The 71680-nt window shown below is 50.0% G+C and overlaps 1 protein-coding gene across 2 annotated transcripts; it reads right to left on the bottom strand.

Annotated features, from left to right (window-relative positions):
* Window positions 1–17571: 17571 nt before the first annotated feature.
* Window positions 17572–58883, bottom strand: LOC147116923 (E3 ubiquitin-protein ligase TRIM7-like). 2 transcript variants are annotated; one of them, XM_085987382.1, is made up of 6 exons: window positions 58316–58883; window positions 44855–45061; window positions 40830–41060; window positions 36817–36839; window positions 29749–29882; window positions 17572–18213 (listed from the first exon to the last, which is right to left on the bottom strand). In XM_085987382.1, exons 1-6 carry the CDS (start codon window positions 58808–58810, stop codon window positions 17693–17695), a joined length of 1611 nt encoding a protein of 536 aa, XP_085843508.1. In that variant the 5' UTR covers window positions 58811–58883; the 3' UTR covers window positions 17572–17692. The 2 variants fall into 2 exon arrangements, with proteins under 2 accessions (XP_085843508.1, XP_085843509.1); XM_085987383.1 differs by having other exon boundaries at window positions 44966–45061.
* Window positions 58884–71680: the final 12797 nt, after the last annotated feature.

Raw genomic sequence — 71680 nt, 5'->3', positions numbered from 1 at the left:
GGCCCCTCTACACCCAAGGGAGTGGCCCTCATCTCCATGGCAACGGGTGCATATTGATTTTGCTGGTCCATTCATGGACTCAATGTTTTTAATAGCCATGGATGCGCACTCGAAATGGCCTGAGGTCATCAAAATGTCCTCCACCACCACGGAGAAAACTATTGCAGTCCTACGGACCATTTTTGCCAGGAATGGCTTGCCAGAACAGATTTGCTCCGACAACGGACCACAGTTTGTGTCCGAAGAGTTGCGGAGGTTCTTGAAAAAGAATGGGGTAAGGCATTACACATCCGCCCCGTATCATCCAGCCACAAATGGATTGGCTGAGAGGTTCGTACAAACCTTTAAGAAGGCAATAAAGGCTATGTACAATGACAACATTCCGCTGCAGCACAAGGTGGACAATTTCCTGTTCGCCTACCGGAATGCGACACATGCAGTCACCAACCAGGCCCCAGCCATGATGTTCTTTAACCGAAGGTTAAGATCTCGCCTGGATTTGCTCAGACCAAACGTACGAAGAGATGTTGAGAGTAAGCAATTCCAGCACATCCATGAGAAGCCAACAAGGAGCTTCAATGTAGGGCAACCAGTCTTGGCCCGCGACTACCGAACAGAAAAATGGCAGCCAGGAACAATATGCACACGGCAGGGCCCACTAATGTACACAGTGGACGTTGGGGAGAGCATCGTGAGACGCCATGCTGACCAGATCCTAGAGTCACAGGAACAAGTCAACCCCATGCCTCGCCCATACATACCTGGTGATGAACCCGACGTACAGGTCGCATCTACCCCAGAAACAGTAGCATCGGAAGCTGATGAACCAACCGACGACAGGGGGCCAGAATCGCCTGCGCACCAAGAGCAAGGCACTCGGGAAAGGCACTATCCAGAAAGGATCAGGAAGCCTCCCCAAAGACTGAATATATAAATAGACTATTTTCAGCTAATGTTGCATGTTAAAAGTGTTAATTGTAATTAGTTTGATATTTAATTGTTAAATGAGTGTTATGGTACTGTTAATCTAAAAGGGGAGGAATTGTAATGTGTATACCTTTAAGGGGGGAACTATCTTTTACAGCTCATGTATACTGCAGTACCGGCAGTGACCACACCTGTATATAGCACTGAGTAGTAATCTGTACAGATCAGTTCCCGTGTGAGCCACGTTGAGTAAAAATCTGTTGTACCGTTCTCCGCAGTCTGTGTCTTATTATACACAGACACAACACGGCCAATTACCACCCCATCAGTCTACTCTCAATCATCAGCAAAGTGATGGAATGTATCATCGACAGTGCTATCAAGTGGCACTTACTCACCAATAACCTGCTCACTGATGCCCAGTTTGGGTTCCGGCAGGACCACTCGACTCCAGACCAGACTAGGGCATCAAGGAGCCCTAGTAAAACTGAAGTCAATGGGAATCAGGGTGAAAACTCTCCACTGGCTGGAGTCATACCTAGCACAAAGGAAGATGGTTGTGGTGGTTGGAGGTCAATCATCACAGCCCCAGGACATTGCTGCAGGAGTTCCTCAGGGCAGTGTCCTAGGCCCAACCATCTTCAGCTGCTTCATCAAAGTCCTTCCCTCCATCATAAGATCAGAAGTGGGGATGTTTGTTGATGATTCCACAGTACGATAGCTTTGCGGAACACCTCCGTTCAGTCCGTAAGGGTGACCCCGAGCTTCCGGTCGCCTGTCATTTTAATTCACCGCTCCATTCCCACTCGGACCTCACCGTCCTTGGCCTCTTGTATTGTTCCATGGAAGCTCAACGTAAACTCGAGGAACAGCACCTCATCTTCCGATTAGGCAGTCTGCAGCCTTCCGGACTCAATATCGAGTTCAACAATTTCAGATCATAAGCTCGGCCCCCATTTCATTTTCTCTTGTAATTGTTCCACTCCTTTTCCCCCCCCCGCTTTCCTTTTGTTTCTCTCTCACACCTGGCAGCTATCTTTTGCCCTGCCAGTACACTTTACACCTAATCCCAGCCTATTACTATCTCGTCTAGCTTCTAATCTCTTTTACTTCTTTTGTTTCTTTTATTCTTTTGACCGATCGCAGCCCTGCCTCCGATCTAGTTTCTTTTCTTTCCAGTTTTGAAGAAGGGTCCAACCCGAAACGTCAACTCAAATTTCTCTCCACGGATGTTGCCTGACCTGCTGAGTTTTTCCAGCATTTTCTGTTGTTATTATTGATGATTCCACAGTGTTCAGTTCCATTCACAACTCCTCAGATAATGAAGCAGTCCATGCCCGCATGCAGCAAGACCTGGACGACATTCAGGCTTGGGCTGGTAAGTGGCAGGTAACATGCGCGCCACAGAAGTGTCAGGCTATGACTATCTCCAACAAGCGAGCATCTAAACACCTCCTCTTGACATTCAACAGCATTACCATCACTGAATCCCCCACCATCGACATCCTGGGAGTTACCATTGACCAGAAATTTAACTGGACCAGCCACATAAGTACTGGGACAACAAGAGCATGTCAGAGGTTAGGTATTCTGTGAAGAGTGTCTCACCTCCTGACTCCCCAAAGCCTTCCCACAAGGCACATGTCAGGAGTGTGATGGAATACTCTCCACTTGCCTGGATGAGTGTTGCTCCAACAACACTCAAGAAGCTAAATACCATCCAGGACAAAGCAGCCCACTTGATTGACGCCCCATCCGCCACCTTAAACATTCACTCCCTCCACCACCGGCGTACCATGGATGCAGTGTGTACCATCTACAAAATGTACTGGAGCAACTCGCCAAGGCTTCTTCGACAGCACCTCCCAAACCTGCAACCTTTACCACCTAGAAGGACAAGAACAGCAGGCGCATGGGAACACCATCACCTCCAAGTTCCCCTCCAAGTCACACACCATCCTAGCTTAGAAGTATATCGCCGTTCCTTTGCTAGGTCAAAATCCTGGAACTCCCTCCCTAACAGCACTGTGGGAGTACCTTCACCACACGGACTGCAACGGTTCAAGAAGGCAGCTCACCACCACAAGGGCAATTAGGGATGGGCAATAAATGCTGGTCTTGCCAGTGACGGCCAGATCCCATGAATGATTAAAAAAAAAGGAGGGGTGGGGCCGATTAGGACCAAAAAGGAGACCTACGCATGGAGGCAGAGGGCATGGCTGATGTATTAAATGAGTACTTTGCATCTGTCTTCACCAAAGAAGGAGATGCTGCCAAAGTCATAGTGAAAGAGGAGGCAGTTGAGATGCTGGATGGGATAAATATTGATAAAGAGGAGGTACTAGAAAGGTTGGCTTTATTTAAAGTAGATAAGTCACCAGGACCGGATGGGATGCATCCTAGAATGCTGAGGGATTTTAAGGTGGAAATTGCAGAGGTACTAGCCATAATCTTCCAATCCCCCTTAGATATGGGGGTGGTGTCAGAGGACTGGAGAATTGCAAATGTTACACCATTGTTCAAAAAAAGGTGCAAGGATAAACCCAGCAACTGCAGGCCAGTCAGTTTAACCTCGGTAGTGGGGAAGCTTTTAGAAACAATAAGGGCACAGCAGTTATCATGGGTGACTTTAATCTACATATAGATTGGGCTAACCAAATTAGTAACAATACTGTGGAGGAGGAATTCCTGGAATGTATACAGGATGGTTTCCTGGACCAATATGTCGAGGAACCAACTAGAGATCAGGCCATCTTAGACTGGGTATTATGTAATGAGAAAGGATTAATTAGTAATCTTGTTGTGCGAGGCCCCTTGGGGCGGAGCGATCATAATATGATAGAATTCTTCATTAAGATGGAGAGTGAAGCAGTTGACTCAGAGACTAGGGTCCTGAATTTAAATAAAGGAAACTACGATGGTATGAGGCACGAGTTGGGTAGGATTGATTGGGGAATGTTACTCAAAGGGTTGACGGTGGATAGGCAATGGCAAACATACAAAGATCGCATGGATGAACTACAGAATTTGTTCATCCCAGTTTGGCATAAAAATAAAACAAAAAAGGTGACTCAACTGTGGCTAACAAGGGAAATTAGGGATAGCATAAGATCCAAGGAGAGGACATATAAATTGGCCAGAAAAAGCAGTAAACCTGAGGATTGGGAGCAGTTTAGGATTCAGTAAAGGAGGACAAAGGGATTAATTAAGAGGGGGGAAATAGAGTATGAGAGTAAGCTTGCAGGGAACATAAAAACTGACTGTAAACGCTTTTATAGATACAGGTAGACTACCCTTTATCCGGACTTCCGAAAACCGAAACCCTCTAAAAACCGAAGGTTTTTTCGTTCAGCGTAAGTCGTGCGTACGAACGAAAAAACCTTCGGTTTTTAGAGGGTTCCGGTTTCGGAAGTTCGGATAAAGGGTAAGTCGTGCGCACGACCCCCCCCGCGGACCCCGCCGGCCCCGACAACCGCCGACCCCGCCAGCCCCGACAACCGCCGACCCCCCCGCGGACCCCGCCGGCCCCGACAACCGCCGACCCCGCCAGCCCCGACAACCGCCGACCCCGACAACCGCCGACCCCGCCAGCCCCGACAACCGCCGACCCCCCCGCGGACCCCGCCGGCCCCGACAACCGCCGACCCCGCCAGCCCCGACAACCGCCGACCCCCCCGCGGACCCCGCCGGCCCCGACAACCGCCGACCCCGCCAGCCCTGACAACCGCCGACCCCCCCGTGGACCCCGCCAGCCCCGACAACCGCCGACCCCGCCAGCCCCGACAACCGCCGACCCCGCCAGCCCCGACAACCGCCGACCCCCCCGCGGACCCCGCCGGCCCCGACCCCCGCCGACCCCGACTGACTTACGCTGAGCGTCAGCGTAAGTCGTGCGCACGACCCCCCCCGCGGACCCCCGCCGACCCCCCCCCCCGCGGACCCCTGCCGACCCACCTTCCGAAATCCGAAATTCTCCTTTATCCGAAACTCGCTGGTCCCGAGGTTTTCAGATAAAGGATAGTCTACCTGTATGTGAAGAGAAAAACATTGGTGAAGTCAAGCGTAGGTCCCTTGCAGTCAGAATCAGGGGAATTTATAATAGGGAACAAAGAAATGGAAGACCAATTAAATACATACTTTGGTTTTGTCTTCACAAAGGAGGACACAAATACCCTCCCAGAGATGTCGGGGAACATAGGGTCTGATGAAACGGAGGAACTGAATGAAATCAGTATTTGTAGGGAAATGCTGTTAGGGAAATTGACGGGATTGAAGGCCGATAAATCCCCAGGGCCTGATAATCTACAGCCTAGGGTACTTAAGGAAGTGGCCCTAGAAATAGTAGATGCATTGCTGGTCATCTTCCAAAATTCTATAGACTCTGGAACAGTTCCCATGGATTGGAGGGTAGCAAATGTTACCCCACTATTCAAAAAAGGTGGTAGAGAGAAAACGGGGAATTATAGACCGGTAAGCCTGACATCTGTAGTGGGGAAAATGCTAGAGTCCATTATAAAAGATGTAATAGCAGAGCACTTGGAAAACATTGACGGGATCGGACAAAGTCAGCATGGATTTACAAACGGTAAATCATGCTTGACTAATCTGGAATTTTTTGAGGATGTCACTGGTAGAATAGATAAGGGAGAACCAGTGGATGTGGTGTATTTGGACTTTCAGAAGGCTTTCGATAAGGTCCCGCATAAGAGATTAGCGTGTAAAGTTAAGGCACATGGGATTGGGGGCAAGGTACTGACTTGGATAGAGAACTGGTTGGCAGACAGGAAGCAAAGAGTTGAAATAAACGGGTCTTTTTCCGAGTGGCAGGCAGTGACTAGTGGGGTACCGCAGGGATCGGTCCTAGGACCCCAGCTATTCACAATATATATAAATGATCTAGACGAGGGAACTAGATGTAATATCTCCAAGTTTGCCGGCGACACAAAGCTGGGTGGGCGTGTGTGCTGTGAGGAGGATGCCGAGAAACTCCAGTATGATTTGGACAGGTATTAGTGATTGGGCAGATGCATGGCAGATGCAGTATAATGTGGATAAATGCAAGGTTATCCACTTTGGTGGCAAAAACAGGAAGACAGATTATTATCTGAACGGCAATAGATTGGGAGAAGGGGAAGTGCAACGAGACCTGGGTGTCCTTGTGCACCAGTCGCTGAAGGTAAGCATGCAGGTGCAGCAGGTGGTTAAGAGGGCAAATGGCATGTTGGCCTTCGTAGCGAGAGGGTTTGAGTACAGGCACAAGGATGCTCAGCTGCAGTTGTACAGGGCCTTGGTGAGACCACACCTTGAGTATTGTGTGCAGTTTTAGTCGCCTTATCTGAGGAAGGATGTTCTTGCCATGGAGGGAGTGCAGCGAAGATTCATATCACAGAAATCACAGAAACCCCACAATGCAGATAGAGGCCATTTCGGCCCATCGAGCCTGCACCGACACATATCCCACCCGATCCCCGTCACCAACACATATCCCACCCTATCCCCGTAACCCCACGTATTTAATCCCCCTAACACTAAGGGTCAATTTATCATAGCCAATCAACCTAACCCGCACATCTTTGGACTGTGGGAGGAAACCGGAGCACCCGGAGGAAACCCACGCAAACACGGGGAGAATGTGCAAACTCCACACAGACAGTCGCCAGAGGCCGGATTCGAACCCGGGTCCCTGGCGCTGTGAGGCAACAGTGCTAACCACTATGCCACTGTGCTGATACCTGGGATGGCAGGAATGACATATGAGGAGAGATTGGGTCGATTGGGCTTATATTCGCTGGAGTTTAGAAGAATGGGAGGGGATCTCATTGAAACTTATAAAATTCTAACAGGACTAAACAGACTAGATGCAGGAAGGATGTTCCTGATGGCGGGGGAGTCCAGAACCAGGGGTCACAGTGTAAAGATAGGGGGTAAGCCATTTAGGACAGAGATGAGGAGGAATTTCTTCACCCAGAGAGTGGTGAACCTGTGGAATTCTCTACCACAGAAGGCAGTTGAGGCCAATTCATTAAACGTATTCAAGAAGGAGTTAGATATATTTCTTAAGGCTAAAGGGATCAAGGGATATGGGGAGAAGGCAGGGACAGGGTACTCAGCAGGTCAGGCAGCATCTGTGAAGAGAGAAACAGAGTTAATGTTTCAGGTCGATGACCCTTTGTCAGAACTGGAAAAAAACAGGAAAAGGGATAGATTTTAAAGCAAGTAGGGGCTGGGAAAAGGGGGAGGGGATGAAAGAACAAAAGGGAAGGTCAGTGATAGGATAGAAAGCAGGAGAGATTAAGAGACATTGAGAGACATTAAGAGAGATTCAAGGAACAAAGGACGGCTCTGGATGAAGTGTGAATGGCCCTGATAGAATGATGGACAGCTGCCATGTGGGAGGGAAGAAAAAAGCCCAGACGAAAGTGTGGATTAAAAAAAGGAGAAATATATATATATATTTATATATATATATATTTGTGATAGGGGCCGAGGTTATGATCTGAAATTGTTGAACTCGATATTGAGTCCGGAAGGCTGTAAAGTGCCTAATCGGAAGATGAGGTGCTGTTCCTCGAGTTTACGTTGAGCTTCCGTGGAACAATGCAAGAGGCCGAGGACGGTGAGGTCTGAGTGGGAATGGGGCGGTGAATTAAAGTGACAGGCCACCGGGAGCTCAGGGTCCCCCTTACGGGCTGAACGGAGGTGTTCCGCAAAGCGGTCACCCAATCTGCGTTTGGTCTCCCCAATGTAGAGGAGACCGCATCGTGAGCAGCGAATACAGTATACTAGATTGCAGAAAGTACAAGTAAATTGCTGTTTCACCTGGAAGGGGTGTTTGGGGCCCTGGACAGTGGGAAGGGGGGAGGTATAAGGACATGTGTTGCATCTCCTGCGCTTGCACAGGAAGGTGCCGGGCGAAGGGGAAGGGGTGCTGGGGGTGGACTAGGGTGTCGTGGAAGGAGCGGTCCCTACGGAATGCTGAAAGGGGAGGTGAGGAGAAGATGCGTTTGGTGGTGGCTGAAAGTGGCGGAAATGGCGGAGGATGATCCGTTGAATGTGGAGGCTGGTGGGGTGAAAGATGAGGACAAGGGGAACTCTATTGTGGTTCCGGGAGAGAGGGGCAGGGGTGAGGGCAGAAGTGCGGGAGATAGAACGGTCACAGTCGAGGGCCGTGTCAACCACAGTAGAGGGGAATCTTCGGTTGAGGAAAAAGGAAGACATGTCGGAAGCACTAGTATGGAAGGTGGCATCATCAGAGCAGATGCGGTGGAGACGGAGAAAGTGGGAGAATGGAATAGAGTCCTTACAGGAGGCGGGGTGGGAGGAAGTGTAGTCCAGGTAGCTGTGGGAGTCAGTGGGCTTGTAGTGAATGTTTGTCAATAATCTATCCCCAGAGATGGAGATGGAGAAGTCGAGGAAGGGAAGCGAAGAGCCGGAGATGGACCATGTGAAGTTGAGGGAAGGGTGGAAATTGGAAGCAAAGTGAATGAAATTTTCTAGTTCAGGGCGAGAGCAGGAAACGGCACCGATACAGTCATCAATGTACTGGAAAAAGAGGTGAGGGAGGGGACCCGAGTAGGACTGGAACAAAGAGTGTTCCACATATCCCACGAAAAGGCAGGCATAGCTAGGACCCATGCGGGTACCCATTGCAACACCTTTGATTTGGAGGAAATGAGTGGAGTTAAAGGAGAAGTTGTTCAATGTGAGAACAAGTTCAGCCAGGCGGAAGAGGGTGGTGGTGGATGGGGACTGGTTGGGCCTCTGTTCAAGGAAGAAGCGGAGCGCCCTCAGGCCATCCTGGTGGGGGATGGAGGTGTAGAGGGATTGTATGTCCATGGTGAAAAGGAGGCGGTTGGGGCCGGGAAACTGGAAACTGTTAAAGTGGCGGAGGGCGTCGGAAGAGTCGCGGATGTAGGTGGGAAGAGACTGGACAAGGGGAGAAAAAATAGAGTTGAGATAGGAAGAGATAAGTTCCGTGAGGCAAGAACAGGCTGAAACCATGGGTCTACCAGGCAGTCCTGTTTGTGGATCTTGGGAAGGAGGTAGAAGCGGGCTGTGCGGGGTTGGGGAACTATGAGGTTGGTGGCCGCGGGGGGAAGATCTCCAGAGGAGATAAGGTCAGTGACAGTCTTGGAAACGGTGGCTTGATATTCGGTAGTGGGGTCATGGTCCAGGTGGAGGTAGGAGGAGGTGTCGGAGAGTTGGTGTGCAGCTTCCGCTAGGTAGAGGTCGGTTCGCCAAACAACAACAACACCACCCTTGTCAGCAGGTTTAATAACAATGTCAGGGTTAGATCTGAGAGAATGGAGTGCTGCAAGTTCAGAGGGAGGTAGGTTGGAGTGAGTGAGGGGAGCAGAGAAATGGAGACGGCCGATGTCATGTTTAACTACCTTAATTGAGTTTTTTGATGAGTTACAGAGAGGGTTGATGAGGGCAATGCGGTTGACGTGGTGTACATGGATTTCCAAAAGGCGTTTGATAAGGTGCCACATAATAGGCTTGCCAGCAAAGTTGAAGCCCATGGAATAAAAGGGACAGTGGCAGCATGGATATGAAATTGGCTAAGTGACAGGAAACAGAGAGTAGTGGTGAACGGTTGTTTTTCGGGCTGGAGGAAGGTATACAGTGGGGTTCCCCAGGGGTCGGTACTAGGACCACTGCTTTTCTTTAACGCAGAAAAGTGCAAAGTGATACATTATGGTAGAAAGAATGAGGAGAGGCAATATAAACTAAAAGGTACAATCCTAAAGGGGGTGCAAGAACAGCGAGACCTGGGGTAAATGTGCACAAATCGTTGAAGGTGACAGGGCAGGTTGAGAAAGCGGTTAAAAAAGCATACGGGATCTTGGGCTTCATAAATAGAGGCAGAGAGTACAAAAGCAAGGAAGTTATGATGAACCTTTATAAAACACTGATTCGGCCTCAACTGGAGTATTGTGTCCAATTCTGGGCACCGCACTTTAGGAAGGATGTGAAAGCCTTAGAGAGGGTGCAGAAAAGATTTACAAGAATGGTTCCAGGGATGAGGGACTTCAGTTACGTGGATAGACTGGAGGAGCTGGGGTTGTTCTCCTTGGAGCAGAGAAGGTTGAGAGGAGATTTGATAGAGGTGTTCAAAATCATGATGGGTCTGGAGAGAGTAGATAGAGAGAAACTGTTCCCATTGGCGGAAGGGTTGAGAACCAGAGGACACAGATTTAAGGTGATTGGCAGTAGAACCAAAGGCGACATGAGGAAAAACTTTTTTACGCAGCGAGTGGTTATGATCTGGAATTCACTGCCTGAGGGTGGTGGAGGCAGATTCAATCACGGCTTTCAAAAGAGAATTGGATAAGTACCGGAAGGAAAAAGATTTGCAGGGCTACAGGGAAAGGGCGAGGAAGTGGGACTAGCTGAGAGTTGGCACGGGCTCGACGGGCCGAATGGCCTCCTTCTGTGTTGTAACCATTCTATGATTCTATGATTCTCTAATGGGACAAGTAAAGAAATAAAAAGTTTACTCTATAACAACAACCCTTCATGATTTTGAACACATTTATCAAATCTTGCCTTCACCTTCTCTGCTCTAAAAGACTTGCATTTCTATAGCGCCTTTCACGACCACCAGATGTCCCAAAGCGCTTTATAGCCAATGAAGTTCTTTTGAAGTGTAAGGAGAACAACGGCAGTTTCTCCAGTCTCTCCAGGTAACTGAAGTCTTTTATCGCTGGTGCCATTCTAGTGAATTTCCTCTGCACCCTCTCTAAGGCCTTTACATCCTTCCTAAAGTGAGGTGTTCAGAATTGGACACAATACCCCAGCTGAGCCCGAACCAATCATTTATAAAGGTTTAGCAGAACTTCCTTGCTTTTGCACTCTATGCCTCTATTTATAAAGCCAAGGCTCCCATAAAACCCAGCAGCTAATTTGCGCACAACAAGATCCCATAAACAGCAATGTGATAATCGAGGGGACTGGGGGCCTGCAGCTCAGGGGGAACAGCACAGCCTCCAGAGGGAGAAGGAAATGCAGGAGGAGGGTTATGAAATCTCGGGGATGAGAGCCTGGGTTAAAGGGGCATCGCTACTTCTGGAGGGAGAAGGAAGTGCAGGAAGAGGATGATAAAATCCAGGGGACAGGGAGCCTAGGATCAGAGGACAGCGCCATCTCCAGAGAGAGAAGGAAGTGCAGGAAGAGGATGATGAAATCCAGGGGACAGGGAGCTTAGGATCAGAGGACAGCGCCATCTCCAGAGGGAGAAGGAAGTGCAGGAGGAGGAGGATGAAATCTGTCAGCCTGGGGCTCAGGGGTTGCGCCATCTCTGGAGGGAGCAGTGATTGCAGGAGGAAATCTACCGGTGGGGGATGGGGTTCAGGAAGGGGTCCTTGACAGCGCCACCACCAGGCTGGAGGAGGGAAGGGCAGAGAGCTCAGGCTCATTAACACCGCCACCACCAGGCTGGAGGAGGGAAGGGCAGGGAGCCCAGGCTCAGAAATAGCGCCACCACCAGGCTGGATGCCCCGGAGCATGGTACATCGGCGAGACCATGCAGACACTGCGACAACGGATGAACGGACACCGCGCAACAATCGCCAGGCAGGAGTGTTCCCTCCCAGTCAGGGAACACTTCAGCAGTCAAGGACATTCAGCCTCCGACCTTCGGGTAAGCATTCTCCAAGGCGGCCTTCGAGACACACGACAACGCAAAATCGTAGAGCAGAAACTGATAGCCAAGTTCCGCACTCATGAGGACGGCCTCAACCGGGATCTAGGGTTCATGTCACGCTACATGTAACCCCACCTGACGTAGGGTCATCCAGACTCGAGTCGTCGTTGGCTTGTTCTCTCTACACAGATGCTGTGATTTCCAGCAAAGAAAATGTTTTTTGTCTGTTTTTTGTTTTTCATACAGACCCCAGCATCTGCAACATTTTACCCCTTGTGACCCCACCTCATTGTTCTTTGATGTAATGTTTTCCTGACTGACCTGTTTGGACACCATTCACACCTTTGATTGCTGTGATTATCTCTCTGCCAAGGTGTGATAAATGGCAGTTAGAAAGATTACCTGTAATCATCTGGCATTATTCTCTGACTATATAATCTGTGTCTTTATGCATCTCTCCACTTCACCTGATGAAGGAGCAGCGCTCCGAAAGCTTGTGATTTCAAATAAAACTGTTGGACGATAACCTGGTGTTGTGTGACTTCTTACAGGCTGGAGGAGGGAAGGGCGGAGAACCCAGGCTCAGAAATAGTGCCGCCACCAGGCTGGAGGAGGGAAGGGCCGAGAGACCAGGCTCAGAAACAGCGCCTCCACCAGGCTAGGGGAGGGAATGGCAGAGAGCCCAGGCTCAGAAACAGCGCCTCCACCAGGCTAGGGGAGGGAAGGGCAGAGAGCCCAGGCTCAGAAACAGTGCCACCACCAGGCTGGAGGAGGGAATGGCAGAGAGCCCATTTAACCATCTCCTTTCCTCCACCCAATCTCAGACCTCTCTGTGGATGGCATTGGCAAAGCCAGAATTTATTGCCCATCCCTAACTGCCCTGACAAGGTGGTGAGCCATTGCAGTCCTTCTGCTGAAGGTGCTCCCACAATGCTGTTAGGTATGGAATTCCGGAATATTGACCCAGCAACAAAGGAGGCATGGTGATATTGGACCAAGTCAGGATGGCGTGTACTTCGAGGGGAACTTGGAGTCGATGGTGCCCCCACAAAATTGCAGCTCTGGTCTTTCTCGGTGGGTGGTGCTCACAGGGGATGGAGGTGCTATTGAAGTAACCTTGGTGAGTTGTGGCAGTGCATTCTCTAAGTGTGCCGGTGATGGAGGGGATGCATATTGATTCCCGTAACAGGGTCACCAATCAGGCGAACTGCTCCGTCCTGGATAATGTCGAGCTCCTTGAGTGTTGTTGTGGCTGCTCCCATCCAGATGAGTCCTGAGCATTCCACCACACTCCTGACACAAGCCTCGTAGCTAAACAGGCTGATAGAGCCTTGGTTTAACATGTCATCTGAAAAATGGCACCTTCAACAATGCAGCACTCCATCAGTACTGCGCTAAAGTGTCAGCCTACATTATGGGCTCAAGTCATGAATTAAACCCACGCCACAACCTTCTGACTCAGAGACAAGAATGCTAAGGTATGGTAGCATAGTGGTTACGTTACTAGACTAATGATCCAAAGGCCTGGACTAATGATCCAGAATCATGAGTTCAAATCTCACCACGGGATTAATCTGGAATAAAAAGCTAGTATCAGAAATAATGACTATGAAACTACCGGATTGTTGTAAAAACCCATGTGGTTTACTAATGACCTTCAGGGAAGGAAATCTGCTGGTCTGGCCCATATGTGACTCCAGACCCATTGCCCTCTGAAATTGCCTAACCACTCAGTTGTATTCAAGAAGGCGGCTCACTACCACCTTCTCGTGGGCAATTAAAAAAAAACACTGAGCTGGGACTGACACTGGCCTCCAACCATCTCTCAAGAAGATTAGAACTGAAATTGGAAGCATCTTCACCTGGCAGTGTGACTGAATTACAGCCTTTTCCTTGGGCTGGTGAGCTACTTTGGAAAGCACGTTATGAATTTGTCCTTATAGCAGTAATTGGACTGGTGGGTACCAGGCAGTTTTGCAGCAGATTAAACTAGGTTCTGGTGTTGGCCAGTTTTGTGTCCACTGGGGTTTTGTCCCATCGGCAATGGGTATATGTCTGATACAAGGACACCCTCAAAGCCTCCTTGAAAAAGTGTAACATCCCCACCGACACCTGGGAATCCCTGGCCCAAGACCGCTCAAAGTGGAGGAGAAGCATCCGGGAAGGCGCCAAACACCTCGAGTCTCTTCGCCGGGAGCAAGCGGAAGCCAAGCGCAGGCAGTGCAAGGAGCGCACGTCAACCCAAGCACCCCACCCACCCACCCCTTCAACCACCGTCTGCCCCACATGTGACAGAGACTGTAGGTCCCACATTGGACTCATCAGTCACCTGCGAACTCATTTTTAATGTGGAAGCAAGTCATCCTCGGTTCCGAGGGACTGCCTAAGAAGAAGAAGATATGTCTGATATATGTCACATCACAAATTTTCACGACGGCTGAAGAAAGAGCAGTCGGGTATGAATCTTGAACATTGCCCTCTACAGAAAGAAGTGTTTCAAAATGTTGAAAAGGAAGCGTGAGCTCTTTCGTTTGGTGCACAGAAATCCCAAGATCTCAATGGTAAGAAATGACAGACTACAAGGCATTAATGTGGATACTGAGCGGACTGAGGGGCGACCCTACATAGGTATCTAAGGTAGTGTACGGTATAGAAAAGGTAGAATCATAGTTCAAACGAGCGAAGGCTACATTTATGCACAATGTCATGAAGCTCTTCTTTGCACCAACACATGGAACGGACTCCTGGACGGACTAGTGGAGGCGAAAGCCATGCAACCATTTAAGAAGCAGTTGTATGAGGTAATGAGGATCTGCAGGGTCTTTCTTGGATGGATGGATCAGCTAAGATGGGCTCAAGGCCCTTCCTGACCTGTAGCTATCTCATCATCCTGTGTAAAAAAGAGCGATTTCAGTTCTGGTAGCATCTGGATCGCAAAGGTGAGCTATACAGTTCGTAGAATCATAGAATGGTTACAGCACGATAGGAGGCCATTCAGCCCATCGAGCCCGTGCCAGCTCTCTGCAAGAGCACTTCAGTTAATCCCACTCCCCCTGCCCTTTCCCTGTAGCCCTGCAAATTCTTTTCCTTTAAGTACTTATCCAATTCCCTCTTGAAAGCCGTGATTGAGTCTGCCTCCACCACCCTCTCGGGCAGTGCATTCCAGATCCAAACCAATCGCTGAGTAAAATTTTTTTTCCTCATGTCGCCTTTGGTTCTTCTGCCAATCACCTTAAATCTGTGTCCTCTGGTTCTCGACCCTTCCGCCAATGGGAACAGTTTCTCTCTATCTACTCTGTCCAGACCCCTCATGATTTTGAACACCTCTATCAGATCTCCTCTTAACCTTCTCTGCTCTAAGGAGAACAACCCCAGCTTCTCCAGTCTATCCACGTAACTGCTCCTATCTTCTATGTTTCTATGTAACTGAAGTCCCTCATCCTTAATTAATCCACACTTGTCCAAGTGACTGTTAATTTTGTCCTGGATTATCATTTCTAAAAGCTTCCCCATTATCGACTGGCCTGTAGTTGCTGGATTTATCATTACACCCTTTTTTTGAACAAGGGTGTAACATTTGCAATTCTCCAGTCCTCTGGCACCACCCCCGTATCTAAGGAGGATTGGAAGATTATGGCCAGTACCTCGGCCAGTTGTGGGCTTATCATTACAACACGAAAGCCCTAACTTTGTGAGACTCTGCAGATAATGCAGATTCAGTCGAAAATTCAAAGTTCTGAGCTTATTGGTGTGGTAAACCACTTTTATCGTTCACTATCGTTACACTATAGTTATCACTGTTATATCGTTACTCTATGGTTATCACTGTTCACACTGTTGTATCACTATATGAGGTCGCCTCTTGTCACACTGTTATACCTGGGCTGACCACTGCTGACTCCGCCCATGACTCCACCTACCTGCCCAGGTATAAAGGTGGTCGACTGGCTGGTATTCCTCCTTGTTGGATCCGATCACCCACGAGGGTGGGCTCTGTTATTTAGCCAATAAAAACCTATAGTTACTTTCTTAACTCGTCGCTTTTCATTGGATGAATTGATAGGTATATCAATTGGGTATTAACAAATCATTATTCTGTGTGGGAGTTCTGGGCCCAATTATTGCTTCTCTTCTCTTCTTCCCCCACCCCCCTTCCTGTGCAAGGCTGCCTGATTTTATCATGATTGACCTTTAAAATACTTCCACAGTCTTTAATTTAGGAGGTTAGAAGGGAAATCAGCCAGAATCATTTTATTTGAAATACCAGGGTAATAGAATGGGTGGAAGTGGACAGACTGAGACACAAAGCTATGTTTCTGGGGAGAGAAGGTTTGAGGGATATGCTGAACCAGGGGTCACAGTCTAAAGATAAGGGGTAAGCCATTTAGGACAGAGATGAGGAGGAATTTCTTCACCCAGAGAGTGGTGAACCTGTGGAATTCTCTACCACAGAAGGCAGTAGAGGCCAATTCATTAAATATATTCAAGAAGGAGTTAGATATATTTCTTAAGGCTAAGGGGATCAAGGGATATGGGGAGAAGGCAGGGACAGGGTACTGAGTTTGGATGATCAGCCATGATCGCATTGAATGGCGGAGCAGGCTCGAGGGGCCGAATGGCCTACTCCTGCTCCTATCTTCTATGTTTCTATGTTTCTAGGCGGGGATTAAGGTCTGTAAGAAGGGGCTGGTTTCTGTTGGGCCCTATGACACTTTGCCTGTTTCTAAAAAATCTTATGTACTTATATAACACATATACTGCCCTAACTGCCCTTGTTTGATGCAGAACACTTAAATCTCCACATGTACATGTTTATGGACCCAGCTCAGTGCAGACTTAGGTCTGTCCAAATGTTTCTCAGACCTAATACCAGACTGATACCTGGGATGGCAGGAATGACGTATGAAGAGAGATTGGGTCGATTGGGCTTATATTCACTGGAGTTTAGAAGAATGAGAGGGGATCTCATTGAAACTTATAAAATTCTAACAGGACTAGACAGACTAGATGCAGGAAGGATGTTCCCGATGGTCGGGGAGTCCAGAACCAGGGGTCACAGTCTAAGGATAAGGGGTAAGCCATTTAGGACAGAGATGAGGAGGAATTTCTTCACCCAGAGAGTGGTGAACCTGTGGAATTCTCTACCACACAAGGCAGTTGAGGCCAATTCATTAAATATATTCAAGAAGGAGTTGGATATATTTCTTAAGGCTAAAGGGATCAAGGGATATGGGGAGAAGGCAGGGACCGGGTACTGAATTTGGATGATCAGCCATGATCTCATTAAATGGCAGAGCAGGCTCGAGGGGCCGAATGGCCTACTCCTGCTCCTATCTTCTATGTTTCTATGTTAGACCATTTTTATGATGGGAGTGAATTTACACAGTGGGGTGGTGGGGGTGAGGGGGGCGGTGGAGGGTCCTATCGGGGTTTCCGTCAAAGTTACGGCGGGAGATCAGGAAACTCCACAACCCCCCCCCCCGCGGAAACTTGAGGCACAGACACTCATTTCGTGGTCGACTTTGACCTGCTAGCAATTTTGCTCTTGTGTTTACCGCTTGTTACACTTCACAACCAAAAGGAGAATGAAGCTTACAGCTGGAGGATTCACAGTTTATTTTTACTGAAGAAAATCTTGACGCCGGAAGGCGGGTACAGAGCACTTCAGAACATTTTACAGAGATTACTTGGCGAAGCGGTCAGTGAAAATATCTGGAGTGGAGGAATCGGCCAATAACACAATCAGTTAAAGGGACAGTGTCAGAGGTCAGTCAAAAAGAAATCCCCACGTCACCCAGAGAGGCCAATGGAATGGTGAAGAAATCATTTCAGATCAAACCCTTGCGTTTTCTTGCGTGTATTAAAGATTCCTCTGTTCCATCAAGGTTAGAGATAACTATTAGCGACACATCAGTGGAATATAAAGAGCAGGATCTTACAGCTCCCCTTCCCCCCCCCTCACATATTACTAGGAATAATAACCTTTGACTCCCCCCCCCCCCGTGCGACTTGTTCGACCCATGAACCCCAGATTGGGATGTAACTGAGTTAAGTCTCCAGCATGGACCTGTTGGGCCGAATGGCCTGTTTCTGAGCCTTGAATACTATGTAACAATCCATTTAGCACAGTCTTAAGGAGGAAATGTAGAAACAAGAAAATGCTGGAAACACAGGCTCAGTGAACGTGGTTTTAAATGTGTATAAGTGTTGCAGAATTTCACCGACCTGGTAAAATGACACACACCCTGACTCATAGTCTAACTCAACTTGGTACATGTTGTATATTGGGTTCCTAATGATGTCGACATGTAGCTCGTTGTGACTGGCTGTGAGGGCGCCGTGATTAAAGTGGAGGCACCATGCCTTCGTGCTGTTTGTCAGATCAGAGCTGTCTCCCTCCCGCGCTATGCTCCCGTACGCAATCCCTATTCCCCAGGCGATCCCGTCGGCCTCCACCACCCAAGAGTGGAAGCCCGAGGTGAAGCTCTGGCAGCAGAGGATCTGACGATAGGTCCTGAACCTCTCGGGATTGGACGGGTAGGGCTGCAAATCGTATCCGAATGTCAGTGACCTGGCATCTTCGGAGAGAGTCAAGAACCAGTACGCAGTCTTGGGATCCAGGGTGAGCCTTGCCCATTCGCCTAGAGAAGGAGAGGGAAACAGATTTCGGTTACATCACTATCCTCGACTCACAGCTTCAGGATAAGGTTCCCAGTCTTTACCAGTGCGAGCCCTGCATCGTAACAACAAACAGCAACTTGCATTTATATAGTGCCTCTAACATAGTAAAACGTCCCAAGACGGTTCACAGGAGCGATTATCAAACAAAATTTGACGCCGAGCCACATCGGGAGATATTAGGACAGATGATCAAAAGCTTGGTCAAAGAGGTAGGTTTTAAGGAGCGTCTTAAAGGAGAGAGGTGTAGAGAGGCAGAGAGGTTTAGGGAGGGAATTCCAGAGCTTAGGGCCTAGGCAGCTGAAGGCACGGCCGCCAATGGTGGAGCGATTAAAATCAGGGATACTCAAGAGGTCAGAATTAGAGGAGCGCAGATATTTCGCCAGATTGTGGGGCCGGAGGAGATTACAGAGATTGGGAGGGGCGAGGCCATGGAGGGATTTGAAGACAAGGATAAAAATTTTAAAATCGAGGCGTTACCGACCGGGAGCCAGTGTAGGTCAGCGAGCACAGGGGTGATTGGTGAATGGGGCTTGGTGCGAGTTAGGACATGGGCAGCAGAGCTTTGGATGAGTTGAAGTTTACGGAAGGTGGAAGATGGGAAGCTGGCCAGGAGAGTATTGGGATAGTCGAGTCTGGAGGTAACAAAGGCATGGATGGGGGTTCCAGCAACAGATGGGCTGAGGTGGGGGTGGAGACGGACGATGTTATGGAGGTGGAAGTAGGCGGTCTTGGTGATGATGTGGATACGTGGTCGGAAGCTCACCTCGGGGTCAAATACAACACTAAGGTTGTGAACGGTCTGGCTCAGCCTCAGACAGTTGCCGGGGAGAGGGATGGCGTCAACTTAAAAACAGAAAATGCTGGAAACACTCAGCAGGTCAGCCAGCATCTGTGGAGAGAGAAACAGAGTTAACGTTTCAGGTTGATGATCAAGGTCATCGACCTGAAACGTTACCTCTGATTTTCTCTCTCTCTCCACAGATGCTGCCTGGCCTGCTGAGTATTTCCAGCATTTTCTGTTTTTATTTCAGTTTTCCAGCATCCGCAGTATTTTGCTTTTGTAAGAGGGAAGGAGTCGGTGGCTAGGGGACGGAGCTTGTGGCGGGGACTGAAGACAATGGGCTCGATTTTGTCAATGGGGAGCTTTTGGAGGCGGGACTCCCACTTTTCGGGTTGTAGTCCCGCCTCCATCGACTTGTGGCCAACCCACGCGATTTTCCCTTGATTGACCTTGTTAAGCCCGCCCAGCGGGCTCAGCAGGCCAATTAAGGGACACCTGGTTACTGGTGATGTCAGCGATTGACATTTCACCTGTCAAGAGCTTTTGACAGATGAAAAATCAGCGTTTGACAGCTCTGTGAAGCTGTCAAACTCTGACAATCTGTCTTCTAACGTGAGTCCTTCTACTCAGACTCAGTTAGAGATCTCTCCAGACCAGAAAGCAGAGGCTGCAGCTTTTGACAGTTCAGCGGCCATTCTGCTTTCTGTGCCGGTGAGCTGAGGGACTCCCGAGAACTGAAGGAAGGAAGCCTGCAGGAGAAAGTAAAGGTAAGTAAAACTTATTAAAACACTTTACACACACCTCACACACTTACCTCTGCACACATGCACCCATCACTCACCTGCACGACGGACATCTTGACCCCTCCAACCCCTGTAGACCGATGGTCCGCCTCGCTAACTTGGCGTGGTTCGGAGCCATCGGGAAGCCCACACTTCAGGGCTAAAAATAGGGATTAGGCAAAAAACTGCCTGTTAACTACCTGTTAACAGGCAGCTAATTGGCACTAATCCCCTTCCCGCCTCGGGGAGGCGGCTCCCATCACAGGTCGGGTACCCGCCTCCTGGGACATTGGTACGGAGGCGGGTTGGGGGCGGGATGGGTTCCTGCCCCCCGATTCTGCAATGTTCCCACCACTCCCGCCTCCAAACCCGCCTCTTCGGGGCTTGGAAAATCGAGCCCAATAGGTTTGGTTTCCCCAATATGTAGTTGGAAGAAATTTCTGCACATCCAGTACTGGATGTCGGACAAGCAGTCTGACAATTTAGAGTCAGTTGAGTGGCCGAGGGAGGTGGTGGTGAGGTAGAGCTGGGTGTTGACAGCGTCCATGTTCTTATGAGAGGACTAAGGTAGAAAAGGTGAATTTATCAGGTCTCCCACCTTCTTGCAGATGATTTCAAAATCCCCCCACTTCCCCTCCCCCAGGTCCAACAGGTTTATGAGACTGCATTCACTGGCTTAGGTTCCTTTCCATTCTTGGCAAACCTGTGATGGACATACCCTTCTTCTGCAGCCTTACTCGTGGAAACAGAGCCTTAGGTGCCTGGTCATCGAAATTGAACTTCCTGTGCCTCTTACTTTCTATTTCCACAATTAAATCATAGAATCATACAGCACAGAAGGAGGCCATTCGGCCCATCGTGCCTGTGCCGGCTCTCTGAAAGAGCTGTCCAATCAGTCCCATTCTCCCTTTCTCTTTCCTTATAGCCGTGCAAAAATTTTCCTTTTCAAGTATTTATCGAATTCCCTTTTTGGAAGTTACTATTCAATCTGCTTCCACCGCCCTTTCAGGCAGCGCATTCCAGTTCACAACAACTCGCTGCGTTAAAAAAAAAAATTCTCCTCATCTCCCCCTCTGGTTCTTTTGCCACTTTTCTTCAATCTGTGTCCTCTGGTTACCCATCCACCTGCCCAGTGGAAGCGGTTTCTCAAGAAACAACTGGACTGAGACTCTTGCTTTAATGAAAGCTGTTTAGCCGTTCATTGCATGCCACTATAAGAACATAAAAAATAGGAGCCGGAATAGGTCACTTGGCCCCTCGAGCCTGCTCCGCCATTCAATAAGATCATGGCTGATCTTGGGCTCAAAGCCACTTCCCTGCCCGCTCCCCATAACCCTTCACTCCCTTATCTCGCAAAAATCTGTCTATCTCCACCTTAAATGTATCATGAGGACGGCCTCAACCGGGATCTTGGGTTCATGTCACGCTACATGTAACCCCACCTGACGTAGAGTCATCCAGACTCGAGTCGTCATTGGCTTGTTCTCTCTACACAGATGCGGCCGGACCTGCTGTGATTTCCAGCAAAAAAATAGTTTTTTGTTTGTTTTTTGTTTTTCATACAGACCCCAGCATCTGCAACATTTGACCCCCTGTGACCCCACCTCATTGTTCTTTGATGTAATGTTTTCCTGACTGACCTGTTTGGACACCATTTACACCTTTGATTGCTGTGATTATCTCTCTGCCGAGGTGTGATAAAGGGCAGTTAGAAAGATTACCTGTAATCATCTGGCAGTATTCTCTGACTATATATGCTGTGCCTATATGCATTTCTTCACTTCACCTGACAAAGGAGCAGCACTCCGAAAGCTTGTGATTTCAAATAAAGCTGTTGGACTATAACCTGGTGTTGTGTGACTTCTTATATTAAATGTATTTAATGACCCAGCCTCCACAGCTCTCTGGGGCAGAGAATTCCACAGATTTACGACCCTCTGAGAGAAGAAATTTCTCCTCATCTCTGTTCTAAAAGGGCGACCATTTATTCTGAAACTATGCCCCCAAGTTCTAGAGTTCCCCACGAGGAGAAACATCCTCTCTGCATCTTGTCGAGCCCCCTCAGTATCTTATATGTTTCAATATGGCACCATGTGACTCCCCACTTAAACAAAATGGAATCAAACAGCATTCCTGAGGACGCTGAAAAAAAACACAAGCAATTCTCAGTTATCCTTTAATTCCTGCAAAAAAAACCATTAATTTCTAGGCTGTATTCTTTGCTCTATTCGAGGGACAGTTGTAGCTATTTGCTCCAGTAGCTGGTTACATCCGAGGGACAGCTTGTGCTGGCTAATTGCCACTCGAGTTTGCTACATTGATGTGCTGGATCTCTGCTGATTTCCCTGTACGCTGGAGTGATTGTTCCTTCTTGTTTTGCTTCACCCCTATTTGTTTTCTAACATCAAAGTAATCTTTTTATCGACATCTTATCCCACATGTCATCACCCTTGAAAATGTCACAGATTGTAGAAACAAGAGGGAACAGTGCGGTGTTTAGAAAGAAATTCTCCTCACCTCCCCCTCTGGTTCGTTTGGCCAATTGGCTTAAATCTGTGTCCTCTGGTTACCGACACCCCTGCCACTGGAAACAGTTTCTCCTTATTTCGCTATCAAAAGGGGTGACCTAATCGAGGTCTTTAAAATTATGAAAGGTTTTGATAGAGTGGACACAGAGAGAGTGTTTCCACTTGTGGGGAAGAGCAAAACTAGAGGCCATCAATATAAGATAGTCACCAAGAAATCAAATAGGGAATTTAGAAGAAACTTCTTTACCCAAAGAATGTGGAACTCGCTACCACAGGGAGTGGTTGAGGCGAATAGTATAGATGCATTTAACGGGAGGCTGGACAAGCATATGAGGGAGAAGGGAACAGAAGGTTATGCTGATAGAGTTAGATGAGGAAAGACGGGAAGAGGCTTGAGTGGAGCATAAACACCAGCATGGACTGGTTGTGCCGAATAGCCTGTTTCTGTGCCATACATCCTATGTAAAAAGCCCTCATGATTTTCGACACCTCTATTAAATCTCCCCGTAACCTTCCTTGCTCTAAGGAGAACAATCCCAGCTTCTCGAGTCTCTCCATATAACTGAAGTCCCTCATCCCTTTTAGGTTATTAGGCTACCCTAGATAAGATTATTTCTGCAGCTGGTTCATCGTTACATTTGCAACCTACTGAGGCCGCTTTTAAAAGTAATCTCAGTGCCGTTAAAATCTCTGCCTCTCGGGCAAAATGCAAGCACGTAATTGGAAGTCGCTGAACACTCAGCCTCATCACAGCACTGAACGTCTTCACTGTGTTCACGACCCAGGGATCTTTAATTTGGGTGAAACAGTGCAGTCACTTTCCTTGTTTGTGTACTCTTTTATTCTACTGTTCAGAACTGAGAGGTTAGAACTATCAGGAAAGTGATGCAGGTCTTGAAAATTATGAAGGGGTTCAATGGGGTAGATGTAGAGAAGATGTTTCTACTTGTGGGAGAGTCCAAAAACTCGGGGTCATGAATATAAGATAGTCGCTAATAAATCCAATGAGGAATTCAGGAGAAACATAGAAGATAGGAGCAGGAGTAGGCCATTCGGCCCCTCGAGCCTGCTCCGCCATTTAATGAGATCATGGCTGATCATCCAAATTCAGTACCCTGTCCCTGCTTTCTCCCCATATCCCTTGATCCCTTTAGCTTTAAGAAATATATCCAACTCCTTCTTGAATATATTTAATGAATTGGCCTCTACTGCCTTCTGTGGTAGAGAATTCCACAGGTTCGCCACTCTCTGGGTGAAGAAATTCCTCCTCATCTCTGTTCTAAATGGCTTACCCCTTATCCTTAGACTGTGACCCCTGGTTCTGGACTCCCCCGCCATTGGGAACATCCTTCCTGCATCTAGTCTGCCTAGTCCTGTTAGAATTTGATAAGTTTCAATGAGATCCCCTCTCATTCTTCTAAACTCTAGCGACTATAAGCCTAATCGACCCAATCTTTCCTCATACGTCATTCCTGCCATCCCAGGTATCAGGTATCATCCCAGGAGAAATTTCTTTTAAGCCAGAGAGTGGTGAGAATGTGGAACTCACTACCACATGGAGTAGTTGAGGTGAATAGCACAGATGCATTGAAGTACATGAGAGAGACAGGAATAGAAGGGTAAGTTGATAGGGTTAGATGAGGTGGGGTACGAGGAGGCTCGTGTGGAGCAGGAACACTGGCATAGACCACTTGGGCCAAGTGGCCTGTTTCTATGCTGTAAATTCAATGTAATTCTGTGTATAATGTGCCAGCTGTAATTTGATTTCTTTCACCAATTACAGAATATAATCCGTGAATGCGGTATGGCAAGGGGGAAATATAAAAAAAATCTGTAGTTTGCTGCTGCAGCCCTTTAAATAGCTGCAGCAGAATTTCCTATCCCACCTGCCTATGTGTCAGCCCTTACATGCAGCCCGCTGTAATGGCAGGTGTAAGATATCCTAGTTGTGTATACATATATACATAGGATTTGGATTTGGTTTAATCTCATATGATTAAAGTTTTTGGTTTCTTTTTGCTTAATGAAATGGTTAAAACGGTGAAAAGTTGTTCATTCCCAGGTTTGATTTGTCAGGGTACAATTTAGCTGACATTGTAGTTTAGGCGTTTGCTGAAACGACAGGACATACAAGATTTGTGACTCTTGACTTGTTTTCATGGCCACACTTAGCCAAGGCAGCTTTGAGATAAGAAATGGAACAATGGAAGTACAGGATGGAAAACAAGTTGCCATCTGTTGTTTTGAAGGAAATACATCCTTTCTGGGGGGGTCTTGTTCACAATAACACTTGTCATGCCATAATGAATCAGCAATGGCAGCATTCTGTGAGAAACAGACTATAAAGATCTTAAGCTTTTCTGAACAAGTTGTAGAGAGAGTCAGGATTGGAAAGGGACAGCAACGTTATGTTTCTAGCCGGGGAAAGAACAGACGGTAGTATCATTTAATATAAAATAACAACAGAAAACGCTGGAAAAACTCAGCAGGCCAGACAGCATCCATGGAGAGAGAAACAGAGTCAACGTTTCAGGTCGATGACCCTTCGTCAGAACTGGAAACAAACAGGAAAAGGAACAGATTTTAAAGCAAGTTTAGGGGCTGGGAAATGGGGGAGGGGATGAAAAAACAAAAGGGAAGGTCTGTGATAGGATGGAAGGCAGGAGAAGAAAAGAGGCATTAAGAGATAGTCAAGGCAAGAGGAGATGGTAATGGGACAGGTTAAGAAACAAAGGATGGCTCTAGATGGAGTGTGAATTGTGCTGGCAGAATGAAGGACAGCTGCCATGTGGGAGGGGGAAAAAAAGGCGAGCAACAATAGTTGATGTAAAAAGACTACTGAGCACTTGGTTTGAGTATAAAACAAGGCTTTAATCAACTGTTTCAAAACCATGAGCTTCTAGTTACATCACTAGTTCCTGGTTACAGAAACATCCTGAGCAAGCTGGGCCCACGCCCGAGTATTTATACTCCTTGGACGACGCCACCAGCTGGCCGCCCAGTGTTACTTCATGAGTCATTTCTTCATGAATGATAAGATTCATGACAGTAGTATCATTTATTTCTCCGTATGTCTACCGATTAAGGATAGTGTGTGTATCTGGACTTGGTCGAATACAAATAAATGGAGAAGCTGCAAACCATATTCTGGGGTCAGAATCGAACTGCCTACACAGGGTCTCCTCTTGCATATTTCCTGAGGGCTTAAACTGACAACCCCGCAAGGAGGGCTGTGGACAAACGGTTGGATAGATGTCCCTCTGTGAACTGCTCCAGGCCCTTGAGGAACACACACAATGGAAATTCTACACCGAGGCCTCTGTGTCTGTCTGATTGTCTGTCTGTGTTTCTGTCTCTGTGCTGGCTGCCTCTCAAAATCTCAGCGTCTCTGTCTGTATCTGTGTGTGTTTCCATATCAACATGCACGCATCTGTGCCCATATGCACATCTCTTGGGGGCTTGTAAGAAAGGTACTGCAATAATCATGGGCGATTTTAATCTTCATATAGATTGGACAAATCAAATTGGCAAAAGCAGCCTTGAGGATGAGTTCATAGAGTGTATTCGGGATGGTTTATTTGCTATATAAATACAAGTTGTTGTTGTTGTTGGTTTCTTAGAACAATACATTGTGGAACCAACCAGGGAGAAGGCTATTTTAGATCTGGTAATGTGTAATGAGACAGGATTAATTAATGATCTCCTAGTAAAGGATCCTCTAGGGAAGAGTGATCATAGCATGGTAGAATTTCAAATTTAGTTTGAGGGTGAGAAACTTGGGTCTGAAACTAGTGTCCTAAACTTAAATAAAGGCAATTGCAAAGGTATGAAGACAGAGTTGGCTAAAGTGGACTGGGAAAATACATTAAAGGTTAAGATGGTAGCTAAGCAATGGCAGACATTTAAGGAGATTTTTCATAACTCTCAACAAAGATATATTCCAGTGAGAAAGAAAGACTCTATGAGAAGGATGAACCATCTGTGGCTAACTAAGGAAGTTAAGGATGGTATCAAATTGAAAGAAAAGGCATACAATGTTGTGAAGATTAGTGGTAGGCCAGACGATTGAGATATTTTTAGAAACCAGCAAAGGATGACTAAAAAAGAAAAGAGGGAGAAGATAGAATATGAAAGTATACTAACAAAAAATATAAAAACAGACAGTAAGAGCTTCTACAGGTATATAAAAAGGAAGAGAGTAGCTAAAGTAAACGTTGGTCCCTTAGAGGATGAGACTAGGGAATTAATAATGAGAAACAGGGAAATGGCAGAGACTTTGAACAAATATTTTGTATCAGTCTTCATGGTAGAAGACACTAAAAGCATCCCAATAATAATAGATAATCAAGGGGCTATAGGGAGGGAGGAACTTAAAACAATCACCATTACTAGAGAAAAAGTACTAGGCAAACTAATGGGATGAAAGGCTGACAACTCCCCTGGATTTGATGGCCTGCATCCTAGGGTCTTAAAAGAAGTGGCTGCAGAGATAGTGTAAGGTTGGTTGTAATCTACCAAAATTCCCTGGATTCTGGAGAGGTCCCAGCAGATTGGAAAACCGCAAATGTAACGCCCCTATTCAAGAAAGGAGGGAGACAGAGAGCAGGAAACTATAGGCCAGTTAGCCTAACATCTGTCATTGGGAAAATGCTGGAATCCATTATTAAGGAAGTAATAGCAGGACATTTAGAAAATCATAATACAATCAAGCAGAGTCAGCATGGTTTTATGAAAGGGAAATCATGTTTGACAAATTTACTAGAGTTCTTTGAGGATGTAACGAGCAGGGTGAATAAAGGGGAACCAGTAGATGTGGTGTATTTGGATTTCCAGAAGGCATTCAATAAGGTGCCACATAAATGGTTACTGCACAAGATTAGAGCTCATGGAGTTGGGGGTAATATATTAGCATGGATAGATGATTGGCTAACTAACAGAAAACAGAGAGTCGGAATAAATGGGTAATTTTCAGGTTGGCAAACTGTAACTAATGGGGTGCCACAGGGATCGGTGCTGGGGCCCCAACTATTTACAATCTATATTAATGACTTGGATGAAGGGACCACGTGTACTGTAGCCAAATTTGCTGATGATACAAAGATAGGTGGGAATGCAGGTTGTGAGGAGGACACAAAGGGCTGGATTTTGCTACAGGGGCGGGTTGGAGGTGGGAAACCCACATTCGGGCTTGTTGTCCCGCCTCCATGGAGATGTGGCCAACCCACTGGATTTTCCTCTGATTGACCTTGTTGAGCCCGCCCTGTGGGCTCAGCAGGCCAATTAAGGGCCACCCGGCAACAGGTGACGTCAGAGATTGACATTTCATCTGTCAAAAGCTTTTGGCAGATGAAATATCAGTGTTTAACAGCTGTTTGAAGCTGTCAAGCACTGAAAAACTGCTAATTCAGCCTCAGTCCTTTCTCAGGATAACTTTAAAATCATTTTGCTGCAGAAACCAAGAAGCTGATTTTTTTTTTTTAAATCGGCGCTTCTGTGGTTCTTGCAGCCGACTCCCGACACCGGAATGCAGGACTCCTGTAAAGGTAAGTAAAAGTAAGTTAAACTTATTTAAACACTTTAAACACTTGCAAAACACTTACCTTTGCACTCCTGCACCCCTCACTCACCTGAACACTGGGCATCTCGACCCCTCCAAAACCTCAGACCCACGTCCCGCCTCGAAAACTTTTCGTGGTTTGGAGCTGTCGGGAAGCCCACAAACCAGCAATAAAAATCGCGAATAGGCAAAAAACTACCTGTTAACTACCTGTTAACAGGCAGTTTAATTGCCTTTAATCCCTTCCCGCCTCTGGGAGTCGGGTTCCAGCACTTGTCGGCAACCCGACTCCTATGAAATTGACATGGAGCGGGTTGGAGGCGGGATGGGGTCAGGACCCCCGGATCTCCGATTTTTATCGCCCGCACACCTCCAACCCGACTCCAGGGGCTTAGGAAAATCCAGCCCAAAGAGTCTGCAAAGGGATATAGATAGGTTAAGTGAGTGGGCAAAAATTGGCAGATGGAGTATAATGTGGGAAAATGTGAGGTTATCCACTTTGGTAGGAAAATTAAAAAAGCGAATTATTATTTAAATAGACTACAGAATGCTGCGGTACAGAGGGATCTGGGGGTCCTCATACATGAAACACAAAAAGTTAGCATGCAGGTACAGCAAGTAATTAGGAAGGCAAATGGAATATTGGCCTTTATTGCAAGGGGGATGGAGTATAAAAGTAGGGAAGTCTTGCTACAACTGTACAGGGCGTTGGTGAGACCACACCTGGAATACTGCGTACAGTTTTGGTCTCCTTATTTAAGGAGGGATATACTTGCATTGGAGGCAGTTCAGAGAAGGTTCACGAGGTTGATTCCAGAGATGAGGGGGTTGTCTTATGAAGAAAGGTTGAGCAGGTTGGGCCTATACTCATTGGAGTTTAGAAGAATGAGAGGTGATCTTATTGAAACATATAAGATTCTGAGGGGGCTTGACAGGGTAGATGCTGAGAGGATGTTTCACCTCGTAAGGGAATCTAGAACTAGGGGGCATAGTTTCAGAATAAGGGGTCGCCCATTTAAAACAGAGATGAGGAGGAATTTCTTCTCTCAGAGGGTCGTAAATCTGTGGAATTCTCTACCCCAGAGAGCTGTGGAGGTTGGGTCATTGAATATATTCAAGGCGGAGATAGACAGATATTTGAGCTACAGGGGAGTCAAAGGGAGCGGGCGGGAAAGTGGAGTTGAGCCCAAGATCAGATCAGCCATGATCTTATTGAATGACGGAGCAGGCTCGAAGGGCCAAATGGCCGACTCCTGCTCCTATTTCTTATGTTCTTATGTTCTCTGTCCTAAGTATCTACGTCTGATTTGATAGAGGTGTTTAAAATTATGAAGGGTTTAGATAGAGTAAATAAAGATAACTGTTTCCAATGGCTGAAGGGTCGATAACCAGAAGGTACAGATTTAAGGTGATGGGCAAAAGAACCAGAGGCGACAAGAGGAAAAACATTTTTACACAGCGAGTGGTTAGGATTTGGAATGCGCTGCCCAATAGGGTGGTGGATACAGATTCAATAGTAGCCTTCAAAAGGGAATTGGATAAATACTTGAAGGAGAAAAAATTGCAGGGATATGGGGAAAGAGCGGGGGAGTGGGACTGACTGGATTGCTCTTCGAAAGAGCCGGCGCAGACTCGATGGACCAAATGGCCTCCTTCTGTACTGCACTATTCTATGATTCTATGATCTGTTTGCATCTATGTCCATCTGTGTCTGTCTGCCTATCTCTAATTATGCTTCTGTGTCTGCCAAAGTCTGTCTTCTTTCTTGCGGTGATTATGGATGTTGCCAGGATATGGAAAAGGATTGCTGTGGGCTCTTTGTATTCATAAAGGTTGCACTCACTTACCTATCATGCTCAATATAACCGAGTGGTATACCATAGATTTATCGATCAATTCCTTGACGTGTTTGGATATAAAACGTATGTTCAACGTATTCTTCTGAACTTTTGGATGTTGTTGGCTTTGAAGCTCAGCGGTCCTGCAGCGAAAGAGCGAACAATCCTTTTAACAACAACAACTTGCATTTGTACAGCGCCTTTAACAGAGCAAAGCGTCCCAAGAAATGTTCCCTTTAATTTTTTTTTGGGGGGTGCACAGTCCCTTTAAGGGGCTGTGCGGCCCAATCAAAATACTGCGCATGCGCGTTTTTTTTCCTATTTAACAGCCGGTGAGCCGGCTGCGCGGGAGCTGCAGAGCGCTGCGCAGCCACAGGGACCGCGCAGCTTATAGGGAACATTGGACCCGTGGTGCTTCACAGGAGCATTATCAAACTAAATTTGACACCGAGCCACAGAAGAAGTTATCATAGAATCCTAGAATGATACAGCACAGAAGGAGGCCATTCGGCCCATCCTGCCTGTGCCGGCTCTGTGAAAGAGCTGCCCAATTAGTCCCGCTCCCCCCTGGTCTTTCCCCACAGCCCTGCAAAATGTTTCCTTTTCAAGTATTTATCCAATTCCCTTTTGAAAGTTATTGTTGAATCTGCTTCCACCGCCCTTTTAGGCAGTGAATTACAGTTCGAGTATAGAAGATCTAATTGAGGTGTTTAAGAGGATTAAAGGATTTGATCGGGTGGATAGAGAGAAACTATTTCCTCTGGTGAGGGAGAGTCCAGAACAAGGGGGCATAACCTTAAAATTAGAGCCAGGCCGTTCAGGGGTGATGTCAGGAAGCACTTCTCCACACAAAGGGTAGTGGAAATCTGGAACTCTCTCCCCCAAAAAGCTGCTGAGGCTGGGGGTCAATTGAAAATTGCAAAACTGAGATTGATAGATTTTTGTTAGGCAAGAGTATTAAGGGACACGGAACCAAGGTGGGTAGATGGCGTTATGGTACAGATCAGCCATGATCTAATTGAATGGCGGAACAGGCTCGAGGGGCTGAATGGCCTCCTCCTGTTCCTAAGTTCCAGAGACCCCGTTTATACAATCCATCCCGTCACAAATCCGAATTGGATCTCCCCGCCTCACAGGAGTGTTATCAAACAAATTTTGACACAGAGCTACATAGGGAGATATTCGGGCAGCTGACCAAAAGCTTGGTCAAAGAGGTAGGTTTTAAGGAGCGTCTTAAAGGAGGAAAGAGAGGTAGCGAGTAGGAGAGGTTTAGGCAGGGAATTCCAGAGCTTAGGGCCTAAGTAGCTGAAAGCACAGCCACTGATGGTTGAGCGATTAAAATAGGGGATGCGCAAAAGGCCAGAATTGGAGGAGCGCGGAGATCTCGGAGGGTTATGGAGCTGGAGGAGGTTAGAGAGATAGGGAGAGGCGAGGCCCTGGAGGGATTTGGAAACAAGGATGAGAATTGTAAAATCGCGGCGTTGCCGGAACAGGAGCCAATGTAGGTCAGCGAGCACAGGGGTGATGGGTGAAGGGGATTGGTGCAAGTTAGGGCACGGGCAGCCGAGCTTTGGATGTTTATGTAGGGTGGAAGATGGGAGGCCGGCCAGAAGAATGTTGGAATAGTCAAGTCCAGGGGTAACGTGGATGATGGTTTCAGCATATGCTTTCTGAACACCTTCTCAACTTGTCCTGCCACCTTCAAAAATACACCTCCAGGTCTCTCTGTTCCTGCACCCCCTTTGAAATTGTACCATTTAGTTCATATTGTCTCTCCTCATTCTTCCTAGCAAAATGTATCACTTCACACTTCTCTGCGTTAAATTTCATGCTCCATGTATCTGCCCAGTTCACCAGTCTGTCTATGTCCTCTTGAAGTCTGTCACTATCCTCCTCCTTGTTTACTACATTTCCGAGTTTCGTGTCATCTACAAACAGGTCCAGGTCATTAATATATATCAAAAAGAGTAGTGGTCCCTGTTATGTTCATTAATAAATAGACATTCTTATTATGAACACAGCTAGCTTTTGCTAGACCTTTTATTGAGCACATGTGGACTAGGTACTGTATCTGTAGAGGCTTCCATCTTGACTGCTGCCTTGTGGGTAGCCTAGTGCCTCATGGGTAATGTAGTCTTAATATATATACAGCTGGGTAGTGTAGTCTTATACATACAGCTATATACAGCTCTACGGCTCCACCTAGTGTCCACTATAGAATGACATGTTATTGATCACTACATCCCCCTTTCTTTGAGGTTTAACAAAATCAATATCAATCAACTTTCAAGAAAACAATAAAGATAATATCAGTAACACTTTTGTTAGTGCTCTATAAACATAAACATTTTCAAAACGGTCAACACATTTTCAAAGCTTTACATTGTACTCAAAGATTAAGTCTATCAGGCTTTTTTACTTCACGTGTGGATCTTCTCAACATGGGTAAGTCTGATGTGTCTTCATGAGATTGTTCTGGTGGTGAATGACAAGATGCAGTTGCGGCATTGTCATCAATCTGCTCTTGTATAGTTCGAGGTCTCCTTGCGATCTTTGCTTGGAGAGGGTTTCAGTGTTTCCTTCACTCTTCATGCCATAACCCTCAATGTAGTCAATGCACTCTCGAAAAACTGCTGGCAGCTGGATCCCATCATACAGCATAGTCCTTTCAGCAGCCTCGGCTAATGGAACACCAAAGATTGGCCTGAGGGAAGAAGGAGTATCCACCGGAACTGCTTCCTGCTCTGGCGCAGGCTTCTTCTTTTTCTTTTTCTCTTTCCACTGCTTAACAACATCTGCTGCGGTTATATCTTTGGACTTTTTCTCCTTGTGTTTTTCCTCTTTGTGCTTTTCTTCCTTTGGCTTCTCTTTGACCTTAAAGTCTTTTTCTTTCTTCTTGGAGAAAATGGCTTTTTGAAGACATGGATACCCTTTGGCCTTTTCATCCTTGATGGGCTCTCTGCTTCATCACCTGAGTCATCTGGTCTGCTTATGGCACAGTTTATACGGTAGACTCTCTTGACCAGTTCTAAGTCTTCACAAGCTTTGTCACCTAGTATCGAATCAAGTCTTTCAGCCACAACAGAAAATATGAGATGATGCACTTTGTCTTTGACTGTCACTTTAAGTCTGCATACACCTAAGCTATCTATTTTCTGTCCATTATAGCTCTTCAGTAGTACTGACTTTTTCTGTATTTTGGGCTTTTCTTTCATATTTTTTATGTCACTCATACTGATTAAGTTTGCTTTTGCCCCAGTGTCCAGTTTCAATGTAACTAATGCTCCATTTATCTGCAGTGGGATCATCCATTTGTCCACTTTTACTGTATTGACTTTATGTTCAGCATTGTCCATTTCTGAGGGCTGCACATTTTCTGTATCTTTTTTGATATCGTCACATGACACCATTCCTACAAAAAATGTCTCACTTAAATCAGTGTCCTCAATCACATTAACTTGTTGCCCTTTCGTTGTTTTTACTTTTAAAAAGCATTGTTTGGCAAAGTGATTCTTTCCATTACACTTTGTGCACATTTTTCCAAACGCTGGGCATTGTCTTAACTGGTGTTTGTAACCACAGCATTTACAATTAAAAATTTCATCCTCCGATTGCTTTTCATTTCTGTTCTGCCCACGTTTCTTCCCCTTGTAGGACACAGCACCGACAGCAGCATTATCACTCATTACAATCGCATCATTATTGGTTTCACTGAAAGTCTTCGTGTGCTTTCGAGCTAGCTCGCTGGCTTGGCATATTTTCACCGCATTTTCCAATTTTAGTTCGGTTTCTCTCAACAGACGTTCCCTGACTTTTTTATCATGAATACCAAACACAATCTGGTCACGAATCATGGATGATTTCAGCTCAGAGAAATTACATGTCTGTGCTTTCAGTTTCAGATCAGTTATAAAGCTATCAAAAGTCTCATTTTGTTGCTGTGTCCGAGAACGGAAGATGTATCTTTCATACGTCTCATTCTTTTTGGGAGAGCAATGTGCATCAAATTTTTTTAGCACATCTTCTAATTTTTCTCTGTTCTCCACTGGATTAAATACAAATGTATTAAATACCTCTATCACCTGTGGGCCTGCAACCGTAAGCAGCAACGCTATCTTCCTTGTGTTTGGCTTCATACCGAATCCGATGGCTGCAATGTAGAGTTTGAATTGTTGTTTAAAATTCCGCCAACTGTAGTCGACATTTCCCTCGAGATTCAAACGCTCTGGTGGCTTCAAATTCTCCATGTCGCTTTTCACAATTTTCAGCAGACCTTCACCACCCTGGTACCATGTTATGTTCATTAATAAATAGACATTCTTATTATGAACACTGCTAGCTTTTGCTAGACTTTTTATTGAGCACATGTGGACTAGGTACTGTATCTGTAGAGGCTTCCGTCTTGACTGCTGCCTTGTGGGTAGCCTAGTGCCTCATGGGTAATGTAGTCTTAATATATATACAGCTGGGTAGTGTAGTCTTATACATACAGCTATATACAGCTGTACGCAGCTCTACGGCTCCACCTAGTGTCCACTATAGAATGACATGTTATTGATCACTACAGTCCCAATACCGACCCCTGGGGAACACCACTGTAAACATCCCTCCAGTCTGATAAACAACTGTTCACCACTACTCTCTGCTTTCTATCCCTTAGCCAATTTTGTATCCATGTTGCCACTGTCCCTTTAGTCCCACGCGCTTTAATTTTTCTAACTAATCTGTTATGTGGTACTTTATCAAACGCCTTTTGAAAGCCTATAACACATCAACTGCACTACTTTCATCAACCCTCACTTACTTCACCAACGAACTTGATCAAGTAAGCCGAACATGATTTGCCTTTAATAAATCCTTTCATTTATTAGCCGATACTTTTCCAAATGCCAATTAATTTTGGGCGGGATTCCCACCTACTGATTTAGGGCCCTTCCCCCACCACCCCGGAGTCAGGTGCCAGGTGGCATGTCCTGCCCTGCCATGTTTCCAACAGGCCAAGGGAGAGCCAGGCCTCAGTCTGTATGGGGTGGGTAGTAACTCCCAGCAGGAACCCCCGGGACTCAGGTAGTTTCCGACCCGCCCTAGGCTGCCCCGGTTCTAACCGTCAGGCCCCTCATTGCCGTGTGGCCTGGCGGAAATTGGGCAGCCCGCCACTGCCTGGCTGCTGGCCCGTGTGGGGAAGGGGCTTCACGGGAGGGTTTCGGAGGACAGAATGGGGAGGATGGGGGAGTTCGGGGCAGGGGAGGCCTAAGGCTTCCCTGTGGGGCCCGGAGGAACATGACATCATCGTCAGGCTTCCATTGACGTCATCAGACCCCCACCCCCCACTCCCCCTTCCCCTCCCCCCACCATCTGCCCATGTCAGTCAGGACCCTGCCCGCTCAGACACGCCGGGGGGAGGACGGGACATTTTAACTCTTCACCTGCCGGGTTTCCACCCGTCACACACTGACGTCACCGTCAGCCAGGAGATGCTCATAATACAATAGTTCAGATTATAACTGGGGGTCACTCCCTGAACTGTACACGCTGGTGTAACTGGTCTAACAGTTAGGTAACCAACAGTGTCATAAACCCAGGTAAATGTAAGTGTAGGAATGAGCCGCTGTGAGATCACTGCCATTAATAACACACACACACACACACTCAGAGGAAGCTGAACTTGCGTTCAATACCACACAGCATTTATAAAGCGCCTTTAATGTAGGAAAACATCCCAAGGTGCTTCACGGGAGAGTAATCAGACACAAATTGACACCAGAAGGAGGAGACATCAGGATGGGTGACTAAATGTTTGGTCAAAGCGGTCGGTTTTAAGGAGCCTCTCAAATGAGGACTATTTCTCATCTACATGCTGCCCCTCGGTGACATCATTCAAAGGCACAGCGTCAGGTTCCACATGTACGCTGACAACACCCAGGACCACCTCACCACCACTTCTCTCAACCCCTCAACTGCCACTGTGTTGTTAGACTGCTTGTCCAACATCCAATCTCAGATAAGCCTAAATTTATCCTATAAACCTTAGGAAGGCCAAAGCCATTGTCTTCAGTACTTCCAGCTCCGTAATATCACCCGTCTCCACCCCTCCCTCAGCCCATCTGCTGCTGAAACCCTCATCTGTGCTTTGGTTACCTCCAGACTCGGTTATTCCAACACTCGCCTGGCCGGCCTCCCGCCTTGCACCCTCTATAAATTTCAACTCATCCCAAAAACTCTTCTGCCTGTATCCCAACTCGCACCAAGGCTCATTCATCCATCAGCCCTGTGTGGAGAACTTTGTGGAGGGAATTGCAGAGCTTACGGCCCAGATGGCTGAAGGCACGACCGCCAATGGTGTTGGGAAGGGAGTGGGGATGCACAAGAGGCCAGAATTGGAGGAGCGCAGCGATCTCGGAGGGTTGTAGGGCTGGCAAAGGTTAGGGAGGGACGAGGTCATTGACATGAATCAACTGAGCGGTCTGCTGGTGGCGCTGTCCAGGGAGAGTATAAATACTCGGACACTGGCCCAGCTTGCGCAGGACATTCTTAACAGGAACTAGTGAAGGACACAACTAGACCTCCATGTTGTAAAACAGTTGATTAAAGCTTTGTTTAATGCTTAGACCAAGTGCCTAGTAGTTTTCTTACGTCAGTCATGAAGGGATTTGAACACCAGAATGAGAATTTTAATCATCGCGGGGTTGGTGGACCGGAAGCCGATGTAGATCAGCGAGCACAAAGGTGATGGGTGATTGGGTCTTGGAGTTGGTCACGGGTTCAATAACAAATACACCGGACATTGGTCCTTGCTTCCCCAGATGTGTAGCCTCTCACAGCTGATGGTAAAAGGGCCTTTTAACGTCACTGAATATGGTTAAGTCTTTTAAAATAGGGCGGGCTCCCTTACGGCTGTCCTGCGATCCTCCCGGCCCGACTGCCTCTCCGCCCAGGCCGTGCCTTATACCCGGGCCACGCTAAAGCAGACAGTCTGCCCCGCTGTGGTTTTGCTAACGTTAATAACCCTTCTGTCAGACGTGGGCGATGGTTCCCGAGCAGCGGCAGTTAGTTACTGTACGACCGAAAGAAACTTACTTCGAAAGGAGCTGGCTAGATTTCTGTAGGGGGGAGAAAGGAGAGGAGAGGAAGTTAGAGCATTTTGAATTCCCAGGTCAACACACAGTGAAATAAAACAAAGTTAGACTGATATTAGAGTGTGCAGTGCATCAGAGCGAGTCGCAGGGACCCAATCGTCAGACGTGGGGTGATACCAGCGCACCTGGGTCAGGGGTGAGGCCCCACCAACAACGCCGGGTGGTCAATGGCCAGCCTCAGAGAAAGGCCTCGTTCACCAGCAGCTAATCCGTGTTGGCCGAGGATTAGCAGACCACCCCGTGGCATTGCTCACAGAGGATGCAGCGATACGGGAATCCAGTGGAGCCACCTACTGGCCCCAGCCTGCAACCACAGCATCACCAGCACCTGTTCACAAGGGAAATTTCCACCGGAGCCGATTACACCGGCATTTTCGCTGTTAACTGTTGATATAAAAGACCAAAAAAAATCATGACAATAGAGCATTAAAGTTTGTGAGCAGGAAACATGTGCGCACACTAGATTTTTAATATACCAGTGGGTGACACGTGAGGAGTTAACACCATGTCCAATCTTCAGGTGAAGCGAGGGTTAAAGGGCGGGGAACAATTGCACGCAGATATAATTCAGTCCCCATTTTAAAGTCATACATTTTGCCCCTTATTTTTTAGAAAAGCTTGGATTTTATCTATAGTTAAATACGGAAAAGTAACGGCAATTTTGGAAGTAGAGTATTGAAGTTGGTTAGAATATAGGAATTTCTTAAGGCTAAAGGGATCAAGGGATATGGGGAGAAAGCAGGGACAGGGTACTGAATTTGGATGATCAGCCATGATCTCATTAAATGGCGGAACAGGCTCGAGGGGCCGAATGGCCTACTCCTGCTCCTATCTTCTATGTTTCAATGTTCTCTGCTGCGTACTCCTGAGGAGCTGGGAAATGCAAAAACTGAGATGCTACAGCGTCGCCGCTGGTAGGTGGCTGTAATTACAGCGTGATATGTTTACATAGCCAGTTTCCATTATAAATCTGGACATAGGAACTTATGATGGGGAGAAAAAGGTGACACAAAAGTGTGACAGAAAGAGGAAGTAAGGTTTTGTATACAGGAAGTGCGCACAGATATAAGATTTTTAATATGTTACTAGTCGACCTCCCATGAAGTTCAACCTGGGGAGACAAGACCAGGTGTGGTTTACATAAGAACATAAGAAATAGGAGCAGGAGTAGGCCATACAGCCCATCGAGCCATTCAGTAATGTCATGACTGATCTTCTACCTCAACTCCATTTTCCTGCCCCATCCCCATATCCCTTGATTCCCTTTAGTGCTCATAAATCTATCGATCTCTGTCTTGAATATACTCATTGACTGAGCCTCCACAGCCCTCTGGGGTAGAGAACTCCAAAGAGTCACCACCCTCTGAGTGAAGAAATTTCTCCTCACCTCAGTCCTAAGTGACCGACCCCTTATTCTGAGACTGTGACCCTTGGTCTAGACTCCCCAGCCAGGGGAAACATCCTCCCTGCATCTACCCTGTCAAGCCCTGTAAGAATTTTGTATGTTTAAATGAGATCACCTCTCATTCTTCTAAACTCTAGGAAACATAGGCCTAGTCTACTCAATCTTTTCTCAAGTGACAATCCCCTTATCCCATGTATCAGTTGTTGCACTCCCTCTAAGTTAAGTAAATCCTCCCTTAGGTAAGGAGACCAAAACTGTACACAATACTCCAGGTGTGGTCTCAGCAAAGCCCTGTATAATGGCAGTTATACTCAAATCCCTTTGTAATAAAGGCCAACATACCATTTCATTTCCTAATTGCTTGCTGTACCTGAGTGTTAACTTTCAGTGATTCGTGTACAAGGACACCGAGGTTCATCTGAATACCAACACTTCCCAACCTCTCACCATTTAAAAAATGTTATTTTTTTATTTTCTATCAAAGTGGATAACTTCACATTTCTCCACATTATATTCCATTTGCCATGTTCTTGCCCACTCACATAGCCTGTCTATTTCCCCTTGAAGCCTCCTTGCATCCTCCTCACAATTTACATTCCCACCCAGCTTTGTATCATCAGCAAACTTGGATATATTACATTTGGTCCACTCATCCAAATCATTGATATAGATTGTGAATAGCTGAGGCCCAAGCACTGATCCTTGCAGTACCCCACTAGTTACAGCCTGCCAACCCGAAAATGACCCGTTTATTCCTACTCTCAGTTTTCTGTCCATTAACCAATTCTCAATCCATGCGAGTATATTACCCCCAATCCCATGAGCCCTAATTTTGTTTAATAACCTCTTGTGTGGCACCTCATCGAATGCCTTCTGAAAATCCAAATACACCACATCCACTGGTTCCCACCTAAATAGTTTTCAGATGACTGTGTTACAGGTACAGGGTGTGCAGATGTTATTCAATCCTCATTTTAAAGTCATTCCTGTCCTTAATGTTTATATTTGGAAAACACTTGGAAAACAGTGACAGGATCGGACAAAGTCAACATGGATTTACAAAAGGTAAATCGTGCTTGACTAATCTACTGGAATTTTTTGGGGATGTAACTGGTAGAATAGATAAGGGAGAACCAGTGGATGTGGTGTATTTGCACTTTCAGAAGGCTTTCGATAAGGTCCCACATAAGAGACTAGCGTGCAAAGTTAAAGTACATGGGATTGGGGGTAAGGTACTGACTTGGATAGAGAACTGGTTGGCAGATAGAAAGCAAAGAGTTGGAATAAAGGGGTCTTTTTCCGAGAGGAAGGCAGTGACTAGTGGGGTACCGCAGGGATCGGTGCTAGGACCCCAGTTATTCACAATATATATTAATGATCTAGACAAGGGCACTAGATGTAATATCTCCAAGTTTGCAGATGACACAAAGCTGGGTGGGCGTGTGTGCTGTGAGGAGGATGCCGAGAAACTCCAGTACGATTTGGACAGGTTGGGCGATTGGGCAGACGCATGGCAGATGCAGTATGATGTGGATAAATGCGAGGTTATCCACTTTGGTGGCAAAAACAGGAAGGCAGATTATTATCTGAACAGCAATAGATTGGGAAAAGGGGAAGTGCAACGAGACCTGGGTGTCCTTGTGCACCAGTCGCTGAAGGTAAGCATGCAGGTGCAGCAGGCGGTTAAGAAGGCAAATGGTATGTTGGCCTTCATAGCGAGAGGATTCGAGTACAGGAGCAAGGATGTCTTGCTGCAGTTGTACAGGGCCTTGGTGAGACCACACCTTGAGTATTGTGTGCAGTTTTGGTCGCCTTATCTGAGGAAGGATGTTCTTGCCATGGAGGGAGTGCAGCGAAAATTCACCAGACTAATACCTGGGATGGCAGGAATGACGTATGAAGAGAGATTGGGTCGATTAGGCCTATATTCGCTAGAGTTTAGAAGAATGAGAGGGGATCTCATTGAAACGTATAAAATTCTAACAGGACTAGACAGACTAGATGCAGGAAGGATGTTCCCGATGGTCGGGGAGTCCAGAACCAGGGGTCACAGTCTAAGGATAAGGGGTAAGCCATTTAGGACTGAGATGAGGAGGAATTTCTTCACCGAGAGAGTGGTGAACCTGTGGAATTCTCTACCACAGAAGACAGTTGAGGCCAATTCATTAAATATATTCAAGAAGGAGTTAGATATATTTCTTAAGGCTAAGGGGATCAAGGGATATGGGGAGAAAGCAGGGACAGGGTACTGAATTTGGATGATCAGCCATGATCTCATTGAATGGCGGAGCAGGCTCGAGGGGCCGAATGGCCTACTCCTGCTCCTATCGTCTATGTTTCTATGTTATTACCATTATAAGCTCCACAGTTAGAATGGAAACAGCCTTGGTCAACTTGTCCTGCTATAATTACACCATCCAACCAGTGGTGGCAGTACAGTCCCATCACTGGGAGGAGGACAAGTTTACAGAGACAGTTTCCATTCTGAATGTGGACCTGCAAATTTATAATGTCAAAAAAGCATTTTAATGTATTATTAATAGAGGTACCTGGATAAACAACAGAGGGTCCCTTTGTACCAGATTCTGTACTTCATCATCTATCAGCCTAATCTGATTCATCCTCTTGTCTAACGTTTCGGAACAGGTGGAGCTCTGTGTCAACAATCGGAGCCCCTCCTCTTCAATCATTTTCAGCACATTTTCTTCATCTCCTTCCAGGCTCTTCCTCCACTCCGAGAACTTCTTCGATAGGTTACCTTTCAACCGATTGATCTGCATCTGAAATTCCAAACCATGGTCAGATTGTTTAAGGCGATTCAAGGATTTAATAGGGTGGATAGAGAGAAACTATTTCCTCTGGTGGTGAGGGGAGTCCAGAACAAGGGGGGGGCGTAACCTTAAAATCAGAGCCAGGCCGTTCAGGGGTGATGTCAGGAAGCACTTCCTCACACAAAGGGTGGTGGAAATCTGGAACTCTCTCCCCCAAAAAGCTGGGGGTCAATTGAAAATGTCAAAACTGGGATCGATAGACTTTTGTTAAAGAAACAAATAAGGAAAGACTTGCATTTATATAGACAAGGGTATTAAGGGATATGGAACCAAGGCGGGTAGATGGAGTTAAGATACAGATCAGTTGCCCGTACAACCGAGTGTTACGGGTTAATCACATAGTATGGGATTGAAGTCGTGTGTAGGCCAGACCTGGTAGGTTCCCTATTGCTGAAAGACATTGATGGACTAGTTGGATCTGATGGCAGTCCAGAGTTTATCAGATTTATGGAGCTCTATTTCATCACATGGTGAGATTGAACTCCTCACCCCTTGGTTTGCTAGTCCAGCATCATAAGCGCTTTGTAATGTAACGCAATCCCGAATAGGGCTCCAAATCGACGGTGGTGTGCCGTATGCTGTACAGTTATGTTCCCAGAAGACAGCAGACACCGCCACTCACCCCCCACCCCCAGCATCCACCCCACCAACCAGGGTCAGGAGGGACCAGGAAATGACAGAGACGGTGGAGGGGGTTCTGAGGGAGTTGCCAGCTCCACCAGAGCAGCACCACGGATTAAAAATCCGGCAACAAGTCCCCACTCCAGAGACTTGAGCACAGAATCCAGGCTGACGCTCCCGGTGCAGTGCTGAGGGGGTTCTACACTGTCGGAGGTGCCGCCTTTTGGATGAGACGATAAATTGAGGCCCCGTCTGCTCTCTCAGGTGGATGTAAAAGATCCCGTGATACCATTGAGCCAAGGTACACAAATTAATTGTGATCAGTGAAGCATAGACACAAAAGACATCAAGGTGTATGGGGAGAGAGCGGGAATATAGTATTGAGATAGAGGTTCAGCCATGATCATATTGAATGGTGGAGCAGGCTCGAAGGGCCGAATGGCCTACTCCTGCTCCTATGTTCTATGTTTCTATAATCAGTGTGAGAGGAGGAAGGGGCGTAGAGAGGGAGTTGGGTGGGCAAGAAGTACAGGGTGGTGATAAGAAGTGACCAGCCGCCTTAAGGTGGTGAACAGCTGAGCCAGAGAGGTTCAACTCCCGGCCTGTGTTGTTAGCTAATCTTGGCCAAATTTGAGGGAGAGAGGAGTCTACAATTGACCTCAGAGTTAGGGAAGAATTCCTGTTATCAGGGAATTAGGTTATCAGTAAATTAAGGAATCCTACCGCTAAGTGCCAGCCAGTAGCCTGTACTGTGAGTGCTACTGAAAGAGGAAAGAGATCTAGAGCTTGTTGGTCACCAGGTTATGGGCTGGATATCATTGTCTTCATAAGGTACAGGAGTGAGCAACAGCAACAATTCCTGTTATCGGGAACGTGGGAGGGGGTTGGCCTTGTCTCCTTCGGGAAAATGGAAGACCTTGAGGTGATTCAAGTGATGTTTTCAAGATTAGGAGGGAAACTGAGAAAATGTATCAGTAAATTGCTGAGTGTGGTGATAGAGTCGCTGCAACGTCACCCTTTCGAACCAAGCCTTTGGCTGGGTGGGTTGCAGAGAATGCAGAAAGCATTAATCAGGATTCATCCCATGATCCGACAATCATAGAAACATAGAATCATAGAATGGTCACAGCACAGAGGGAGGCCATTCGGCCCGTCGAGCCCATGCCGGCTCTCTGCAAGAGCACTTCAGCTCGTCCCACTCCCCCGCCCTTTCCCCGTAGCCCTGCAATTTTTTTTCCTTCAGATACTTATCCAATTCCCCTTTCAAAGTCACGATTGAATCTGCCTCCACCACCCTTTCAGGCAGTGCATTCCAGATCTTAACCACTCGCTGCGTAAAACAGTTTTTCCTCGTGTCGCCTTTGGTCCTTTGGCCAATCACCTTAAATCTGTGTCCTCTGGTTCTTGACCCTTCCGCCAATGGGAACAGTTTCTCTCTATCTACTCTGTCTAGACCCCTTGCTTTTGAACTCTATGCCTCTGTTTATGAAGCCCAGGATCCCATATGCTTTTTTAACCGCTTTCTCAACCTGCCCTGCCACCTTCAATGATTTGTGCACATATACCCCCAGGTCTCTCTGTTCATGCACCCACTTTAGAATTGTACCCTTTAGTTTATATTGCCTCTCCTCGTTCTTCCTACCAAAATGTATCACTTTGCACTTTTCTGCGTTAAATTTCACCTGCCACGCCCATTTCACCAGCCTGTTTATGTCTTCCTGAAGTCTATCACTCTCCTCCTCACTGTTCACTATACCTCCAAGTTTTGTGTCAACTGCAAATTTTGAAATTGTGCCCTGTACACCCAAGTTCAAATCATTAATATATATCAAGAAAAGCAGTGGTCCTTGTAGCGACCCCTGGGGAACACCACTGTATACCTTCCTCCAGTCCGAAAAACACCCGTTCACCACGACTCTCTGTTTCCTGTCACTTAGCCAATTTCGTATCCAGGCAGCCACTGTCCCTTTTATTCCATGGGCTTCAACTTTGCTGGCAAGCCTATTATGTGGCACTTTATCAAACGCCTCATGTCCACCACATCAACCGCATTGTGATCATCTGTTACCTCATCAAAAAACTCGGTCAAGTTGGTTAAACACAATCTGCATTTAACAAATCTGTGCTGGCTTTCCTAAATTAATCCACATTTGTCCAAGTGAATGTTAATTTTGTCCCTGATTATCGTTTCTAAAAGCTTCCCCACTACCAAGGTTAAACTGCCTGGCCTGTAGTTGCTGGGTTTATCTTTACACCCTTTTTTAAACAAGGGTGTAACATTTGCAATTCTCCAGTGCTCTGGCACCAACCTGTTTCTAAGGAGGATTGGAAGATTATGGCCAGTACCTCCGCGATTTCCACCTTAACTTCCCTCAGCATCCTAGGATGCATCCCATCCGGTCCTGGTGACTTATCTGCTTTAAGTACAGCCAGCCTTTCTAGTACCTCCTCTTTATCAATTTTTATCCCATCCAGTATCTCAACTACCTCCTCTTTCACTATGACTTTGGCAGCAGCATCTTCTTTGGTGAAGACAGATGCAAAGCACCCATTTAGTACCTCAGCCATGCCCTCTGCCTCCCATGCCTCGGTCTCCGCTTTGGTTCCTAATTGGCCCCACCCTTCCCCTTACTGCCCGTTTACTATTTATATGCCTATAGAAGACTTTTGGATTACCTTTTATGTTAGGGAATGGTGCTCGTAGAACCCAGACAGGACTATGACGTTGGTCCAGGTCCTGAAACCCTGGCCCACTTGGGATATGGTCATCGCTGGCAAGGCCAGCATTTACTGCCCAATCCTAGTTGCCTTTGAGAAGACGGCGGGCGGTGGTGGGCCTTCTTCTTGCACCGTTGTAACAGTTTGATATGATCGAGTGGCTTGTTAGGCCTACTACAGAGGGCAGTTAAGAGTCAACCATGTTGGTGTGGGACTGGAGTCATATGGAAGCCAGGACGGCAAGTTCCCTTCCCTGAAGGGTCACTGGTGAACCAGTTGGGTTTCTAACGACACTCCGACAGCTTCGCGGTCACTTTTACTGATGCCAGCTTTTTATTTGCTGATTTGTAAAATTAAAACTGAATTCAAATTCTCAAACTGCCCCGGGTGGGATTTGAACTCACGTTCTCTGGATTGTAACCACTGTTCACTACTGCACCCATTCCAGAGGCAGAGCCTAATGTAATCAGAGACTCCACCCCAAGAGAAGCCCAGTCCCAGTGCGTGTCCTCTACCTTTACTTCAGCTTCTGAATTCTGCAGTTCTTGGTACTTGAAGTGACAATTCTGTTGAATTTGCAGAAGAATCTTCATGCCACTTAGTAATTTTACCTGTAAAGAGAGTAGATATACTTCAGCATGAATTTAAATGTAGGAAATGATTCATTTACCAGTGGCGGCTCCACTAGGACATAGACCATGTACAGCAGGCACCTCAAAGCACTTGAGAGGTACCGCCAACGCTGTCTCCGCAAGATCCTGCAAATCCATTGGCTGGATAGGCGCACCAACGTCAGTGTTCTCGCTCAGGTCAACATCCCCAGCATCGAAGCTTTGACCATGCGCGAGCAGCTCCGATGGACGGGTCACATCGTCCGCATGCCCGATACGAGACTCCCAAAACAAGCACTCTACTCAGAGCTCCGACGCGGCAGGAGAGCCCCAGGTGGGCAGAGGAAATGCTTCAAGGACACCCTCAAAGCCTCCTTGAAAAAGTGCAACATCCCCACCGACACCTGGGAATCCCTGGCCCAAGACTGCACAAAGTGGAGGAGAAGCTTCCGGGAAGGCGCTGAACACCTTGAGCCTCTTCGCCGGGAGCAAGCAGAAGCCAAGCGCAAGCAGCGGAAGGAGCGCACGTCAACCCAAGCACCCCACCCACCCGCCCCTTCAACCACCGTCTGCCCCACCTGTGACAGAGACTGTAGGTCCCGCATTGGACTCATCAGTCACCTGAGAACTCATTTTTAGTGTGGAAGCAAGTCATCCTCGGTTCCGAGGGACTGCCTAAGAAGAAGAAGAGGTCCGAGTAGAAAGAGGTTCGGGGTACCCACTAGGGGTCACCAACCCTCCAGGATTGGCCTGGAGTCTCCAGGAATTGTAGACTAATCTCCGGGACACCACTAGCCAGCGACGCCCCGGGAGAAAAATCACAGGGGGCTTAAAAGAAATTGCGTATTTTTTTTCTGTTTACTTTGAACGCTTTCTGTTTAATTAGTTATAAAAATATTGGAGACGGGGTGGGGGGTGGGGAAAGGGTGTTTGACTGACAGTCAAGAGACATCCAATCGGGTAATGAAGAGTCTTTTCGCTTTCCGATTGGCCGTGGGAAGGCGGGGCGCCGTGAGGGTGGACGTGTCGGGCGACCAATGGCGGGAGGGTGGGGGCGGGGCAGTTGGAGGCAGGAGGTCATGTGATGAAACCTCCTGGACTACATCCAACCAGAGTGGGCGACCCTCGGTCCCAAACTGTCAGCTTTTGGCCACTAAGCAGAGAATCCCAAGGGTCACAGGCCAAAAGAAGGTCATTCGACCCATCGTGCCAGCTCTTCAACTGGCTCATTCTATTCTCATCCCTATTCCCTGCCTTATCCCCGTATCCTTTGATATTCTTCCTCTTTAAAAAAGACTTATCCAATCCCTTTATAAATTCTCACCAATTCACCTCTTCTTGCCTATTTGTTCTCATGTTCTCCCTATCTCTGTATGTCTGTGTTCATCCAATTCTGACCTCTTGCGCATCCCTGATTTTAATCGCTCCACCATTGGCGGCCGTGCCTTCAGCTGTCTAGACCCCAAGCTCTGGAATTCCCTCCCTAAACCTCTCCGCCTCGCTACCTCTCTCTCCTCCTTTAAGACGCTCCGTAAAGCCTACTTCCTCGGCCCTAATATCTCCTTATGTGGCTCGGTGTCAAACTTTGCTCCTGTGAAGCACCTTGGGACGTTTTACTATGTTAAAAGTGCTATATAAATGCAAGTTATTATTGTTGTAAAGCCACTTGCTACAGGAGAGTCCTAAAGACCTGGTACAGGCGGTCCGAGGTCTTGTACAACAACAACAACGACGTGTATTTATATAGCGCCTTTAACGGAGCAAAACGTCCCAAGGTGCTGCACAGGAGTATTTAAAGACAAAAAATTTGACACCGATCCACATAAGGAGAAATTAGGGCAGGTGACCAAAAGCTTGGCCAAAGGGGTAGGTTTTATGGAGCGTCTTAAAGGAGGAAAGAGAGGTAGCGAGGCAGAGAGGTTTAGGCAGGGAATTCCAGAGCTTAGGACCCAGGCAACAGAAGGCACGGCCACCGATGGTTGAGCGATTATAATGAGGGATGCTCAAGAGGGCAGAATTAGAGGAGCGCAGGTATCTCGGGGGGTTGGGGGGCTGGAGGAGATTACAGAGATAGGGAGGGGCGAGGCCATGGAGGGATTTGAAAACAAGGATAAGAATTTTGAATTCCAGGCGCTGCTTAACCGGGAGCCAATGTAGGTCAGCGAGCACAGGGGTGATGGGTGAACGGGACTTGGTGCGAGTTAGGACACGGGCAGCTGAGTTTTGGATCACCTCAAGTTTACGTAGGGTGGAACGTGGGAGGCCAGCCAAGAGTACGTTGGAATAGTCAAGTCTAGAGGTAACAAAGGCATGGATGAGGGTTTCAGCAGCGGATGAGCTGAGGCAAGGGCGGAGACGGGCGATGTTACGGAGGTGGAAATAGGCGGTCTTTGTCATGCTGCGGATGTGTGATCAGAAGCTCATCTCAGGGTCAAATATGACACCAAGGTTGCGAACAGTGTGGTTCAGCCTCAGGCAGGTGGTAGGGAGAGGGATGGAGTCAGTGGCTAGGGAACGGAGTTTGTGGCGGGGGCCGAAAACAATGGCTTCAGTCTTCCCAATATTTAATTGGAGAACATTTTTGCTCATCCAGAACTGTATGTCAGAGAAGCAGTGTGTCAATGTAGAGTTTCTCTGGTGAGTATCCGAGTCCTACAGACTAGGAAGGCCTCAGGATTGGATCCCTGGGCTGTAAGGAGTTAGCTGTTCTCAGCTGGAGTGGGAGAGCTGGGTGGGCTCCAGGTTAAGGAGGGGTAGATTGATCAGCCAGGGTTCCTGCTCCTGATCACTATCCAGAGATCCCTGCTGGGAGTGTGCATGCGTGTGGACGTAGAGTGAGGAGAGGGTCGGGCCCAGACGTGTTGTCCTTCCTGTGGTCAAATACCCTGATGACACCCACCGTCAAGGCTCACCCATGAGTAATGTCCGCCTGGGAGAGGTGTCAGAAGGCACCCTGGACCCACGGGACCGATCCCAGTCGGGAGTCAAGGGGAGGAGGAAATTGGTGAGATCTAAAGAGGCCTTTTTATCTTCCACAGTCACACACCCTGGGCCTGATGTCAGTCAGTAGCTCAGTTGGTAGCACTCTCACCTCTGAGTCAGAAGGTTCTGGGTTCAAATCCCACTTCAGGGACTTGAGCACATAAAGCTAGGCTGACCACTCCCAGTGCAGTGCTGAGGGAGTGCTGCACTGTCGGAGGTGCCGTCTTTCAGATGAGATGTTAAACCGAGGCCCCGTCTGCCCTCTCAGGTGGGCATAAAAGATCCCATTGCACTATTTTGAAGAAGAGCAGGGCAGCTCTCCCCGGTGTCCTGTGTAATGTATGTACCTTTAAGGGGGGAACTACTTTCTACAGCTCATGTATACTGTAGTACCGGCAGTGACCACACCTGTATATAATGCTGAGTAGTAATCTGTTGTTTCAGTTGCAGTTTGAACCACGTTGAGTAAACACCTGTTGTACCGTTTGTAATGATATCAGCAAATAGTGATGTTATTTGCCTGTTTGATTATCATGCCTTACCAGCATAGTTGCATGTATTGATTACTTATGCCTGACCAGCAGAGGTCATGTGATAGACAAGCAGTTTGGTTTAGTTTCAGTTTCATTCAAGATGGATTTCTAACATGATGTCTCCTGTAAATGCTGTTAAAATGAGTTGAACAAGCTTTAGATTAAAAGATATTCTCTTTCATAAATGTCTCGTCATTGAACCCACAAAGAAATCAATACATGGTGTCAGAAGTGATTGAAAGAGATGAAGAGGAAAAATCTGAAGTTAAATCAGCTCTCCACAGATTAGCAAGCCAAAAGAGAACATCGTTACTTACCATTAGAGAATAGCTAACGAAGTGAAAAATGGAAGGTTTACTCCCACCGGCGACGCTTCAGTTGACAGGTAATGTGGCTGAAAATTGGAGAAGGTTCAAACAACGTGTGGGGTTGTATTTATCAGCAATCGGAGCTGACGAGAAAAGTAATAAAAGGAAATCGTCACTGTTCTTACATGTCGTGGGTGATGAGGCGCTGGAGGTGTATAATAACTTCACATTTGCTGCTGATGGAGACAAAATGAAGCTAGATAAAATAATGGAACAGTTTGAGGCCTACTGCATACCTAAACGTAACGTGATGTTTGAGAGGCACAGATTTTTCACATGTGTACAGAAAACGGGTGAGGCTATTGATCAGTATGTGACTGAACTGAGAAACCGAAGCAAATCGTGTGAATTTGGGGGACTGACAGACTCGCTGATAAAAGACAGACTGGTGTGTGGTATTCCGGATAATGGTCTAAGGGAAAGACTGCTAAGAGAGCAAGATCTAGACCTGGGAAAAGCCATAGCACTGTGTAGGGCTACAGAGACTGTGAAGTTGCAGGCAAAGGAGCTGTTCAGTGACAGTAGCTGCAACGTGGATGCAGTGAGTAAGAACGGATACAAACCGTTTAACAAAAAGAGCGCCAATGTGAAAAAAGAGGCGTGGCCAGCGAACGAAAATGAAAGGGACAATCGAAAGACATGTAGTCGATGCGGTACACAGCATCCACCAAAAAAGTGTCCAGCATATGGTAAAACATGCAATAGTTGCAACAAAAACAACCATTATGCCCGTTGCTGCAAGAACCAAGTGCAACAAAGCAAGGTCCATGCAGTAGATGAAAGCGACATAGAGGAGTTCAATGTAGATGTTGTGTCTGAAAACAAAGAAGAAAAAAGAGACTGGATGTTGACACTAAAAGTGAATGACATGCACATTCCATTTAAATTGGATACTAGAGCACAAGTTAATGTGATATCAGAGACTGATTTTAAGAAAATTAGACCCAGACCAAAGATACATGGAATCAAAGTGAAAGTGACAGGATACTCAGGTACTGATATACCGGTGAAAGGAAGATGCATTGTCAAAGTAACACACAAGGACAGAGAGCACACGCTAGCATTAATCGTGGTGCCAAAGGATGTGCAGGCCATACTAGGTTTAAAAGCCTGTGAGAGACTGAACCTGGTAAAGAGAGTCCTCGTTGTGGAAAGCGAAGGAGAGACAGTCTATGATGAACTGAATGTTGCGTACACACCGGGTAAGCTGATGTATACAGCAGACACGTTGTCCAGAGCTGTTGACCCAGGAGAGCCCGCAAACACAGTGAAAAGACGGATGTACAAGGCAAAAGACAGTGGAACTGACTTCTACCAGAGCATGCTTGTATACCGCACAACGCCGCTCGAGTGTGGTATGTCACCAGCCCAACTCCTTATGAGACGTCGGCTAAGGTCAAACCTACCCATCCCGGAGAACCTCCTGAAAACAAAAGAGGGGGAGAAAGTGAGGAAGTTCAAAGAGCAACAGAAAGAAAAGCAAAAGTACTACTATGACAGAGGAACACAAAACCTACCTGAACTCCACACTGGTGACCAAGTAAGGTTCAAAGACAAAACAAACACATGGACTCAGAAGGGAACTGTCCTGAGTGAAGTCCAACCAAGATCATACACCATTCAGACAGATGAGGGTGCTGTTCTGAGAAGAAATCGTCGAGATCTTCTCATGGGACCAGCCACAGCAAGTCATAAGACTGATACTGTTGAACAACCTGATCACACAGCAGGTCAAGAGACTGATACTGTTGAACAACCTGATCACACAGCTGAGAACCAATCATCTGAGGCAACAACTCAGATTCAAGGACAATCAATCAGAAAATCCTCAAGACACGTGAAGCCTCCTGAGAGACTCATTGAGCAAATTTAAGGACTATTGTTATAGAAGGAAGTAATGTTATCTTATTCTTTCTTCAAGTTCTAGTGTATTGACATATTTCATGTGAACACACAAAGCAAGGTTAAAAAACCTTGATCATGATAATGATAATGTAAGTTCATTAAGTGTTACAGTTAAAATGCAGATTAATACAAAGAAAACATGTTGTTAGTTAAAAGTAAAATACTTTTGTTTTAAGAAAAGGAGATGTAATGATATCAGCAAATAGTGATGTTATTTGCCTGTTTGATTATCATGCCTTACCAGCATAGTTGCATGTATTGATTACTTATGCCTGACCAGCAGAGGTCATGTGAGAGACAAGCAGTTTGGTTTAGTTTCAGTTTCATTCAAGATGGATTTCTAACATGATGTCTCCTGTAAATGCTGTTAAAATGAGTTGAACAAGCTTTAGATTAAAAGACATTCTCTTTCATAAATGTCTCATCATTGAACCCACAAAGAAATCAATACACCGTTCTCTGCAGTCCTTTTCTTATTATTACACGGATGTAACAGTGGCGACGAGCAAGTTCGAACCTACCTGCAACTCTGCATCACCTCCCAGGGATTCGCTCCTGAAGAACAGTGGAAGAAGGTCAAGTCCAGAAGCACGGCCGTCGACCACGGGCAACCGCCCAGTCATCCAGCGGAGATTTGAACATCGCAGGGGTGGCTGTCGAGAGCCAGGCTTGGCTTTCCAGTCACGGTGGTCCAGCAAAATGGGCTGGCAACAGGTACTGCGCAGACCGTTCATGGACAGCGACGGGCTAGAGCCTGACCAAGCGGCACAGAAAAAGGCCGCGCAGCGTCGACGGGGGAGAGAGAGAGGGCAGAGCGCACAGGGCGCAGCCGGTGTTCAGGACCGAGCGGCGTCAACGGGGGAGAGAGGCGAGAGAGAGCAGAGCGCAGCCGGTGGTCAAGGGCCGAGCAGCATCAACGGGGGAGAGAGGCGCGCAGGAAAACGCGAGGCACTGCCATTGCCACGAGGACTGCAGAGAGCGGTGTTGGCAGCAGCGCAGGAGCAGCGCACGAAACCCACAGGGCGTCGCCATTTGCCACGAGGACCGCCGAGAGCGGCGTTGGCAACAGCGCGGGAGACGCCATTTTAAGCTGCAGCGGGGAAAAAAGGAAAGCGTGGGAGATGCCATTTTAAGCCAGTCTAACCACACCCAAAAATGCCGAAGAGTGGCAGTATCACAGCGTTCGACAATGAAGTCGAAGATTGGACGACATATGTCGAACGCATAGAAGTATACTGCAAGGCGAATGAAGTGCCAGATGACAAGAAAGCGCTGGTATTGTTGAATTCAATGGGTGCAAAAACGTATGGCTTACTATGAAACCTAGTAACCCCAGAGAAGCCAGTAGAAAAGGATTTTGAAAACATAGTGTCAATCCTACAGGACCACTTAAACCCCACACCGCTGCTGATAGCAGAAAGATTTAAGTTTCACAAAAGGAACCAGAATAAAGATGAAAGTAATGCTGAGTATTTAAAGGAACTGCGCAAGCTATCGAAACACTGCCAGTTTGGAACGGGACTAGCAGATACTTTAAGGGACAAGTTTGTGTGTGGGCTTCAAAGTGAAGGAACCCAGAAACGGCTTCTATCAGAAAAGGATCTTACGCTGGACAAGGCTTTCAGCATTGCAGTATCACACGAAGCAGCAGCACGGGGCGCTGCAGAGATACAATGGAGACCGCAAGAATATGGCACAAATGAAACGTCATACGGAACAGTGAAGTGCTATCGCTGCGGCAGAACAACACACGACCATAATGATTGCTGGTTCAAGGACAAAGTGTGCAGACAGTGTGGAAAAGTAGGACACATAGCAAGAGTCTGCAGGTCGGGAAAGAAAACCAGCAGCAAGAAACCTCCACAGGAGAAGTACAAGAAGGTACATAAGGTGACGGAGAGTAGTTCAGACGAACAGAAGAGTGATACAGACTCCGGAAGCAAGGAGCTGGGTTGTCTGAAACTACATAATGTGATCAAAACGGAGGATCACCAAACTATCTGGGTCACGCTCAAGATAGCAGGAGTCCAAGTGAAAATGGAATTGGACACAGGATCAGCCCTAACAGTCATAAACCAAAGGGACTACAAGTGGCTATTCTCACATATACCCTTGAGAGATACAAAGATTGTCTTGAAGATGTACACGGGGCAAAAAGTCTACCCCAAAGGAAAAATAAGGGTGAACGTTATATATAACGGCAAGGAAACACCAAAAATGGACCTATATGTATTGCCAGATGGAGGACCACCACTACTAGGACGTGAATGGATCTGGAAGATATAGCTAGATTGGCATTCCATACAAGCACTGACTGTAGATGCCAAAAAGGATGACGACGTCACACCTGGACGACTGTCAAAAATGCTAACTGATGCATAAGAAGTGTTCCAGCAGGGACTCGGAACACTAAAAGGCATAACAGCGATGATCAAAATAGAGGAAAATGCAAGCCCAAAGTTTTTTAAGGCCAGACCGGTACCTTATGCGATCCGCCCAGCCGTCGAAGCAGAGCTGGAAGGTTTGGAACGTTCAGGAGTACTGTCCAAAGTGGACTGGAGCGAGTGGGCTACACCCATCATTCCTGTAATGAAGAGGTCGTTGAGTAATACGCCTGGGGAACCAAAGAAGGTTCGCATCTGTGGGGACTTTAAGGTGACAGTGAACCCAGTCCTTCACACTGTACAATATCTGCTTCCGCGGATTGAAGATATTTTCGCCTCGCTATCTGGAGGGAAACGCTTCACTAAGATTGATCTGGCCCAGGCGTACCTGCAAATGGAGGTAGAAGAAGCCTCCAAACAGTACCTCACGATCAACACTCATAAAGGTCTCTACCAATACAGCCGGCTGGTGTTCGGGGTAGCATCAGCTCCGACTATTTGGCAAAGGGCAATGGAACAAGTCCTGCAAGGGATTCCAGGGACCCAGTGTTACTTGGATGACATCCTGGTCACGGGCGAAAATGACAGTGATCACCTCGGCAACCTGGAGCAGGTGCTCACTAGATTGAAGGAATATGGGCTCCGAGCTAATCGCCACAAATGCGAGTTTTTCCAGAAGCAGATCTCGTATTGTGGCCATGTTATTGATAGAGGGGTTACATAAGCCCCCTGAAAAGATTGAGGCAGTAGTCAAGGCTCCAGCACCAGAAAATGTGTCACAACTGAGGTCGTTCCTCGGGCTGGTGAACTACTACCATAAGTTCTTACCGAATTTGTCTACCGTACTACACCCACTGAACACCCTACTGCAAACGGGGGTACCATGGAAGTGGAGTGACGAGTGTAAATGAGCTTTCCAGAAGAGCAAAGCATTGATCACATCAAAAGAGGTGTTGGCTCATTTCAACCCAGCACTACCAATTCGGTTGGCGTGTGATGCATCACCCTATGGCATTGGAGCGGTGCTGTCGCACATATTCCCGGACGGCTCAGAGAGGCCAGTAGCCTTTGCGTCTCGGTCACTAACCTCAGCCGAGCATAACTACGCCCAGATTGACAGGGAGGCCCTCAGCCTAGTGTGGGGAGTGAAAAAGTTCAATCACTATCTGCACGGGCAGAAGTTCACCTTGCTGACTGACCACCAACCACCTGTCTCCATCTTTAATCCAAAGAAGGGCATTCCGGTGATGATTGCGCAACGGCTACAAAGATGGTCCCTTTTTCTAGGGGCGCACCAATATGAAATCGAGTATAAGGGCACGAAACAGCATGGAAACGCTGATGGGCTATCACGCCTGCCACTGCCTACTGCGGAGGAAGCACCAGCAGTGGATCCTGTCGAAATATTTTATTCGACTATAATTGAATGCTTGCCAGTAACTAACGCTGGTATAGAGAAGGAGACCCGAAATGACCCGACACTGTCTCGGGTACATGATTTGACGGTGAAGGGATGGCCAGCACATGGCGACTCACTGTTGCCAGCATTCTCATCCAGAAGAGAACAGCTGTCAGTATGCCAGGGGACCTTGATGTGTGGATCCCGAGTGGTAATTCCACCCAAGTTAAGAGAGAGAGTGCTCAATGAGCTTCACAAAGGTCATCTGGGAGGGGTGAAAATGAAAAGCCTTGCTAGGGCTTATGTGTGGTGGCCGGAGATCGATCAGCAAATCGAGGACCTGACAAAGAGCTGCTCAGGATGCCAGAAGGTCCAAAATGCACCACCACATGCCCCTCTACACCCATGGGAGTGGCCCTCATCTCCATGGCAACAGGTGCATATTGATTTTGCTGGTCCATTCATGGACTCAATGTTTTTAATAGCCGTGGATGCGCTCTCGAAATGGCCTGAGGTGATCAAAATGTCCTCCACCACCATGGAGAAAACTATTGCAGTCCTACGGACCATTTTTGCCAGGAACGGCTTGCCAGAGCAGATTTGCTCTGATAACGGACCACAGTTTGTGTCCGAAGAGTTTCGAAGATTTATGAAAAGGAATGGGGTAAGGCATTACACATCCACCCCGTATCATCCAGCCACAAATGGATTGGCTGAGAGGTTCGTACAAACCTTTAAAAAAGCAGTAAAGGCCATGTGCGATGACGACATTCCACTGCAGCATAAGGTGGACAATTTCCTGTTAGCCTACAGAAATGCGACACATGCAGTCACCAACCAGGCCCCGGCCATGATGTTCTTTAACCGAAGGTTGAGATCTCGTCTGGATTTGCTCAGACCAAATGTACGAAGAGATGTTGAGAGTAAGCAATTCCAGCACATCAATGAGAAGCCGACAAGGAGCTTCAATGTAGGGCAACCAGTCTTGGCCCGCGACTACCGAACAGAGAAATGGCAACCAGGAACGATATGCACACGGCAGGGCCCACTAATGTACACAGTGGACGTTGGGGAGAGCATCGTGAGACGCCATGCTGACCAGATCCTAGGGTCACAGGAACGAGTCAACCCCATGCCTCGCCCATACGTACCTGTTGTTAAACCCGACGTACAGGTAGCATCTACCCCAGAAACAGTAGCATCGGAAGCTGATGAACCAACCGACGACAGGGGGCCAGAATCGCCTCCGCACCAAGAGCAAGACACTCGGGAAAGGCGCTATCCAGAAAGGATCAGGAAGCCTCCCCAAAGACTGAATTTATAAATAGACTATTTTCAGCTAATGTTACATGTTAAAAGTGTTAATTGTAATTAGTTTGATATTTAATTGTTAAATGAGTGTTATGGTACTGTTACTCTAAAAGGGGAGGAATTGTAATGTATGTACCTTTAAGGGGGGAACTACTTTCTACAGCTCATGTATACTGTAGTACCGGCAGTGACCACACCTGTATATAACGCTGAGTAGTAATCTGTTGTTTCAGTTGCAGTTTGAACCACGTTGAGTAAACACCTGTTGTACCGTTCTCTGCAGTCCTTTTCTTATTATTACACGGACGTAACATCCTGGCCAATATTTATTCCTCAATCAACATAACAAAAACAGATGATCTGGTCATTGTCACATTGCTGTTTGTGGGAGCTTGCTGTGCACAAATTGGCTGCTGTGTTTCCTACATTAAAACAGTGACTACACTTCAAAAAGTACTTCATTGGCTGTAAAGCGCTTTGGGACGTCCGGTGGTCGTGAAAGGCGCTATAGGAATGCAAGTCTTTCTTTCTGATATTCGTGGGGAGCCCTGACCTGGTTTGCGCGGTTTCTCTACTCCGTCATGGTTCGGGGGCAGACAGAAGGAAGCTCCCCAATATCTGCTTGAGACGTCAATTCCCTCTCGTTACAGGCACAAAGGGTGGGGTGGGTGTCCCAGGGTGGAGGGTGGTGGGTGTTCCGGACTAGGGGGGTGGATGGGTGATGGGTGTTCCGGGGTCGGGTAGTGGTGGGTGTCCCAGGGTGGAGGGTGGTGGGTGTCCCGGACTAGGGGGGTGGATGGGTGATGGGTGTTCCAGGGTCAGGTAGCGGTGGGTGTCCCGGGATTGGGGGGGAGGGTTATTGTCCTGGGGGTGTGGGGGTTGGTGGGTGGTTCGGATTAGGGGTTGGACTGGGGGGTGGGTGTCCCAGGGCTAGGGAGTGAGTGTCCCGGGGTGGGAGGAGGATGGGGCTGCTGGTGGGGGTAGCGGGGTGGAGGGGGGGCTGAGTGTCCCATGTAGGGGGTTAGGGTTGGGTCTCCTGGGGTGGGGGCAATTTGGGCGAGTGACCCCGGAGTTGGGAGGATGGGGAGGTGGGTGGGTGTCCCGGGGAGGGGAGAGTTGGGGGGTGGGTGTCCCGGTGTGGGGGTGGGTGTCCTGGTTTTGGGGGGGTGGGTGTCCTGGGGTTCGGAGGATGGGGGGTGGGTGTCCTGGGGTTCGGAGGATGGGGGGTGGGTGTCCTGGGGTTCAGAGGATGGGGGGTGGGTGTCCTGGGGTTCGGAGGATGGGGGGTGGGTGTCCCGGGGTTGGGGGGGTGGGTGCCCTGGGTTGGAGGGTGGGTGTCCCGGGGTTGGGGGGGTGGGTGTCCCGGGGTTGGGAGGGGGTGGGTGTCCCGGGGTTGGGGGGGTGGGTGTCATGGGGGGTGGGTGTCCCGGGGTTGGGGGGGTGGGTGTCCCGGGGTTGGGGGGTGGGTGTCCCGGGGTTCGGGGGTGGGTGTCCTGGGGTTCGGGGGTTGGAGGGTGGGTGTCCCGGGGTTGGGGGGGTGGGTGTCCCGGGGTTGGGGGGTGGGTGTCCCGGGGTTCGGGGGTTGGAGGGTGGGTGTCCTGGGATTTGCGGGATGGGGGGGTGGGTGTCCCACACTCCTGCCTCCTCCGGATGGTACGGTGCATGGAGGCTCCATTGCTCTGTTCTTTGGATCGCGCTTTCCCAGGTCCCCACACCGCGAGTCTGTGAGATTAACGGAGGTGTGAGTGGGAGTTGCTGAGCAGAGTGGAGGGACAGCCGCCCTGAGACACTCTCAGCTTCCAGTGTCCTCACGGCTTCACCACAGCGAGAAGGAGGAAACAACCCAATGGCAGTGACCTCAGCCCAGCCCAGCAGGAACAGGCTCAATCCGCACCATCTCAATCACATCAACAGCATTAAAACACTTTCCTTAAAACTTAAGCTTCTCCTTCATGCCATGGAATAATACAGTACAGGAGGAGGCCATTCGGCCCATCGTGCCTGTGCCAGCTCTTTGAAAGAGCTCTCCAGTTAGTCCCACTCTCGCTGCTCTTTCCCCAGAGCCCCGCAAATTTCACCTTTTCAATTAGTTATCCAATTCCTTTTTGAAAGTGACTATTGAACATGCTTCCACCGCCCTTTCAGATCACAACAACCCGCTGCGTAAAAAATCTTTCCTCATCACCCCCTGGTTCTTTTGCCAATTATCTTAAATCTGTGTCCTCCGGTTACCGACCCTCCTGCCAGTGGAAACAGTTTCTCCTTATTTGCTCTGTCAAAACACTTCATAATTTTGAACACCTCTTACGCTTCTCTGCTCGAAGGAGAACAATCCCAGCTTCTCCACGTAACCTCATCCTATTGCCACTCACCTTTATGTTAGCTTGTGCCACCTCCAGGCTCATCAGGGTGTGGGTTTTGTGTCTGCCTGTTATTGTACAGGCGCCACACACACATTCTCCATCATCTTCACAGTAAAACTCCAGAACCTCCTTATGCTCGTGGCACTGTGTCTCTGTGAGATCGGTGGCGGCCTCGACGGGAGCGTCACCTTCGCCGGCCTCCTGTGGGTCTCCTCCAACCGAGGGAAGGTCGGCAGTGGGGGCAGAGTCCGCAGCAGCCACCTCCTCCGGTTGCTTTGGCTCGTCCGGGTCACCCAGGCCGGGGCTCGGTTCCAGGTCGGGCTCGAGGGCGAACGGGATGCTGCACCGCGGGCAGTCTAACGCGTCCTTGCCTGTCGCCTGGGGCCGGAGATCCTCGCTACACTTTGTGCAAAGGCTGTGGTCGCAGGGCAACTGCACAGCGTCCGGGGACGGTAAGAGGCACACGACACAAGTCAGCTCCTCGAATGGAACCCTGCGCTCCATCCTCACCTAAACCTTGCAGACAGGTTAGACACAGCACGGCAGAGAGTGTGCAGCCCAGAGCAGGGGAAGGGCAGTGACTTACAAGCAACTGACTGGGAGGGACTGAAGATCGGTTGTTACAGTTTCTCAAGATTTGCTCTGGCTGGAGATTAACCCTTCGTAGGCTGCAGCAGCAGCTCTGCAGGAGATTGACCAGACTGCGATCTCACAGCTTCCCCTGGGACCAGTGCAGCACAGCTTTCCGAATTCAACTTCATAACTTCCAGAACTCCCTCCGCAAGTGGAACGATTTTGAAAAAACTGACTGGCCGACACTTCCCTTGTTGTCACGAGCCGTCTCTATTTGGGTTTAACCCGTGTCCATCTGAGCGGGGACTGCCCAACTGTGGCATTCATTGCATCAATGGGGCGGTGTTTAGCCATGGCTCAGTGGGCAGCACACTCACCTCTGAGTCAGAAGGTTGTGGGTTCATAGTCCCACTCCAGACACATAAAGCTAGGCTGACACTCCAGTGCAGTGCTGAGGGAGTGCTGCACTGTTGGAGGTGCCGTCTTTCAGATGAAACGTTAAACCGAGGCCCCGTCTGCTCTCTCAGGTAGACGTAAAAGATCCCACAGCACTATTTTGAAGAAGAGCAGGGGGAGTTATCCCCGGTGTCCTGGCCAATGTTTATCCCTCAACCAACATCACTAAAAAACAGATTATCTGGTCATTATCGCATTGCTGTCTGTGGGAGTTTGCTGTGCGCAAATTGGCCGCTGCATTTTCCCACATTACAACAGTGACTACACTTCAAAAGTACTTCATTGGCTGTAAAGCGCTTTGAGACGTCCGGTGGTCATGAAAGGCGCTATAGAAATGCAAGTCTTTCTTTCTTTCTTATCTGAAAAGAAGGACTTGCATTTTATGCAGCACCTTTCACGACCTCAGGACGTCCCAAAGCCACTTTATCCTCTAGTTTTTTTTTGTTGACTTTTATGGCTGTTGCTTTTGATTAGCTGGCATAAGCTGTGCTTTAAGTAGTTAAATGTGGTTCTCTGTCCAACTGAGAACTGATTTTGTTACTTGCAGTTAATGAAGGGAAGTTATTACTCGGACATAAACGTAACCTTCTGACTGTGAGTCACTTCACCATTGCAGGAGGCAACAGAATAAAAACAGTGCTGTATAATACTGGAATTCAGGGCCGCAATTATGGCCTGGAATTTCCTGACAACTTGCACTAGTTTACTCGCCGTTTGGGGGGAAGGCGGTTACATAAAGGTACATTCAAATTTCCGCGCAGCCTAACGGAAGCATTGCCCAAAGCACTTTACAACCAATCACGTATCTTTGAAGGAGGAAAAAAAGAGAGGTAGAGAGGCGGAGAGGTTTAGGGAGGAAATCCCGGAGCTTGGGGCTTCGGCAGCTGAAGGCACGGCCGCCAATGGTGGAGCGATTAAAATCTGCCCTCTTGAGCATCCTTGTTTATAATCGCTCCACCATTGGTGGCCGTGCCTTCTGTTGCCTAGGCCCTAAGCTCTGGAATTCCCTGCCTAAACCTCTCGGCCTTGCTACGTAGAAACATAGAAGATAGAAGCAGGAGTAGGCCATTCGGCCCCTCGAGCCTGCTCCGCCATTCAATGAGATCATGGCTGATCATCCAAATTCAGTACCCTGTCCCTGCTTTCTCCCCATACCCCTTGATCCCTTTAGCCTTAAGAAATATATCCAACTCCGTCTTGAATATATTTAATGAACTGGCCTCCACCGCCCTCTGCGGTAGAGAATTCCACAGGTTCACCACTCTCTGGGTGAAGAAATTCCTCCTCATCTCTGTCCTAAATGGCTTACCCCTTATCCTTAGACTATGACCCCTGGTTCTGGACTCCCCGGCCATCAGAAACATCCTTCCTGCATCTAGTCTGTCCAGGCCTGACAGAATTTTATAGGTTTCGATGAGATCCCCTCTCAATCTTCTAAACTCCAGTGAGTATAAGCCCAATCGACACAATCTCTCCTCATACATCATTCCTGCCATTCCAGGTATCAGCCTGGACCTCTCTTTCCTCCTTTAAGACGCTCCTTAAACTCTAACTCTTTGACCAAGCTTTTGGTCACCTGCCCTAATTTATCTTTATGCGGCTCGGTGTCAAATTTTCGTCTTATGATGCTCCTGTGAAGCGCCTTGGGATGTTTTACTACGTTAAAGGCGCTATATAAATACAAGTTGTTGTTGTTGCTGTAGGGCTGGAGAAGGTTACAGAAATAGGGAGGGGTGAGACCATGGAGGGATTTGAATACAAGGATGAGTAGCACTGGACCAGCAAACCAGACGTCGTGGGTTCAATCCACCAGTTGTGAAATTGAGTTCAGTAAATGTGGAAAATCTTGGGCGGTCACCAAGAACATGACCACGAAAGCTGCCAAATTGGCACAAAAACCCAACTGATTGACTAATCTCCTTTAGGGAAGGGAACCTGCCAACCCTACCTGGTCTGGCCTACACGTGACTCCAGTCCCGCACTATATGGTTGATTCTTAATGCCCCTCAGGGCAACTAGGGGTGGGCAATTAGTACTGGCAGCACTTCCAGCAAATGTGATTGTGCTGTTGACTCAAGTCACGGCTGTTTGATATTATTGAACCGCTTCGATTGGAAGAATCTCAGTAACTGCACTGGCTGCCATTTTGGGTAAGGTCCCCTTATGCACATTCAGCTTAGGAACAGGAGGAGGCCATTCAGCCCCTCGAGCCTGCCCCTCCATTCGATCAGATCACGGCTGGTCTTCACCTCAACTCCATGTATCCGCCTTTGCTCCGTATCCCTTGATACTTGTCAAATTTTGTTTGATAATCGCTCCTGTGAAGCGCCTTGGGACGTTTTATTACGTTAAAGGCGCCGTATAAAAGCAAGTTGTTGTTGTTGATATCCTTACCCAACAAAAATGTATCTGCGTAGTTACAGAGCGCACACTCCCGTGGGCACAGCGCAGTGGGAGAGTAGTTACAGAGCACCCACTCCCGCGGGCACAGCGCAGTGGGAGAGTAGTTAGAGAGCGCCCACTCCCGTGGGCACAGCGCAGTGGGAGATTAGTTTCAGAGCGCCCACTCCCGCGGGCACAGCGCAGTGGGAGAGTAGTTACAGAGCGCCTACTCCCGCAGGCACAGCGCAGTGGGAGAGTAGTTAGAGAGCGCCCACTCCCGTGGGCACAGCGCAGTGGGAGAGTAGTTTCAGAGCGCCCACTCCCGCGGGCACAGCGCAGTGGGAGAGTAGTTACAGAGCGCCCACTCCCGCGGGCAGAGCGCAGTGGGAGATTAGTTACAGAGCGCCCACTCACGCGGGCACAGCACAGTGGGAGAGTAGTTACAGAGCGCCCACTCCCGCGGGCATAGCGCAGTGGGAGATTAGTTACAGTGCGCCCACTCCCACGGGCACATCGCAGTGGGAGAGTAGTTACAGAGTGCCCACTCCCGTGGGCACAGTGCAGTGGGAGAGTAGTTACAGAGCGCCCACTCCCACGGGCACAGCGCAGTGGGAGAGTAGTTACAGAGCGTCCACTCCCGCGGGCATAGCGCAGTGGGAGAGTAGTTACAGAGCGCTCACTCCCGCGAGCACAGCGCAGTGGGGGATTAGTTACAGAGCGCCCACTCCCGTGGGCACAGCGCAGTTGGAGAGTAGTTACAGAGCGCCCACTCCCGCGGGCACAGCGCAGTGGGAGAGTAGTTACAGAGTGCCCACTCCCGCGGGCACAGCGCAGTGGGAGAGTAGTTACAGAGCGCCCACTCCCACGGGCACAGCGCAGTGGGAGAGTAGTTACAGAGCGCCCACTCCCGCGGGCACAGCGCAGTGGGAGAGTAGTTACAGAGCGCCCACTCCCGCGGGCACAGCGCAGTGGGGGATTAGTTACAGAGCGCGCACTCCCGCGGGCACAGCGCAGTGGGTGAGTAGTTACAGAGCGCCCACTCCCGGAGGCACAGCACAGTGGGAGAGTAGTTACAGAGCGCCCACTCCCGTGGGCACAGCGCAGTGGGGGATTAGTTACAGAGCGCCAATCCCGCGGGCACAGCGCAGTGGGAGAGTAGTTACAGAGCGCCCACTCCTGTGTTCACAGCGCAGTGGGAGAGTAGTTACAGAGCGCCCACTGCCGCGGGCACAGCACAGTGGGTGATTAGTTACAGAGCGCCCAGTCCCGTGGGCACAGCGCAGTGGGGGATTATATACAGAGCGCCCACTCCCACGGGCACAGTGCAGTGGGAGAGTAGTTACAGAGCGCCCACTCCCGCGGGAACAGCGCAGTGGGAGAGTAGTTACAGAGCGCCCACTCCCACGGGCACAGCGCAGTGGGAGAGTAGTTACAGAGCGCCCACTCCCGAGGGCACAGCGCAGTGGGAGAGTAGTTACAGAGTGCCCACTCCCGCGGGCACAGCGCAGTGGGAGAGTAGTTACAGAGCGCCCACTCCCACGGGCACAGCGCAGTGGGAGAGTAGTTACAGAGCGCCCACTCCCGCGGGCACAGCGCAGTGGGAGAGTAGTTACAGAGCGCCCACTCCCGCGGGCACAGCGCAGTGGGGGATTAGTTACAGAGCGCGCACTCCCGCGGGCACAGCGCAGTGGGTGAGTAGTTACAGAGCGCCCACTCCCGGAGGCACAGCACAGTGGGAGAGTAGTTACAGAGCGCCCACTCCCGTGGGCACAGCGCAGTGGGGGATTAGTTACAGAGCGCCAATCCCGCGGGCACAGCGCAGTGGGAGAGTAGTTACAGAGCGCCCACTCCTGTGTTCACAGCGCAGTGGGAGAGTAGTTACAGAGCGCCCACTGCCGCGGGCACAGCACAGTGGGTGATTAGTTACAGAGCGCCCAGTCCCGTGGGCACAGCGCAGTGGGGGATTATATACAGAGCGCCCACTCCCACGGGCACAGTGCAGTGGGAGAGTAGTTACAGAGCGCCCACTCCCGCGGGAACAGCGCAGTGGGAGAGTAGTTACAGAGCGCCCACTCCCACGGGCACAGCGCAGTGGGAGAGTAGTTACAGAGCGCCCACTCCCGAGGGCACAGCGCAGTGGGAGAGTAGTTACAGAGCGCCCACTCCCATGGGCACAGCGCAGTGGGAGAGTAGTTGCACAGCGCCCACTCCCGCGGGCACAGCGCAGTGGGGGATTAGTTACAGAGCACCCACTCCCGCGGGCACAGCGCAGTGGGAGAGTAGTTACAGAGCACCCACTCCCACGGGCACAGTGCGGTGGGAGAGCAGTTACAGAGCGCCCACTCCCGCGGGCACAGCGCAGTGGGAGAGTAGTTACAGAGCGCCCACTCCCGCGGGCATAGCGCAGTGGGGGATTAGTTACAGAGCGCCCACTCCCACGGGCACAGCACAGTGGGGGATTAGTTACAGAGCGCCCACTCCCGCGGGCACAGCGCAGTGGGGGATTAGTTACAGAGCGCCCACTCCCGTGGGCACAGTGCAGTGGGAGAGTAGTTACAGAGTGCCCACTCCCGCGGGCACAGCGCAGTGGGAGAGAAGTTACAAAGCGCCCACACCTGCGGGCACAGTGCAGTGGGAGAGTAGTTACAGAGCGCCCACTCCCGCTGGCACAGCGCAGTGGGGGAGTAGTTACAGAGCGCCCACTCCCACGGGCACAGCGCAGTGGGGGATTAGGTACAGAGCGCCCACTCCCGCGGGCACAGCGCAGTGGGGGAGTAGTTACAGAGCGCCCACTCCCGCAGGCACAGCGCAGTGGGGGATTAGTTACAGAGCGCCCACTCCTGCAGGCACAGCGCAGTGGGAGAGTAGTTACAGAGCGCCCACTCCCGCGGGCACAGCGCAGTGGGAGATTAGTTACAGAGCGCAAAATCCCGCGGGCACAGCGCAGTAGGGGATTCGTTACAGAGCGCCCACTCCTGTGGGCACAGCGCAGTGGGAGAGTAGTTACAGAGCGCCCATTCCCACGGGCACAGCGCAGTGGGAGAATACTTACAGAGCGCGCACTCCCGTGGGCACAGCGCAGTGGGGGATTAGTTACAGAGCGCCCACTCCCGCGGGCACAGCGCTGTGGGGGACTAGTTACAGAGCGCCCACTCCCGCGGGCACAGCACAGTGGGAGAGTAGTTACAGAGCGCCCACTCCCATGGGCACAGCGCAGTGGGGGAGTAGTTACAGAGCGCCCACACACGCGGACACAGCGCAGTGCGAGAGTAGTTACAGAGCGCCCACTCCCGCGGGCACAGCGCAGTGGGGGATTAGTTACAGAGCGCCCACTCCCGCGGGCACAGCGCAGTGGGAGAGTAGTTACAGAGCGCCAACTCCCGCGGGCACAGTGCAGTGGGTGAGTAGTTACAGAGCGCCCACTCCCGCGGGCACAGCGCAGTGGGGGAGTAGTTACAGAGCGCCCACTCCAGCGGGCACAGCGCAGTGGGGGCGTAGTTACAGAGCGCCCACACCCGCGGGCACAGCGCAGTGGGGGAGTAGTTACAGAGCGCCCACTCCCGCAGGCACAGTGCAGTGGGAGAGTAGTTACAGAGCGCCCACTCCTGCGGGCACAGCGCAGTGGGAGATTAGTTACAGAGCGCCCACTCTCGCGGGCACAGCGCAGTGGGGGATTAGTTACAGAGCGCCCACTCCCGCGGGCACAGCGCAGTGGGAGAGTGGTTACAGAGCGCCCACTCCCGTGGGCACAGCGCAGTGGGAGAGTCGTTACAGAGCACCCACTCCCGCGGGCACAGCGCAGTGGGGGATTAGTTACAAAGCGCCCACTCCTGCGGGCACAGCGCAGTGGGAGAGTAGTTACAGAGCGCACAATCCCATGGGCACAGCGCAGTGGGGGATTAGTTACAGAGCGCCCACTCCCACGGGCAAAGCGCAGTGGGAGAGTAGTTACAGAGCGCCAATCCCACGGGCACAGCGCAGTGGGGGACTAGTTACAGAGCGCCCACTCCCGCGGGCACAGCGCAGTGGGAGAGTCGTTACAGAGCGCCCACTCCAACGGGCACAGCGCAGTGCGAGAGTAGTTACAGAGCGCCCACTCCTGCGGGCACAGCGCAGTGGGGGATTAGTTACAGAGCGCCCACGCCCGCGGGCACAGCGCAGTGGGAGAGTAGTTACAGAGCGCCCACTCTCGCGGGCACAGCGTAGTGGGGGATTAGTTACAGAGCGCCCACTCCCGCGGGCATAGCGCAGTGGGAGAGTAGTTACAGAGCGCCCACTCCCGCGGGCACAGCGCAGTGGGAGAGTAGTTACACAGCGCCAACTCCCGCGGGCACAGCGCAGTGGGTGAGTAGTTACAGAGCGCCCACTCCCGCGGGCACAGCGCAGTGGGGGAGTAGTTACAGAGCGCCCACTCCAGCGGGCACAGCACAGTGGGGGCGTAGTTACAGAGCGCCCACACCCGCGGGCACAGCGCAGTGGGGGAGTAGTTACAGAGCGCCCACTCCCGCAGGCACAGTGCAGTGGGAGAGTAGTTACAGAGCGCCCACTCCTGCGGGCACAGCGCAGTGGGAGATTAATTACAGAGCGCGCACTCTCGTGGGCACAGCGCAGTGGGGGATTAGTTACAGAGCACCCACTCCCGCGGGCACAGCGCAGTGGGAGAGAGGTTGCAGAGCGCCCACTCCCGTGGGCACAGCGCAGTGGGAGAGTCATTACAGAGCACCCACTCCCGCGGGCACAGCGCAGTGGGGGATTAGTTACAGAGCGCCCACTCCCGTGGGCACAGCGCAGTGGGAGAGTAGTTACAGAGCGCCCACTCCCGCGGGCACAGCGTAGTGGGCGATTAGTTACAGAGCGCCCACTCCCGCTGGCACAGCGCAGTGGGAGAGTAGTTACAGAGCGCCCACTCCCGCGGGCACAGCGCAGTGGGGGAGTAGATACAGAGCGCACACTCCCGTGGGCACAGCGCAGTGGGAGAGTAGTTACAGAGTGCCCACTCCCGCGGGCACAGCGCAGTGGGGGAGTGGTTTCAGAGCGCCCACTCCCGCGGGCACAGCGCAGTGGTAGAGTAGTTACAGGGCGCCCACTCCCACGGGCACAGCGCAGTGGGAGAGTAGTTACAGAGCGCCCACTCCCGCGGGCACAGCGCAATGGGAGAGCAGTTACAGAGCACACACTCCCGTGGGCACAGTGCAGTGGGAGAGTAGTTACAGAGCGCCCAGTCCCGCGGGCACAGCGCAGTGGGGGATTAGTTACAAAGCGCCTACTCCCGCGGGCACAGCGCCGTGGGAGAGTAGTTACAGAGCGCCCACTCCCGCGGGCACAGCGCAGTGGGCGAGTAGTTACAGAGCGCCCACTCCCGCAGGTGCAGCGCAGTGGGAGAGTAGTTACAGAGCGCCCACTCCCGTGGGCACAGCACAGTGGGAGAGAAGTTACAGAGCGCCCACTCCCGCGGGCACAGCGCAGTGGGTGAGTAGTTACAGAGCGCCCACTCCCGCGGGCACAGCGCAGTGGGAAAGTAGTTACAGAGCGCCCACTCCCGCAGGCACAGCGCAGTGGGAGATTAGTTACAGAGCGCCCACTCCCGCGGGCACAGCGCAGTGGGAGTGTAGTTACAGAGCGCCCACTCCCGCGGGTACAGCGCAGTGGGGGAGTAGATACAGAGCGCTCACTCCTGCGGGGACAGCGCAGTGGGAGTGCAGTTACAGCGCGCCCACTCCCGCGGCACACCACAGTGGGAGAGTAGTTACAGAGCACCCACTCCTGCGGGCACAGCGCAGTGGGAGAGTAGTTACAGAGTGCCCACGCCCGCGGGCACAGCGCAGTGGGGGATTAGTTACAGAGCGCCCACTCCCGCGGGCACAGCGCAGTGGGAGAGTAGTTACAGAGCGCACACTCCCGCGGGCACAGCGCAGTGGGGGAGTAGTTACAGAGCGCCCACTCCCACGCGCACAGCGCAGTGGGGGATTAGTTACAGAGCACCCACTCCCACGGGCACAGCGCAGTGGGAGAGTAGTTACAGAGCGCGCACTCCCGCGGGCACAGCACAGTGGGAGAGTAGTTACAAAGCGCCCACTCCCGCGGGCACAGCGCAGTGGGAGAGTGGTTACAGAGCGCCCACCCCCGCGGGCACAGCGCAGTGGGAGAGTAGTTACAGAGCGCCCACTCCCGCGGGCACAGCGCAGAGGGAGAGTAGTTACAGAGCGCCCACTCCCACTGGCACAGCGCAGTGGGGGATTAGTTACAGAGCGCCCACTCCCGCAGGCACAGCACAGTGGGAGAGTAGTTACAAAGCGCCCACTCCCGCGGGCACAGCGCAGTCGGAGAGCAGTTACGGAGCGCACACTCCCGCAGGCACAGCGCAGTGGGAGAGTAGTTACAGAGCGCTCACTCCCGCGGGCACAGCGCAGTGGGAGAGTAGTTACAGAGCGCCCACTCCTGCGGGCACATCGCAGTGGGAGAGTAGTTACAGAGCACCTGCTCCTGCGGGCACAGCGCAGTGGGAGAGTAGTTACAGAGCGCCCACTCCTGCGGGCACAGCGCAGTGGGAGAGTAGTTACAGAGCGCCCACTCCCGCGGGCACAGCACAGTGGGAGAGTAGTTACAGAGCGCCCACTCCCGCGGGCACAGCGCAGTGGGAGAGTAGTTACAGAGCGCCCACTCCCGCGGGCACAGCGCAGTGGGAGAGTAGTTACAGAGCACCCACTCCCGCGGGCACAGCGCAGTGGGAGAGTAGTTACAGAGCGCCCACTCCTGCGGGCACAGCGCAGTGGGAGAGTAGTTACAGAGCGCCCACTCCCACTGGCACAGCGCAGTGGGGGATTAGTTACAGAGCGCCCACTCCCGCAGGCACAGCACAGTGGGAGAGTAGTTACAAAGCGCCCACTCCCGCGGGCACAGCGCAGTGGGAGAGCAGTTACGGAGCGCACACTCCCGCAGGCACAGCGCAGTGGGAGAGTAGTTACAGAGCGCTCACTCCCGCGGGCACAGCGCAGTGGGAGAGTAGTTACAGAGCGCCCACTCCCGCGGGCACAGCGCAGTGAGAGTAGTTACAGAGCACCTGCTCCCGCGGGCACAGCGCAGTGGGAGAGTAGTTACAGAGCACCCACTCCTGCAGGCACAGCGCAGTGGGAGAGTAGTTACAGAGCGCCCACTCCCGCAGGCACAGCACAGTGGGGGAGTAGTTACAGAGCGCCCACTCCCGCGGGCACATCACAGTGGAAGTGTAGTTACAGAGCGCCCACACCCGCGGGCACAGCGCAGTGTGAGAGTAGTTACAGAGCGCCCACTCCCGCAGGCACAGCGCAGTGGGGGAGTAGTTACAGAGCGCCCACTCCCGCGACCACAGCGCAGTGGGAGAGTAGTTACAGAGCACCCACTCCCGTGGGCACAGCGCAGTGGGAGAGTAGTTACAGAGTGCCCACTCCCGCGGGCACAGCGCAGTGGGGGAGTTGTTACAGAGCACCCACTCCCGCGGGCACAGCGCAGTGGGGGAGTAGTTACAGAGCACACACTCCCGCGGGCACAGCGCAGTGGGAGATTAGTTACAGAGCGCCCACTCCCGCGGGCACGGCACAGTGGGAGAGTAGTTACAAAGCGCCCAATCCCGCGGACACAGCGCAGTGGGAGAGTAGTTACAGAGCGCCCACTCCCGCAGGCACAACGCAGTGGGGGATTAGTTACAGAGCGCCCACTCCCGCGGGCACAGGGCAGTGCAAGAGTAGTTACAGAGCGCCCACTCCCGCGGGCACAGCGCAGTGGGAGAGTAGTTACAGAGCGCCCCCTCCTGCGGGCACAGTGCAGTTGGAGAGTAGTTACAGAGTGCCCACTCCCACGGGCACAGCGCAGTGGGACAGTAGTTACAGAGCGCCCACTCCCGCGGGCACACGGCAGTGGGAGAGTAGTTACAGAGCGCCCCCTCCCGCGGGCACAGTGCAGTTGGAGAGTAGTTACAGCGCGCCCACTCCCACGGGCACAGCGCAGTGGGAGAGTAGTTACAGAGCGCCCACTCCCGTGGGCACAGCGCAGTGGGAGAGTGGTTACAGAGCGCCCACTCCCGCGGGCACAGCACAGTGGGGGATTAGATACAGAGCGCCCACTCCAGCGGGCAGAGCACAGTGGGAGAGAAGTTACAGAGCGCCCACTCCCGTGGGCACAGCGCAGTGGGAGAGTAGTTACAGAGCGCCCACTCCCGCAGGCACAGCGCAGTGGGAGAGTAGTTACAGAGCACCCACTCCCGCGGGCACAGCGCAGTGGGAGAGTGGTTACAGAGCGCCCACTCCCGCGGGCACAGCACAGTGGGGGATTAGATACAGAGCGCCCACTCCCGCGGGCAGAGCACAGTGGGAGAGAAGTTACAGAGCGCCCACTCCCGTGGGCACAGCGCAGTGGGAGAGTAGTTACAGAGCGCCCACTCCCGCAGGCACAGCGCAGTGGGAGAGTAGTTACAGAGCACCCACTCCCACGGGCACAGCGCAGTGGGAGAGTAGTTACAGAGCGCCCACTCCCGCGGGCACAGCGCAGTGGGAGAGTGGTTACAGAGCGCCCACTCCCGCGGGCACAGCGCAGTTGGGGTTTAGATACAGAGCGCCCACTCCCGCGGGCAGAGCACAGTGGGAGAGAAGTTACAGAGCGCCCACTCCCGTGGGCACAGCGCAGTGGGAGAGTAGTTACAGAGCACCCACTCCCGTGGGCACAGCGCAGTGGGGGATTAGTTACAGAGCGCCCACTCCCACGGGCACAGCGCAGTGGGAGAGTAGTTACAGAGCGCCCACTCCCGTGGGCACAGCGCAGTGGGAGAGTAGTTGCAGAGCGCCCACTCCCGCGCAACAGCGCAGTGGGAGAGTAGTTACAGAGCGCCCACTCCCACGGGCACAGCGCAGTGGGGGATTAGTTACAGAGCGCCCACTCCCGCGGGCACAGCACCGTGTGAGAGTAGTTGCAGAGCGCCCACTCCCGCGCAACAGCGCAGTGGGAGAGTAGTTACAGAGCGCCCACTCCCACGGGCACAGCGCAGTGGGGGATTAGTTACAGAGCGCCCACTCCCGCTGGCACAGCGCAGTGGCAGAGAAGTTACAGAGCGCCCACTCCCGCGGGCACAGCGCAGTGGGGGATTAGTTACAGAGCGCCCACTCCCGCGGTCACAGGGCAGTGGGAGAGTAGTTACAGAGCGCCCACTCCCACGGGCACAGCGCAGAGGGAGAGTAGTTACAGAGCGCAGACTCCCACGGGCACAGTGCAGTGGGAGAGTAGTTACAGAGCGCCCAGTCCCGCGGGCACAGCGCAGTGGGGGATTAGTTACAAAGCGCCTACTCCCGCGGGCACAGCGCCGTGGGAGAGTAGTTACAGAGCGCCCACTCCCGCGGGCACAGCGCAGTGGGCGAGTAGTTACAGAGCGCCCACTCCCGCAGGTGCAGCGCAGTGGGAGAGTAGTTACAGAGCGCCCACTCCCGTGGGCACAGCACAGTGGGAGAGAAGTTACAGAGCGCCCACTCCCGCGGGCACAGCGCAGTGGGTGAGTAGTTACAGAGCGCCCACTCCCGCGGGCACAGCGCAGTGGGAAAGTAGTTACAGAGCGCCCACTCCCGCAGGCACAGCGCAGTGGGAGATTAGTTACAGAGCGCCCACTCCCGCGGGCAATCGCAGTGGGAGATTAGTTACAGAGCGCCCAATCCCGCGGGCACAGCGCAGTGGGAGTGTAGTTACAGAGCGCCCACTCCCGCGGGCACAGCGCAGTGGGGGAGTAGATACAGAGCGCTCACTCCTGCGGGGACAGCGCAGTGGGAGTGCAGTTACAGCGCGCCCACTCCCGCGGCACACCACAGTGGGAGAGTAGTTACAGAGCACCCACTCCTGCGGGCACAGCGCAGTGGGAGAGTAGTTACAGAGTGCCCACTCCCGCGGGCACAGCGCAGTGGGGGATTAGTTACAGAGCGCCCACTCCCGCGGGCACAGCGCAGTGGG

This window comes from Somniosus microcephalus, chromosome 5, assembly GCF_052327205.1.
Source record: "Somniosus microcephalus isolate GS21.2 chromosome 5, FLI_Smic_1.0, whole genome shotgun sequence".
In the NCBI taxonomy this organism is placed as follows: domain Eukaryota; kingdom Metazoa; phylum Chordata; class Chondrichthyes; order Squaliformes; family Somniosidae; genus Somniosus; species Somniosus microcephalus.
This window is presented reverse-complemented; position numbering and strand designations above follow the sequence as displayed.

Coding starts and splice junctions, on each gene's coding strand:
- LOC147116923 (XM_085987382.1), bottom strand. CDS start 58,810: ATGGAGCGCAGGGTTCCATTCGAGGAGCTGACTTGTGTCGTGTGCCTC. Junction 36,840..40,829: donor ACCCTCTGTTGTTTATCCAG/GTACCTCTATTA, acceptor TCCCCCCTACAG/AAATCTAGCCAGCTCCTTTC. Junction 29,883..36,816: donor TCTAGCCAGCTCCTTTCGAA/GTAAGTTTCTTT, acceptor CTTTCGCTGCAG/GACCGCTGAGCTTCAAAGCC.